The sequence below is a fragment of the Nerophis lumbriciformis genome, linkage group LG05 (assembly GCF_033978685.3).
Source record: "Nerophis lumbriciformis linkage group LG05, RoL_Nlum_v2.1, whole genome shotgun sequence".
In the NCBI taxonomy this organism is placed as follows: Eukaryota; Metazoa; Chordata; class Actinopteri; order Syngnathiformes; family Syngnathidae; genus Nerophis; species Nerophis lumbriciformis.
This window is the reverse complement of record NC_084552.2, coordinates 9,967,381-10,039,469: the sequence shown is the minus strand read 5'-3', so window position 1 is coordinate 10,039,469 and position 72,089 is coordinate 9,967,381. Positions and strand designations below refer to the sequence as shown.

Below are 72,089 nucleotides of genomic sequence, written 5' to 3'. Positions count from 1 at the left end.
TGTTTGTGTGCGATTCCCTGTTCTCCGCACACACAGATGAAAAGAGTGTTAGTGGCGTCAACAAGCAGGCGTGAGTGGTGTGTGTGGACGTGTCAAGGTTGGCGAGGAGATGAAGAGGAGGAGAGGAAGAGGGAACGCGTGTCGTCCTCTCCAGAGAATCCCATCATGGAAGCACAAAGAAGCACCGCCAGCTTTTATCCGAGGCGACGCAGCATCGCCGGGGCAACAGCGCCACCCAGCACATGTCCTCATCACTGCCCCCCCCCCCCCCCCCCCTCCCCCGGCTGACATGTCTGTCAGGAGGAAAACCTTTTTTCTTTCTTTTTTTTTTTTTTAACATGGCATTAATTCAGTGATCAAAATGAGCGAGGCAATCAAAGGCTCGCCTCGACGCTCTGTGCGGGAATCGAACACTTAATGGGCTCCACACACAAAATCAAACTAATTACAATTTGTCCTTTCTCTTTTGTCCTTTTCACAAGATTCCTTTTTAAATCCCAGCAGCATTAAAGTGTGTGCGTGTGTGTGTGTGTGTGTGTGTGTGTGTGTGTGTGTGTGTGTGTGTGTGTGTGTGTGTGTGTGTGTGTGTGTGTGTGTGTGTGTGTGTGTGTGTGTGTGTGTGTGATTTAAATACGCCATTTCTCCAAGCAAAATATGCTAGCAGTGTCATAACAATGAGAAGTGGCGGCCCCGCGGCGACTATTTAGAATATCGTTTTTAAAAAGCCGGATCTGTAATTCAGAGCGGATACGCTATCAGACGGCGTGCTTGTCATTCCCGCTCTAATCTGCCGCACGCCCAGAAACACCATGTCTGCTGGCAGCCTACACGAGGAAGACCAGGAGCCAGGAGAAGACGACGACGACGACGACGACGGGAAACGTCTTTTTTTCTTTCTTTACTCACCGACGCATCACGGCGGCCATCTTTCAACCCGATGTTATTTTTCAAATACAGGAGTGGCAGTGGATGGCAGGAAGTGAGCATAAGAAACAGGAAGAGATGACAGGAAGTTAGTTTAAAAAAACAGGAAGTAATCATAAGAAGCAGGAAGAGATGACAGGAAGTAATTATTTTTTTTAAACAGAAAGTGATCATAAAAAGCAAGAAGAGATGACAGAAAGTTAGCTTAAAAAAACAGGAAGTAATCTTAAGGAACAGGAAGAGATGGCAGGAAGTTAGTTTAAAAACAAAACAGGAAGTAATCTTAAGAAACAGGAAGAGATGACAGGAAGATAGTTTAAAAAATTAAAACAGGAAGTAATCATAAGAAGCAGGAAGAGATGACAGGAAGTTAGCTTAAAAAAACAGGAAGTAATCTTAAGGAACAGGAAGAGATGGCAGGAAGTTAGTTTAAAAACAAAACAGGAAGTAATCTTAAGAAACAGGAAGAGATGACAGGAAGATAGTTTAAAAAAATTAAAACAGGAAGTAATCATAAGAAGCAGGAAGAGATGACAGGAAGTTAGCTTAAAAAAACAGGAAGTGATCTTAAGGAACAGGAAGTATGGCAGGAAGATAGTTTAAAAAAAACAGGAAGTAATCATAAGAAGCAGGAAGTTAATTCAAAAAAACAGGAAGTAATCATAAGAAGCAGGAAGTGAGTTTAAAAAAACAGGAATTAATCATAAGAAGCAGGAATTCCGTTTAAAAAAACAGGAAGTAATCATAAGAAGCAGAAAGAGATGACAGGAAGTTACCTTAAAAAAACAGGAAGTAAGCTTAAAAAAACATTAAGTAATCATAAGAAGCAGGAAGAGATGACAGGAAGTTAGTTTAAAAAAAAACAGGAAGTGATCATAAGAAACAGGAAGAGATGACAGGAAGTTATCTTAAAAAACAGGAAATAATCTTAAGAAACAGGAAGAAATGGCATGAAGGTATTTTTTTTTTTTAAACAGGAAGTAATCATAAGAAGCAGGAAGAGATGACCGGAAGTTAGCTTTAAAAAACAGGAAGTAATCTTAAGGAACAGGAAGAGATGGCAGGAAGTTAGTTTAAAAACAAAAACAAAACAGGAAGTAATCTTAAGAAACAGGAAGATATGGCAGGAAGTTAGTTTGAAAAAAAATGAAAACAGGAAGTAATCATAAGAAGCAGGAAGAGATGACAGGAAGTTAGCTTAAAAAAACAGGAAGTAATCTTAAGAAACAGGAAGAGATGGCAGGAAGTTAGTTTAAAAACAAAAACAAAACGGGAAGTAATCTTAAGAAACAGGAAGATATGGCAGGAAGTTAGTTTAAAAACAAAAACAAAACAGGAAGTAATCTTAAGAAACCGGAAGATATGGCAGGAAGTTAGTTTAAAAAAATGAAAACAGGAAGTAATCATAAGAAGCAGGAAGAGATGACAGGAAGTTAGCTTAAAAACAGGAAGTAATCTTAAGGAACAGGAAGAGATGGCAGGAAGTTAGTTTAAAAACAAAACAGGAAGTCATAAGAAACAGGAAGAGATGGCAGGAAGATAGTTTAAAAAAATTAAAACAGGAAGTAACCATAAGAAGCAGGAAGAGATGACAGGAAGTTAGCTTAAAAAACAGGAAGTGATCTTAAGGAACAGGGAGAGATGGCAGGAAGATAGTTTAAAAAAACAGGAAGTAATCATAAGAAGCAGGAAGTTAGTTTAAAAATACAGGAAGTAATCTTAAGGAACAGGAAGAGATGGCAGGAAGTTAGTTTAAAAACAAAACAGGAAGTCATAAGAAACAGGAAGAGATGGCAGGAAGATAGTTTAAAAAAATTAAAACAGGAAGTAACCATAAGAAGCAGGAAGAGATGACAGGAAGTTAGCTTAAAAAACAGGAAGTGATCTTAAGGAACAGGAAGAGATGGCAGGAAGTTAGCTTAAAAAAACAGGAAGTAAGCTTACAAAAACATTAGTAATCATAAGAAGCAGGAAGAGATGACAGGAAGTTATCTTAAAAAACAGGAAGTAATCTTAAGAAACAGGAAGAAATGGCATGAAGGTATTTTTTTTTAAACAGGAAGTAATCATAAGAAGCAGGAAGAGATGACCGGAAGTTAGCTTTAAAAAACAGGAAGTAATCTTAAGGAACAGGAAGAGATGGCAGGAAGTTAGTTTAAAAACAAAAACAAAACAGGAAGTAATCTTAAAAAACAGGAAGAGATGGCAGGAAGTTTTTTTTTTTTATAAACAGGAAGTAATCATAAGAAGCAGGAAGAGATGACAGGAAGTTAGCTTAAAAAAATCAGGAAGTGATCTTAAGAAACAGGAAGAGATGGCAGGAACATAGTTTAAAAAAATTAAAACAGGAAGTAATCAAAAGAAGCAAGAAGAGATGACAGGAAGTTAGCTTAAAAAAACAGGAAGTGATCTTAAGGAACAGGAAGAGATGGCAGGAAGATAGTTTAAAAAAACAGGAAGTAATCATAAGAAGCAGGAAGTTAGTTCAAAAAAACAGGAAGTAATCATAAGAAGCAGGAAGAGATGACAGGAAGTTAGTTTAAAAAAACAGGAATTAATCATAAGAAGCAGGAATTTAGTTTAAAAAGACAGGAAGTAATCATAAGAAGCAGAAAGAGATGACAGGAAGTTACCTTAAAAAAACATTAAGTAATCATAAGAAGCAGGAAGAGATGACAGGAAGTTAGTTTAAAAAAACAAACATGAAGTGATCATAAGAAACAGGAAGAGATGACAGGAGGTTATCTTAAAAAACAGGAAGTAATCTTAAGAAACATGAAGAAATGGCATGAAGGTATTTTTTTTTAAACAGGAAGTAATCATAAGAAGCAGGAAGAGATGACCGGAAGTTAGCTTTAAAAAACAGGAAGTAATCTTAAGGAACAGGAAGAGATGGCAGGAAGTTTTTTTGTTTGTTTTTTAAACAGGAAGTAATCATAAGAAGCAGGAAGTGAGTTTAAAAAAACAGGAATTAATCATAAGAAGCAGGAATTTAGTTTAAAAAAAACAGGAAGTAATCATAAGAAGCAGAAAGAGATGACAGGAAGTTAGCTTAAAAAAACAGGAAGTAAGCTTAAAAAAACATTAAGTAATCATAAGAAGCAGGAAGAGATGACAGGAAGTTAGTTTTTTTTTAAAACGGGACATGATCATAAGAAACAGGAAGAGATGACAGGAAGTTATCTTAAAAAACAGGAAGTAATCTTAAGAAACAGGAAGAAATGGCATGAAGGTATTGTTTTTTAAACAGGAAGTAATCATAAGAAGCAGGAAGAGATGACCGGAAGTTAGCTTTAAAAAACAGGAAGTAATCTTAAGGAACAGCAAGAGATGGCAGGAAGTTAGTTTAAAAACAAAAACAAAACAGGAAGTAATCTTAAGGAACAGGAAGAGATGGCAGGAAGTTTTTTTTTGTTTTTTTTAAACAGGAAGTAATCATAAGAAGCAGGAAGAGATGACAGGAAGTTAGCTTAAAAAAACAGGAAGTGATCATAACGAACAGGAAGAGATGGCAGGAAGATTAGCTTAAAAAAACAGGAAGTGATCTTAAAAAGCCGGAAGAGATGACAGGAAGTTAGTTTAAAAAAACAGGAAGTGACATTAATAAACAGGAAGAGACGGCAGGAAGTTAGTTTAAAAAAACAAGAAATGATCTTAAGAAACAGGAAGCGATGGCAGGAAGTTAGCTTAAAAAAAAACAGGAAGTAATTATAAGAAGCAGGAAGAGATGACAGGAAGTTAGTTTAAAAAAACAGGAAGTGACATTAATAAACAGGAAGAGATGGCAGGAAGTTAGTTTAAAAAGACAAGAAGTGATCTTAAGGAACAGGAAGAGATGGCAGGAACTTTGTTTAAAAAAACAAGAAGTGATTTTAAGAAACAGGAAGAGGTGGCAGGAAGTTAGCTTAAAAAAACAGGAAGCAATCTTAAGAAACAGGAAGAGATGGCAGGAAGTTAGTTTAAAAAAACAAAAACAGGAAGTAATTATAACAAGCAGGAAGAGATGTCAGGAAGTTAGTTTAAAAAAACAAGAAATAATCTTAAGAAACAGGAAGAGATGGCAGGAAGTTAGCTTAAAAAAAAACAGGAAGTGATCTTAAGAATCAGGAAGAGATGACAGGAAGTTAGTTTAAAAAAACAAGAAATGATCTTAAGAAACAGGAAGCGATGGCAGGAAGTTAGCTTAAAAAAAAAACGGGAAGTGATCTTAAGAATCAGGAAGAGATGACAGGAAGTTAGTTTAAAAAAACAGGAACTGATCTTAAGGAACAGGAATTGATAACAGGAAGTGCGCTTAAGACACAGGAAGTGATGGCAAAAAGTGAGCTTAGGAACCAAACACATACAGGAAGTTAGTCAGTATACTTTAAAGTTATGCTAACTATGAAGTTAGCTAAGCTGCAAGGAAGTTAATCAGTATACTATAAAGTTATGTTAGCTTTAAGTTAGCTGGGCTACCAGGAAGTTAGTTAAACTACAAGGAAGTTAGTTAGTATACTTTAAAGTTATGCTAGCTATGAAGTTAGTGAGGCTACCAGGAAGTTAGCCAGAGTACTATGTAGTTAGCTAAGCTACAATGAAGTTAATCAGTATACTATAAAGCTATGTTAGCTTTAAGTTAGCTGGGCTACCAGGAAGTTAGTCAGTATACTATAAAGTTATGTTAGCTTTAAGTTTGTGAGGCTACCAGGAAGTTAGCTAAGTTACAAGGAAGTTAGCCAAGGGAAGTCTGGGCTTCTCTGCTTAGGCTGCTGCCCCCGCGACCTGACCTCAGATAAGCGGAATAAGATGGTTGGATGGATGGATGGACAAGGAAGTTAGTCAGTATACTATAAAGTTATGCTAACTATGAAGTTAGTGACGCTACCAGGAAGTTAGCCAGAGTACTCGGAAGTTAGCTAAGCTACCAGGAAGTTAGCCAGCATATTATAAAGTTATGCTAACTATGAAGTTAGTCAGTATACCAGGAAGTTAGTTAGTTAGTTAGTTAGTTAGTTAGTTAGTATACATAATACTAATAACACTAATAATAATAAAAAATAAAAAAAACTGTTCAATATTGGATTGGTTTAACTAGAATAAAATGAAAAAAATAAATTAAAATGGCTTCTATGTCATTTGACTTTTCAGTATGCATCATTAATATCACACACACACACACACACACACACACACACACACACACACACACACACACACAAGCCAATATTGTGCTAAGCATTAACAAAATAACATTTGTGCCATGGCAAAGTTTGTGTTGAACATGAAGTTCTGCTGTGAGCCAGACGGTGGCGTCGTCGGCGATACAGAAAAGCGGAGGCCGGGTCAATAAATCAGCCGCCGATCGATGGCTCCTACCCGCCGCTATCGCATCAGCGCCAACTCTAAACGTGGCTGACCTTGTCCGACATAAATAGTCAAAAAGTGCAGGCAGCTGATAGCTGTGTTGGACCTTGGAGGCGGGGTTAGGAGATAAGGGGGCGGGGTTAGGAGATAGCATTAAGCTCAGTTGTCGCCATGGGAGACCGCCTCTGTCCTCCATCTAAAGAAGGAGGAGGAGGAGTGAGACCTCTTGTGTTTTACACGTCTTTGCAGCTTTGGAAAGATGTTTTATAGGAAGTAACAACTCACACTTCTTCTTCTTCTTCAATTCTACTTCACATCCCTCTCCTTCTTTTCTTTGTCCTCCTACTTCTCCTTATTCTTTTCTTTCTCCAATAATTTCTCCTTCTTCAACTTCTTTATTTCTCCTTCTCCTTTTCCTCCTCTAACTTCTCATTTTCAACGTCTTCTTCTCCTTCTGTGTTTCCCTCTCTAACTTCTCCTTCTTTAACTTCTTCTCTTTGTCCTCCAACTTGTTTCTCCTCCTTTTCTTTCTCTTCCTTCTACTTCTTTTCCTTCCCCTTTGTCAACTTCTCCTCCAACTTCTCCTTCTCTTCTTTCTCTTCCTTCTACTTCTTCTTCTCCTTTTCCTTCCTCTTTATCAACTTCTCCTTCTTCTCTTTTTCTTTCTCTTTCTTCTACTTCTTCTCCTTCCTCTTTGTCAACTTCTCATTCTCCTCCTTTTCTTTCTCTTCCTTCTACTTCTTCTCCTTCTTTTCCTTCCTCTTTGTCAACTTCTCCTTCTCTTTTTCTTTCTCTTCATTGTACTTCTCCTTCTTTTCCTTCCTCTTTGTCAACTTCTCATTCTCCTCCTTTTCTTTCTCTTCCTTCTACTTCTTCTCCTTCTTTTCCTTCCTATTTGTCAACTTCTCCTTCTTCTCCTTTACTTTCTCTTTCTTCTACTTCTTCTCCTTCTTTTCCTTCCTCTTTGCCAACTTCTCATTCTCCTCTTTTTCTTTCTCTTCCTTCTACTTCTTCTCCTTCTTTTCCTTCCTCTGTCAACTTCTCATTCTCCTCTTTTTCTTTCTCTTCCTTCTACTTCTTCTCCTTCTTTTCCTTCCTCTTTGTCAACTTCTCATTCTCCTCCTTTTCTTTCTCTTCCTTCAACTTCTTCGCCTTCTTCTCCTTCCTCTTTGTCAACTTCTCCTTTAACTTCTCCTTCTCTTCTTTCTCTTCCTTCTACTTCTTCTCCTTCTTTTCCTTCCCCTTTGTCAACTTCTCCTCCAACTTCTCCTTCTCTTCTTTCTCTTCCTTGTACTTCTTCTCCTTTTCCTTCCTCTTTGTCAACTTCTCCTTCTTCTCTTTTTCTTTCTCTTCATTGTACTTCTTCTCCTTCTTTTCCTTCCTCTTTGTCAACTTCTCATTCTCCTCCTTTTCTTTCTCTTCCTTCTACTTCTTCTCCTTTTCCTTCCTCTTTGTCAACTTCTCCTTCTTCTCTTTTTCTTTCTCTTCATTGTACTTCTCCTTTTCCTTCCTCTTTGTCAACTTCTCATTCTCCTCCTTTTCTTTCTCTTCCTTCTACTTCTTCTCCTTCTTTTCCTTCCTCTTTGTCAACTTCTCCTTCTTCTCCTTTACTTTCTCTGTCTTCTACTTCTTCTCCTTCTTTTCCTTCCTCTTTGCCAACTTCTCATTCTCCTCTTTTTCTTTCTCTTCCTTCTACTTCTTCTCCTTCTTTTCCTTCCTCTGTCAACTTCTCATTCTCCTCTTTTTCTTTCTCTTCCTTCTACTTCTTCTCCTTCTTTTCCTTCCTCTTTGTCAACTTCTCATTCTCCTCCTTTTCTTTCTCTTCCTTCTACTTCTTCTCCTTCTTCTCCTTCCTCTTTGTCAACTTCTCCTTTAACTTCTCCTTCTCTTCTTTCTCTTCCTTCTACTTCTTCTCCTTCTTTTCCTTCCCCTTTGTCAACTTCTCCTCTAACTTCTCCTTCTCTTCTTTCTCTTCCTTGTACTTCTCCTTTTCCTTCCTCTTTGTCAACTTCTCCTTCTTCTCTTTTTCTTTCTCTTCATTGTACTTCTCCTTCTTTTCCTTCCTCTTTGTCAACTTCTCATTCTCCTCCTTTTCTTTCTCTTCCTTCTACTTCTTCTCCTTCTTTTCCTTCCTCTTTGTCAACTTCTCCTTATTCTCTTTTTCTTTCTCTTCATTGTACTTCTCCTTCTTTTCCTTCCTCTTTGTCAACTTCTCATTCTCCTCCTTTTCTTTCTCTTCCTTCTACTTCTTCTCCTTCTTTTCCTTCCTCTTTGTCAACTTCTCCTTCTTCTCCTTTACTTTCTCTTCCTTCTACTTCTTCTCCTTCTTTTCCTTCCTCTTTGCCAACTTCTCATTCTCCTTCTCTTCTTTCTCTTCCTTCTACTTCTTCTCCTTCTTTTCCTTCCTCTTTGTCAATTTCTCATTCTCCTCTTTTTCTTTCTCTTCCTTCTCCTTCTTTTCCTTCCTCTTTGTCAACTTCTCATTCTCCTCCTTTTCTTTCTCTTCCTTCTACTTCTTCTCCTTCTTCTCCTTCCTCTTTGTCAACTTCTCCTTTAACTTCTCCTTCTCTTCTTTCTCTTCCTTCTACTTCTTCTCCTTCTTTTCCTTCCCATTTGTCAACTTCTCCTCCAACTTCTCCTTCTTTTCTTTCTCTTCCTTGTACTTCTTCTCCTTTTCCTTCCTCTTTGTCAACTTCTCCTTCTTCTCTTTTTCTTTCTCTTCGTTGTACTTCTTCTCCTTCTTTTCCTTCCTCTTTGTCAACTTCTCATTCTCCTCCTTTTCTTTCTTTTCCTTCTACTTCTTCTCCTTCTTTTCCTTCCTCTTTGTCAACTTCTCCTCCAACTTCTCCTTCTTTTCTTTCTCTTCCTTGTACTTCTTCTCCTTTTCCTTCCTCTTTGTCAACTTCTCCTTCTTCTCTTTTTCTTTCTCTTCATTGTACTTCTTCTCCTTCTTTTCCTTCCTCTTTGTCAACTTCTCATTCTCCTCCTTTTCTTTCTTTTCCTTCTACTTCTTCTCCTTCTTTTCCTTCCTCTTTGTCAACGTCTCATTCTCCTCCTTTTCTTTCTCTTCCCTCTACTTCTTCTCCTTCTTCTCCTTCCTCTTTGTCAACTTCTCCTCCAACTTCTCCTTCTCTTCTTTCTACTTCTTCTCCTTCCTCTTTGTCAACTTCTCCTTCTCCTTTTCTTTCACTTCCTTCTACTTCTTCTACTTTTCCTTCCTCTTTGTCAACTTCTTCTCCTTTTCTTTCTCTTCCTTCTACTTGTTCTCCTTCTTTTCCTTCCCCTTTGTCACCTTCTCCTTCAATTTCTTTTCCTTCTCATTATTTAACTCTTTCTCTTTGTCGTCCTACTTCGTTTTCCTCTACTTCTTCTCCTTCTGCTTCTATTCTTCTCCTCCGCGTACTTTTTCTAGTCCGACTGTTTTTACTGCTTGTTCTTCTACTCTTTCTCCTCCTTCTACATGTTCTTCTTCCCATAGCAATTCTTTCATTTCCTTCAACTTCTCTGTCCTCCTACTTCTGCCTTCTCCTTCTAGTCCTTCAACTTTTCCTTCTCCTTTTCCTTCTTTAACTTCTTCATCTTTCACTTCTTCTTCTTCTTCGCAGCCTCCATCATCACACGTTCCACAAATCATCTTGTGGTGATATTTCATGTTCACACTGAGAAACTTTCTTATTTTTTGCACATTTTAGCTCATTTGCAATTTGATGCCTGCAACATGTTTCAAAAAAGCTGGCACAAGTGGCAAAAAAGACAGAGAGTTGAGGAATGCTCATCAAAGACTTATTTGGAACATCCCCCAGGTGAACAGGCTAATTGGGAACAGGTGGGTGTCATGATTGGGTATAAAAGCAGCTTCCATGAAATGCTCAGTCGTTCACAAACAAGGACGGGGCGAGGGTCACCACTTTGTCAACAAATGCCTGAGCAAATTGTTTAAGAACAACATTTCTCAAGCAGCTATTGCAAGGAATTTAGAGATTTCACCATCTACGGTCTGTAATATCATCAAAAGGTTCAGAGAATCTGGAGAAATCACTGCATGTAAGCAGCATGCCTGTGACCTTGGATCAGAGCAACAAGCAACATCAGTGTGTAAAGGATATCACCACATGGAACACTTCAGAAACCCACTGTCAGTAACTACAGTTGGTCGCTACATCTGTAAGTGCGAGTTAAAATGAAATGTGCCCCCTTTGGCCAAAATAAAAAAATAAATGTATGTAGAGACATACTGTAATAACTTGAAGTAAATATTTAAGATTAAAAACCAATTACCAACAAAAAATTCAAAAAAATAAAATATATAAATATTTTTCTCATGTGTCGACTTTTTTCTTATAAAATTGGGAACAATTTCTCTTATTATTTCTGTTTCTGTAATATTGCAAGATTTTCTTTTAAAATGAATTACTTTTGTATGTAAAATTATTACTTTTTAATGCAAAATGGTGACATTTGTCATAGAAAATTCTGACATTTATCAAATTTTTTTGAGTAAAATTATGAATTTTGTCATCATTTTGCCAAGTAAATTTCCGATTATTATTGTAATGTTGCCAACATTTTTAAGTTTTCTTGTAAAACTGCGACTGTTATTGAGTAAAATTGCGACTCTTTTCATAAAATTGCACAAATGTTCAGTTTTTCTTATAAAATTTTGACTTGCCATCCATCCATCCATTTTCTTCCGCTTATCCGAGGTCAGGTCGCGGGGGCAGCAGCCTAAGCAGGGAAGCCCAGACTTCCCTCTCCCCAGCCACTTCGTCCAGCTCTTCCTGTGGGACCCCGAGGCGTTCCCAGGCCAGCCGGGAGACATAGTCTTCCCAACGTGTCCTGGGTCTTCCCCGCGGCCTCCTACCGGTCGGACGTGCCCTAAACACCTCCCTAGGGAGGCGTTCGGGTGGCATCCTGACCAGATGCCCGAACCACCTCATCTGGCTCCTCTCCATGTGAAGGAGCAGCGGCTTTACTTTGAGCTCCCCCCGGATGGCAGAGCTTCTCACCCTATCTCTAAGGGAGAGCCCCGCCACCCGGCGGAGGAAACTCATTTCAGTACCCGTGATCTTGTCCTTTCGGTCATAACCCAAAGCTCATGACCATAGGTGAGGATGGGAACGTAGATCGACCGGTAAATTGAGAGCTTTGCCTTCCGGCTCAGCTCCTTCTTCATCACAACGGATCGATACAGCATCCGCATTACTGAAGACGCCGCACCGATCCGCCTGTCGATTTCACGATCCACTCTTCCCTCACTCGTGAACAAGACTCCGAGGTACTTGAACTCCTCCACTTGGGGCAAGATCTCCTCCCCAACCCGGAGATGGCACTCCACCCTTTTCCGGGTGAGAACCATGGACTCAGACTTGGAGGTGCTGATTCTCATCCCAGTCGCTTCACACTCGGCTGCGAACCGATCCAGTGAGAGCTGAAGATCCTGGCCAGATGAAGCCATCAGGACCACATCATCTGCAAAAAGCAGAGACCTAATCCTGCAGCCACCAAACCAGATCCCCTCAACGCCTTGACTGCGCCTAGAAATTCTGTCCATAAAAGTTATGAACAGAATCGGTGACAAAGGGCAGCCTTGGCGGAGTCCAACCCTCACTGGAAAAGTGTCCGACTTACTGCCGGCAATGCGGACCAAGCTCTGGCACCGAGCATACAGGGAGCGGACCGCCACAATCAGACAGTCCGTTACCCCATACTCTCTGAGCACTCCCCACAGGACTTCCCGAGGGACACGGTCGAATGCCTTCTCCAAGTCCACAAAACACATGTAAACTGGTTGGGCAAACTCCCATGCACCCTCAAGGACCCTGCCGAGAGTATAGAGCTGGTCCACAGTTCCACGACCAGGACGAAAACCACACTGTTCCTCCTGAATCCGAGGTTCGACTATCCGGCGTAGCCTCTTCTCCAGTACACCTGAATAGACCTTACCGGGAAGGCTGAGGAGTGTGATCCCACGATAGTTAGAACACACCCTCCGGTTCCCCTTCTTAAAGAGAGGAACCACCACCCCGGTCTGCCAATCCAGAGGTACCGCCCCCGATGTCCACGCAATGCTGCAGAGTCTTGTCAACCAAGACAGCCCCACAGCATCCAGAGCCTTAAGAAACTCCGGGCGGATCTCATCTACCCCTGGGGCCTTGCCACCGAGGAGCTTTTTAACTACCTCAGCAACCTCAGCCCCAGAAATAGGAGAGCCCACCACAGACTCCCCAGGCAGTGCTTCCTCATAGGAAGACGTGTTGGTGGGATTGAGGAGGTCTTCGAAGTATTCCCTCCACCGATTCACAACATCCGCAGTCGAGGTCAGCAGAACACCATCCCCACCATACACGGTGTTGATAGTGCACTGCTTCCCCTTCCTGAGGCGGCGGATGGTGGTCCAGAATTGCTTCGAAGCCGTCCGGAAGTCGTTTTCCATGGCTTCCCCGAACTCCTCCCATGTCCGAGTTTTTGCCTCTGCGACCGCTGAAGCCGCACACCGCTTGGCCTGTCGGTACCTGTCCGCTGCCTCAGGAGTCCTATGAGCCAAAAGAACCCGATAGGACTCCTTCTTCAGCTTGACGGCATCCCTCACCGCCGGTGTCCACCAACGGGTTCTAGGATTGCCGCCACGACAAGCACCAACTACCTTGCGGCCACAGCTCCAATCAGCCGCCTCAACAATAGAGGCGCGGAACATGGTCCATTCGGACTCAATGTCCAGCACCTCCCTCGTGACATGTTCAAAGTTCTTCCGGAGGTGGGAATTGAAACTCTCTCTGACAGGAGACTCTGCCAGACGTTCCCACCAAACCCTCACAATGCGTTTGGGCCTGCCAGGTCCGTCCGGCATCCTCCCCCACCATCGCAGTCAACTCACCACCAGGTGGTGATCGGTAGAAAGCTCCGCCCCTCTCTTCACCCGAGTGTCCAAAACATGAGGCCGCAAATCCGATGACACAACTACAAAGTCGATCATGGAACTGCGGCCTAGGGTGTCCTGGTGCCAAGTGCACATATGGACACCCTTATGTTTAAACATGGTGTTCGTTATAGACAATCTGTGACGGGCACAAAAGTCCAATAACAAAACACCACTTCGGGTTCAGATCCGGGCGGCCATTCTTCCCAATCACGCCTCTCCAGGTTTCACTGTCGCTGCCAACATGAGCATTGAAGTCCCCCAGTAGAACGAGGGAACCACCCAGGGGAGCACTCTCAAGTACTCCATCGAGTGAATCCAAAAAGGGTGGGTACTCTGAGCTGCGGTTTGGCGCGTAAGCGCAAACCACAGTCAGGACCCGTTCCCCCACCCGAAGGCAGAGGGAAGCTACCCTCTCGTCCACCGGGTTGAACTCCAACGTACAGGCTCTGAGCCGGGGGGCAACAAGAATTGCCACCCCAGCCCGTCGCCTCTCACTGCCGGCAACGCCAGAGTGGAAGAGAGTCCAGCCCCTCTCGAGAGAACTGGTTCCAGAGCCCTTGCTGTGCGTCGAAGTGAGTCCGACTATATCTAGCCGGAACTTCTCCACCTCGCGCACTAGCTCAGGCTCCTTCCCCCCCAGCGAGGTGACGTTCCACGTCCCAAGAGCTAGCTTCTGTAGCCGAGGATCGGACCGCCAAGTGCCCTGCCTTCGGCTGCCGCCCAGCTCACATCGCACCCGACCTCTATGACCCCTGCTATGGGTGGTGAGCCCATTGGAGGGGGGACCCACGTTGCCTCTTCGGGCTGTGCCCGGCCGGGCCCCATGGGGACAGGCCCGGCCACCAGGCGCTCGCCATCGTGCCCCACCTCCGGGCCTGGCTCCAGAGGGGGGCCCCGGTGACCCGCGTCCGGGCGAGGGAAATCTGGGTCCTTTGTTTTTATCTTTCATGGAGGTCTTCGACTTGCGTTGAGTAAAATCACAACTTTTATTATAATACTGCCAAAAGTTTTTCTTGTGAAATTATGACCTTTTTCTTGTGAAATTCCAACTCATTTTTCACAAGTTTTTTTATATTAACATAGTATGTATATATTATTAATGTTGTAAATATACATCTTTATATATCTAGAAAGGGTGGTCCTAAAGAGGGAGGCATTTTTCTCAGGTCTCAAGAAGGTAAGAAATACAAGAACGTGTGTGTGACAGTGTGTGTGTGTGTGTGTGTGTGTGTGTGTGTGTGTGTGTGTGTGTGTGTGTGTGTGTGTGTGTGTGTGTGTGTGTGTGTGTGTGTGTGTGTGTGTGTGTGTGTGTGTGTGTGTGTGTGTGTAATGATTTCAAGTTATTACATTTGGAAGAAGGTGAAAAGTAGGAAGTTATTACATTTATTTAATAATACCACCTTAACATTTGACAACCAAACAATTACACAAGGCGAATCAGTAAAGAATCTGGGTATTATCTTCCACCCAACTCTCTCGTTTGAATCACACATTAAGAGTGTTACTAAAACGGCCTTCTTTCATCTCCATAATATCGCTAAAATTCGTTCTATTTTATCCACTAGCGACGCTGAGATCATTATTCATGCGTTCGTTACGTCTCGTCTCGACTACTGTAACGTATTATTTTGGGGTCTCCCTATGTCCAGCATTAAAAAATTACAGTTGGTACAAAATGCGGCTGCTAGACTTTTGACAAGAACAAGAAAGTTTGATCATATTACGCCTATACTGGCTCACCTGCACTGGCTTCCTGTGCACTTAAGAAGTGACTTTAAGGTTTTACTACTTACGTATAAAATACTACACGGTCTAGCTCCGTCCTATCTTGTCGATTGCATTGTACCATATGTCCCGGCAAGAAATCTGCGTTCAAAGAACTCCGGCTTATTAGTGATTCCCAGAGCCCAAAAAAAGTCTGCGGGCTATAGAGCGTTTTCTATTCGGGCTCCAGTACTATGGAATGCCCTCCCGGTAACAATTAGAGATGCTACCTCAGTAGAAGCATTTAAGTCCCATCTTAAAACTCATTTGTATACTCTAGCCTTTAAATAGCCCCCCTGTTAGACCAGTTGATCTGCCGTTTCTTTTCTTTTCTCCTCTGCTCCCCTTTTCCTTGAGGGGGGGGGGGGGGGGGGGCACAGGTCCGGTGGCCATGGATGAAGTGCTGGCTGTCCAGAGTCGGGACCCGGGGTGGACCGCTCGCCTGTGCATCGGCTGGGAACATCTCTACGCTGCTGACCCGTCTCCGCTCGGGATGGTGTCCTGCTGGCCCCACTATGGACTGGACTCTTACTATTATGTTGGATCCACTATGGACTGGACTCTTACTATTATGTTGGATCCACTATGGCCTGGACTCTCACAATATTATGTCAGACCCACTCGACATCCATTGCTTTCGGTCTCCCCTAGAGGGGGGGGGGTTACCCACATATGCGGTCCTCTCCAAGGTTTCTCATAGTCATTCACATTGACGTCCCACTGGGGTGAGTTTTTCCTTGCCCATATGTGGGCTTTGTACCGAGGATGTCGTTGTGGCTTGTGCAGCCCTTTGAGACACTTGTGATTTAGGGCTATATAAATAAAGATTGATTGATTGAAGAACGTGTGTGTGTGTGTGTGTGTGTGTGTGTGTGTGTGTGTGTGTGTGTGTGTGTGTGTGTGTGTGTGTGTGTGTGTGTGTGTGTGTGTGTGTGTGTGTGTGTGTGTAATGATTTCAAGTTATTACATTTGGAAGAAGGTGAAAAGTAGGAAAGCCCTTAAATTGTTAAGTTTATTGGAGGAATTTAAGTTGTTTTAAATAAAACCAGCTGTTTTTTTATTTGTTTTTTTTGTATTTCACAGTGAGTGAGTGAGTGAGTGAGTGAGTGAGTGAGTGAGTGAGTGTGTGTAACAAATCGGATTTCAACATAAATATGATCAAACCATTTTAAATAAATACAAATACACCTTTAAAAACTAAGAATTAAAGAGTTTGCGTGAACAATGAACCAGAACATTTTTTTTTTTTTTATTCATAAATCAAATCCCTGAATTGTTTTGCACATTTTCAAGCTAATGTTGGATAAAAAAAAATACAAAATAATCACTCCATATTCTCTACTGCTGGCTGCTGTTGCCATATCTGAGTTATTGTGCAGAAATATGGCTACAAACTACCAAAGTATACATTTTATACACTAAAGGGGTTACAAAATAATACATAATGTTGGATATGGAGAAAATTCAAACCTTTTCTTTATTGAAGCAAAAATATTTAATTTCAATTATTTTTAAGGCAAAATATAACCTGCTGCCCAAAAATGAATGTTTGTGGGAGAAAAAAAGAGGAGAAATGTAACCTTAGAGAAAAATGTAACACTTAAAACCTTTAGTATATCACCATGTGGAATATATCAGTATATTGTATTTTATATTATTACTTTAAACTGTTTTATATATATATATATTTTTTAATCCTGTAAAGCGTCTTTGAGTGCTCTGAAAAGGGCTATACCAAATAAAATGTATTATTATTAGGGCCCGCAATGGGACATAAGGACCTATTGTATTTGTAAGGTTTTATTATTCTTTATTCTTCCGCCGCCACAACAAACTGAAATTTGACCCACTTAACATGCTTCAAAACTCACCATATTTGACCCACACATCAGGACCTGCGAAAATTACCTTTTTTTTAAAAAAACGAACCCCAAAACTCAAAATTGCGCTCTAGCGCCCCCTAGGAAAGAATAAAACTAGACTGCCTATATCTCCCACTAGGAAGATCGGAGAGACATGAAACAAAAACCTGTATGTAGGTTTGACTTAGACCTAGTTTTCATAATTGTATATCCTCGGGCAAAAATCAACAGGAAGTTGGTAATTCCCCCTTCAAGACAAAAAAGTACTAAAAACAGTCACTTTTGCCTCTGAGCTGTATTTTGACCCCCTTAACATGCTTCAAAACTCACCGAACTGAACGCACACATCAGGACTGGCAAAAATTGCGATCTAATAAAGAAACCTAACCCCAAATTTAAAAATTGCGCTCTACAGCCATTTTTGAATAAAACGGAGAAAAAACTGCTCCTCTGAAGACAAAAACTACAAAACTGCCTATAACTCCAACTGGGAAGGTCGGAGAGACATGAAACAAAAACCTCTATGTAGGTCTCACTTAGACCTACATTTCATTAATTGACAACCCCCAGCAAAAATCAACAGGAAGTTTGCTATTCCCCCTTCTAAACAACATTTTTGTAAAAACCGGTCACCTTTCTTCAAACATTATCTCCTCTGAGCGCGTTTGTCGTTTCGGCTACCAAATAACACAGGAGAGTGATTGAACCCTTCTAAATAAAAGTTATCGAAAGAGTTTTAATAAGTGCTCCGGTTTTGATTTTATGACCCTTCAAAGACACGCTGCGCTGATGCTGCTGCGCTGCTGCTGCTCTTTTAAGATGGCTGCTTAAAAGCAGGAAACACCAACGTGCCCACACAATGCAGACAAGGTAGGTACACTAGACAAAAGTCTTGGGACACTTCAGACTAAAAGTAGACAAAAGTATTGGGACACTTAGGACTAGCACCTGCCAAATACGCGGGCCCGACCAACGCTGCTTGCAGCTTTAATTATTATTATTATTATTATATTGTGGAGTGTTTTTTTTATGTTCTTTTTTTTTATTTTATAAAAGTTTTTATTTATTTTATTTCTGCTTGTATTTCTTTTATTTGGTTTTTATTGTCGTATTTTTTTTTTCTTCTGAGAATCTGAAATAAAATGACTACTATGTGGAATTAATGGATGAGGAAATGTACTAATATGATCCAGTTCAACAAACTGTTTAAGCTTAAGGTGTTTACAAAGTAGAATAACTCTGATAAACACATTGAACCTATCATAATGTCATTATGTTCATCAAAATTTGTTTAACTATTCATTTTCTTGACACCTTTATTTATTATTTGTGCAGTAAATTGTGTGCACATTGAGAACAGGAAGTGAACAAATGTGTTAGTTATTGCTATGAAATGGAAAAAAAGTTACAGATTAGATCAACTCTGCTTCTTCCTACTCCTTTTCCCACGTGTTGTAAAGGGAAACTGCAAATGGCAACTTTAGGCATGTTGAAAATAAACTCAAACCATAAAGTTAATCCTGCAGATTTGCGTCCTCCCCCCCAAAAAAAAGTTTGTGAAGTTAATAGTGACTTAAAAAACAAAATGTGCTGGAAACTTGAAGATTTCACTGAAGCTTTTTGGCAAAAGGGAATATATTATTAAAAACTAAAGCTCTGAGGCAGTTAAAGAAAGTAACCCTGGAAGAAATGTCCTTACTTTCACGTCTTAAGTCATTAAAATAAAAACACTTTAGGCCACCAGCTGCGTCTCGTTTGTTCACTAATTTGCTGCGAAAAGTCAAAGTGACTGTTTCTCTTCCACAAACAACAAGCCCGACTTGAAATATATCCCAGTATGTCACCTTGAAGAAGGGAATTAATAAAAAAAGAAACATTTTAACTCACACGCTCTTCAAACTTCTCTTTGTGGCGTCCAGACAGTCTTGGCCCATTTCCTGTCCGACAGCACCTCCCAGCGGACACAATACGAACTGCGTGCCCTGGTCAAGATGGCCGCCAGGGGGCACGCATGCGCGGCTACACGAACTAATGTCTTCCAAGGCAACACAAATGACGCAATAGAAAATAGTAACCATTTTTCAATGTACAATTTCCGGTGTTTCACTATTTAATAAAGCACTACATCAACGTATTCAATATGTATGTTTGTGATTGTAAGTCTGGACTTAGAATATTAAAAGTGTATTTTTTTTTAAAATGTAAATACTGATTAAAAAAATATCAATATGTAATTTTAAAAATAAAATCTATTTACAATCAAATTAAAAATGGGAGAATATGTATAAATACCATGGTATTTTTTTAATTTTACAATTGATGCATTTTTGCCAATTTGTCCAGGCTTAAGGGACAGCTTAAGGGACACGGCGTGGCGCAGTGGAAGAGTGGCCATGCGCAACCCGAGGGTCCCTGGTTCAATCCCCACCTAGTACCAACCTCGTCATGTCCGTTGTGTCCTGAGCAAGACACTTCACCCTTGCTCCTGATGGGTGCTGGTTAGCGCCTTGCATGGCAGCTCCCTCCATCAGTGTGTGAATGTGTGTGTGAATGGGTAAATGTGGAAGTAGTGTCAAAGCGCTTTGAGTACCTTGAAGGTAGAAAAGCGCTATACAAGTACAACCCATTTATAATTTATTATATATATATATATATATATATATATATATATATTTAAAAATATGTATAAATAATATGCACAAGCGGTAGAAAATGGATGGATGCATATATATATATATATATATATATATATATATATATACACAGGTAAAAGCCAGTAAATTAGAATACTTTGAAAAACTTGATTTATTTCAGTAATTGCATTCAAAAGGTGTAACTTGTACATTATATTTATTCATTGCACACAGACTGATGCATTCAAATGTTTATTTCATTTCATTTTGATGATTTGAAGTGGCAACAAATGAAAATCCAAAATTCCATGTGTCACAAAATTAGAATATTACTTAAGGCTAATACAAAAAAGGGATTTTTAGAATTGTTGGCCAACTGAAAAGTATGAAAATGAAAAATATGAGCATGTACAATACTCAATACTTGGTTGGAGCTCCTTTTGCCTCAATTACTGCGTTAATGCGGCGTGGCATGGAGTCGATGAGTTTCTGGCACTGCTCAGGTGTTATGAGAGCCCAGGTTGCTCTGATAGTGGCCTTCAACTCTTCTGCGTTTTTGGGTCTGGCATTCTGCATCTTCCTTTTCACAATACCCCACAGATTTTCTATGGGGCTAAACCATCACCCAACCATGCAAATTTTGCATTTCCTTTGGAAATCGAGGTCCCAGAGTCTGGAGGAAGACAGGAGAGGCACAGGATCCACGTTGCCTGAAGTCTAGTGTAAAGTTTCCACCATCAGTGATGGTTTGGGGTGCCATGTCATCTGCTGGTGTCGGTCCACTCTGTTTCCTGAGATCCAGGGTCAACGCAGCCGTCTACCAGCAAGTTTTAGAGCACTTCATGCTTCCTGCTGCTGACCTGCTCTATGGAGATGGAGATTTCAAGTTCCAACAGGACTTGGCGCCTGCACACAGCGCAAAATCTACCCGTGCCTGGTTTACGGACTATGGTATTTCTGTTCTAAATTGGCCCGCCAACTCCCCTGACCTTAGCCCCATAGAAAATCTGTGGGGTATTGTGAAAAGGAAGATGCAGAATGCCAGACCCAAAAACGCAGAAGAGTTGAAGGCCACTATCAGAGCAACCTGGGCTCTCATAACACCTGAGCAGTGCCAGAAACTCATCGACTCCATGCCACGCCGCATTAACGCAGTAATTGAGGCAAAAGGAGCTCCAACCAAGTATTGAGTATTGTACATGCTCATAATTTTCATTTTCATACTTTTCAGTTGGCCAACATTTCTAAAAATCCCTTTTTTGTATTAGCCTTAAGTAATATTCTAATTTTGTGACACATGGAATTTTGGATTTTCATTTGTTGCCACTTCAAATCATCAAAATTAAATGAAATAAACATTTGAATGCATCAGTCTGTGTGCAATGAATAAATATAATGTACAAGTTACACCTTTTGAATGCAATTACTGAAATAAATCAAGTTTTTCAAAATATTCTAATTTACTGGCTTTTACCTGTATATATATATATATATATATATACACACACATATGTATATATATATATATATATATATATATATATATGCATCCATCCATTTTCTACCGCTTGTGCATATTTATACATATTTTTAAATAAATATGTATATATATATATATATATATATATACACACATATACATAAATATACACACACACACATATATATATATATATGTGTGTGTGTGTATATTTATGTATGTGTATATATATATGCATATATATATATATATATATATATACACACACACATACATATGTATATATATATATATACACACACATACATATGTATATATATATGTGTGTGTATATTTATGTATATGTGTATATACTGTATGTGTATAATATATATACATATTTGTATAATATATATATATATACATATATATGTGTGTGTGTGTATTTATGTATATGTGTATATACTGTATGTGTATAATATATATACATATGTGTATAATATTTATATATATATATATATATATATATATATATATATATATATATATATATATATATGCGTGGACAGCACCTTTTGGCTCTTATTTTCAAAATTGTGTACACTACTGAATTGGGGTTTTATGTGCTTATGTGGACACTTATACTGTCATCTGGTGGTGTCAGAAAAGTATAACACAATAGAATTTGAAAAAAAAAGAAAGTGTAAAAATAAGAATTAGCATGTCACTAAACATGAAGTACACGTTTGTGTACTTATGGACTAAGTACATCATATCAAAATATGATTTTTAGTTTTTATTCTAATTAGGGTCCAATTAGCCCAAATAGCAAAGAGAAATTAAAAAAAAAAGCATGTAAACAAATAGCTTAGGCCTTAAGAGGTTAAGGCAACACTCAACAATTTGAGTCCTGACACATTGATCTTTATTGTACTAATGGCACTTTAGATATATTTCCATGACTCTTCCAGGAAAATGTATTTTAAAAGTCCATGACTTTTCGTGACTGTACAAACACTGATCTTTGTATTGTGAGCAAGAAAGGCACCAGAAACAAAACAAAGCACGCAGCAGTGATGAGGTTGTCATGAAGAGTTTTATTCTCCGCGTATATTTTACAAACAAAACATTAACGACTGTGACTGTTGACGACTGCTGCTTCACTTCTAAACGTCTGTCTGGTCCGCTTATCTGCGAAGAGACAAAGAACAGTCTCAAAAGCTCTCTTTCATGAGGACTAACCAACATCTTCCAGTTGGACTAAAAGTAGAGCGGGATCTAAAGGAGTGAGGTCTACATGGGAGGATCTAACCTCTACCAGGTTACCTCCTCAGTTCCTGAATGCAGCAGATGGCGTCAGAAATGTGAATGGAGGAAAAAGAGGATGAAAGAGAAAGAAAAAGAGGATGATGAAAAGATGGAGACTCACTGTCAGAAAGTGTTTTAGTCTTATCTTATTCTGACGCAGTTTTGAGATGTTAGATTTTCTGTGCTCTTAATTTGGCAATCTAGTCTGAGTCGTCATTTCCTGTTTGTAGCGTTTCTGCGTAATATGGGCACTTGGGGGATTGTGTAAACAGCATTGTGTGCGTTCCTGGCTAAAATGTAAGTATACGTCAAATATAGCACGGTTATTAATATGAAAATGCCTATAATGTGTTAGATGTAGCCTTAACCGAGTGTTTGTTTGCAACAATGTTTCTGCTTGACGATATAATTCGCCAGCTCAACTTTCGCCCTGTTAATACTTGTTACACAGTAGTTACACTATTCTATCACTAGAGGGCGACACAGACCACGTTTAAAGCACTGTCTAAATCAGGGGTGCTCACACTTTTTCTGCAGGCGAGCTACTTTTCAATTGATCAAGTCGTGGGGAGCTACCTCATTCATATATATCATTTATATTTACTTATTTATGAAATATGTTTTTGTTAACAAGGTAAAGGTGTTTAAAGATAATGCAAGCATGTTTAACACATATAGTTAATATTGTTAACAAGTTGAAGGTGTTTAAAGATAATACAAGCATGTTTAACACATATAGTTAATATTGTTAATAAATTAAAGGTGTTTAATGATAATACAAGCATGTTTAACACATATAGTTAATATTGTTAACAAGTTGAAGGTGTTTAAAGATAATACAAGCATGTTTAACACATATAGTTAATATTGTTAACAAATTAAAGGTGTTTAATGATAATACAAGAATGTTTAACACATATAGTTAATATTGTTGATAAATGAAAGGTGTTTAATGATAATACAAGCATGTTTAACACATATAGTTAATATTGTTAACAAGTTGAAGGTGTTTAAAGATAATACAAGCATGTTTAACACATATAGTTAATATTGTTAACAAGTTGAAGGTGTTTAAAGATAATACAAGCATGTTTAACACATATAGTTAATATTGTTAATAAATGAAAGGTGTTTAATGATAATACAAGCATGTTTAACACATATAGTTAATATTGTTAACAAGTTGAAGGTGTTTAAAGATAATACAAGAATGTTTAACACATATAGTTAATATTGTTAATAAATGAAAGGTGTTTAATGATAATACAAGCATGTTTAACACATATAGTTAATATTGTTAACAAGTTGAAGGTGTTTAAAGATAATACAAGCATGTTTAACACAGTTAATATTGTTAACAAGTTGAAGGTGTTTAAAGATAATACAAGCATGTTTAACACATATAGTTAATATTGTTAATAAATTAAAGGTGTTTAATGATAATACAAGCATGTTGAACACATATAGTTAATATTGTTAACAAGTTGAAGGTGTTTAAAGATAATACAAGCATGTTTAACACATATAGTTAATATTGTTAATAAATTAAAGGTGTTTAATGATAATACAAGCATGTTTAACACATATTGTTAATAAGTTGAAGGTGTTTAAAGATAATACAAGCATGTTTAACACATATAGTTAATATTGTTAATAAATTAAAGGTGTTTAATGATAATACAAGCATGTTTAACACATATTGTTAATAAGTTAAAGGTGTTTAAAGATAATACAAGCATGTTTAACACATATAGATTCCTTTCTTTCATGAAGACAAGAATATAAGTTGGTGTATGACCTGATTCTGATGACTTGCATTGATAGGAATCAGACAGTAGTGCTGATAACGTCCGCATTTTCGAATGGAGGAGAAAAAAAGTCCTCCTTTCTGTCTAATACCACATGAAAGTGGTTGGTTTTTGGCATCTTATTTGTCCAGCTTCCATACTCCTTTGTATACACTTTACAAGAAATACATTGGCGGCAAACTCTGTAGCTTGCTAGCTTGTGCACGCCGGCTTTCTGAGACTCTTATTTTGTTAGCGCAGGCAGGATGAAGAAGCGCTTTTATTGTGCGACTGTGCAGTTGGTCTTTGGAGTTTTGACGACAGGTACGGCGCCAGAGTCTGTTGAAATAAAGTGTTTCTCGCCTTCCCGTCGGTAATTTTAATGAGCTGGCAGCAGCCAGCGTCATCTCAGAAGACCCTCGGGTGCCGTGAATGTCAAACAAGTGACGTCATAGTGAAGATTTATGATCGCTCATTTTTAGGACTATTTTTTTAATGCCTGGCTGGCGATGGACTGACACATCCTCCGCGATCGACCGGTAGCTCGCGATCGACGTAATGAGCACTTCTGGTCTAAATCAACAGTGCTTATTCTTCATTCATCTGTAATGGACTGCTTTAATTGTCCATGTACATTTGTTTGTATAACACATTGTAGAGTATATTATATATAACATTATACACATCCTGTTATATTATTGCATATTATATTGCGTAAATGTATCCTAATCATTCTTTGTATGTGTTCCCTTTAGACCACACTTGTCCAACTTCACCATTAAAGAGTGCCTGAAAGCCTCTCTGTGCCCTACTCTCTGACCGGAGTCCTTGTCCTAAGAAGATATCAGACCAGCATTCCGCATCCAGAGTAAGCTACTCTATCACACTCACAGAGCGGCGGCTCCAGAGATGATCTCGATCAGCTCCTTGGTGATGACGGCCTGTCTGGTGCGGTTGAATGTCAACGTCAGCTTGTCGATCATCTCAGCTGAGGAGGGAAAAGGCGTCAGAGTGCATCACCGCGACCACCGTACTGTAACTTGAGCAGATTGCCATAGTAACCACACACTCACATGCATTCTTGCTGGCGCTGTCCATGGCGGTCATCCTGGCGCTTTGCTCGCTGGTAGAACCTTCCTTGAGGGCCAAGTAGATGATGTTGACCAGAGCGAACTCCTGGTAGTTCCTCAGCACGTCAGCGTCGATGTCATCGTACATGCCCATGGTCTCTGTGGGGGGGGGAGGGCAGTTTAGTCCCGGGCTGGGTCACGTGACCATTGAAGACGTCACCTGCGTTAGCGACCGTGTCGTTGGAGAAGATGGGCTTCTTGTCCGTCTTGTAGGAGATGACAGACCTGCACCAGGGCGACGGCGTTTTTTATTATTGGAGCTTCGATAAACGCCAGCCGGAATACGCACCTGAAGCGGTTATAGATGACGGCGCCCTGGTCAAACTCGTATCCAGAGTTGAGAAGCTCTCCGGCGATGATGGAGGCGTCCCCAAAGGTGGGCGGCTTGCGACCCACTTCCTTACAGTTGAGCATGATGTGCTTGCTGTGAGTTCTGAGGAGGAAGAAGATGAAGAGTGAGCGGGGACAATCATAGACATGTTATAAGTAGACGCAGCATTGGCTGCTGTGACGCGAGAAATTGGGCCGCCATCTTGAAGTGGTGATGAGCAGCCTAAACTGACAGTTGACAGGTAGAAAACAAAGATGGTGCTCAAATGAGCGGACTGTTGAAAATAGGAATCGGGGGATTACTTTTCACTAGTAAGATTTAACATTAATGTACTAAGGCTGAAACGACGCGTCGATGTAGTCGGTTACGTAAATACGTTGACGTCGTTTTTGTGCGTCGACGCGTCGCATATTTACGTCACACTACCGTCAAGCAGACGATGCGAGCGGTGCGAGCGAGGGGGAAAAAGCACGCCAAAAGTCGTCAAAAGTGTGGGAGTATTTCAATAAACGGCCTAATAATGTTGTAGCGGCGAACAGCTGTCTCGTCAGCTGACGCGCGAGCTCGCAACCGTGGCTGTTTAGCAACCAGCCAAACCCCACTTAATAAAATTATATTTTATCTTAGAGCACATCCGCATCCCTATTCACCTAGGCAACCCCAGGAAATGTATATAATTCGCCATTATTTCGGCCAGTCGGCTTATATGATCAGAGCCGATCAGTTTACGTTCACGCGCAGGTATAACGCGGCGCACTCCCGTCTCATCTGCTGGTGCGCAAGCCCGGTAATTAGACAGCTGTGTCAAATCAAGGAGTACAAAAGACGCCAGCGCAGAGTGGAAAAAGGTTTAGTTCATTACAGAAAACCCAGAGTTGTGCCAAAAGTGTACCAAAACCAAAAGCTGAACGGACAGCCGGTAAGATTGCACTTTACTTCTCTTTGTGGGTGTGGCGCAGCTGTTGCGCTGGCGAGATTGGGGGTGCGGGGGAGTTGTGTGCATGTAGCGTGCTTAGTCTGGAGGCTAAATACACACGGTGTTTTGTGTAACTGTTGTTTAGTAAGGAAGTGTTGATATTCTTTGCTTAGTTTGATAAATGTTGGAGCAGTTTGCTTCATCAGGAGGGTGAAGTCGCTCAATTTAAAGTGTTTGATTTAACTGTGTTGGATCATTGGCTGCTGGTGAGGGCGTAGAAAAAGGGGCATTTTTCTACCAGTAGACAGCGTTTAAGATTGAGTGTTTCACTGCTAATTTAATAATATATTTATATTGAATATGGATTTTAAATATGTATCTAAATAGGTGGTTAATTGTTAGGTATTTATGTATTTGCATATTGGGTTTTCTGCTGCATTTATCTATTGTGTTTCTGGGTTTAAATGTATTTTATATGTATCTTGGTGCATTTATGTTGAGACAATTTATTTAAAATCTGTTTTAACTTAAAGGGAAAAGATGTGTCCATTACCTTGCACTTGTTTAATGGTTAAGAGTTTGATAGCCTAATTAATAATAATTGATTGATTTTTTACAGCATGTTAATCTTCTGGTGTTTTGTCCTTAAAGGTTTTTCACCTACTAAAGAAGCTAAAGGCTACTAAAGAAGCTAAAGGCTACTAAAGAAGCTAAATGCTACTAAAGGCTACTAAAGACAGCTAAAGAAACTAAAGTCTACTAAAGTCTACTAACACTGCTAAAGATTGCTAAAAAGACTAAAGAAGAAAAAAGAAGCCGTTTCTTCGTTGGAAAAACTGTTGCAAACTAAAGGAAAATAAAAGGAAAAAGTAACTACGGTCTGGTCTTTTGAGTGAAATCCAGAAGCCACATTCAGCATTGGTACATCCCTTCAAGTGTGGGATAAGCACAGCGAAAAAAGCAAAACACTTGACAGTTGTTGTATGCACACTGTGTCGAGCGGAAATGGCCTATCATAGCAGCACAACGGCTATGAAGGAACATTTGAAAAGAAAACACCCGACAGCGTTCTTGCCATCAACTAGTCAATCGTCCGCGTGAGTATACGTTATTATACAAAATCATGAATGTGTCATTTGTATCTGCGTCGTAAATTCATAAACTAAAACACCGTTTCGCTCTGAGAGGCGCGTTTGGCGTGCCTGTTCAGTGTTTACAAAGACGCTAACGTTAATTAGTTGTGCAAATACCTTTTACAACATTAACAGTTACATATACTATGTACAAACGAACAATTAACTTTCACTTTAATCATACTATCATTGTTGTGTTAAGCAAAATAAGCAATACTTTTACTTTTGTTGAAATGTTTACACTGTTACAGAATATTTCATTTTGCACTTTTTTGTATTGGATGTTTATCTTTATTTTTGTACATTTTAAAGCAAAATAAGCAATACTTTTACTTTTGAAATGCTAATACTATTGCAGAATATTAAGATTTGCACTGGATGTTTACTTTTATATTTGCACATTAAAAAGCAAATAAGCTACTTTTAATTTTGTTAAATGTTAAAAGTTTTAAATGTTTACATTGTTACAGAATATTTTGTCATGTTGTTGTCAATGTTGACTGAGTGGCCATACTTCTTTTTTTTTTTTTGGAAATAAGTCATGCCTTTTGAAAAAACTGGCCTAAATCTATTTTTTCATCTTCATTTTAAATAAAAAAAAAAATCGGTAAAAGGAAAAATAATCTATAGATTAATCGAAAAAAATAATCTATAGATTAACCGATTAATCGAAAAAATAATCTATAGATTAATCGATAGAAAAATAATCGTTAGCTGCAGCCTTATAATGTACTATTGGTTGTATTTTGTGAAAAGAATATTACCACAGAGTTGAGAAGGAGCAAAGATCTTCAATAGTACTGAAATCGTAGCTGCTTGATTGATTGATTGATTGATTGAAACTTTTATTAGCAGATTGCACAGTACAGTACATATTCCGTACAAATGACCACTAAATGGTAACACCCCAATAAGTTTTTCAACTTGTTTAAGTCGGGGTCCACGTTAATCAATTCATGGTAAACAAGAGTATGACCATAATAGAATTGCTTGTCAATGAAATTAATTACATTTAAAAATGTCATACTTGAATAACATAAAGTTGAAATAAATGAAGAAGATAAGCATTGTAAAAGCCAACAGGGGTAAAAGTTAGGACCACAGTCCAGATTGTGTAGGGGGGTAATATATGTTAGCTAACTAGACAATCAGATAGACAGTGGCTATACAGTACTGGGTATTATTGTATATAATTCTCTGCAAACCTATGAAATGTTCTATTTTGTCTTCATTATTTTGTCAGATTGCACCAGAATTAGGGGTGTAACGGTACGTGTATTTGTATTGAACCGTTTCGGCTCGGTTCGGAGGTGTACCGAACGAGTTTCCACATGGACATATTACCGTATTTTTCGGAGTATAAGTCGCACCTGCCGAAAATGCATTATAAAGAAGGAAAAAAACATATAAGACACACTGGAGCCCGGCCAAACTATGAAAAAAACTGCGACTTATAGTCCGAAAAATATGGTAAGTAGCGTACCGCACGTTGTGTAAACAATGCACACCGAGGCACAACACACGGCATGCTAGCAGCGACCGGGCTACGACAACAAAGCAACACATGCTAACCCATTTGAAGAAGCACCACCCCCACGTGAACATCGCTTCAACGAAGAGAAAGACGAGCGTCGTGCAAACACCGCATTCAAGCAGCCTCTCCTCGGCGAGTCAGGCAGGGCTAAAACTGATTTTTTTTCTGGCAAAAAACATGAAGATTGAGTGAAAGTCACCAGGGTTAAAGGCTGGGGGGTAAAAAAAAAAGTTAATCTGAGGCTCAGTTGACTTGAAACGGTTTAATGTTGCACTTTTTATATGTAGAAGAAACGTTTTGTCATTTTATTTAATCTGAGCAACAACTTGAGGCAGTTTAATGTTGATTAACGTGGACCCCGACTTAAACAAGCTGAAAAACTTATTGGGGTGTTACCATTTGGTGGTCAATTGTATGGAATATGTACTGTACTGTGCGATCTACTAATAAAAGTCTCAATCAATCAATCAAAAAAAGCACTTTATATGTAGAAAGGTTTTGTTAAGAAACCATTCTGAGCCTTATCTTATTTAGTTTGTATTTTTTATATGTTGACCACATTAACCCTGGCAATGGACTCTGTGTGTATATGTATATGTATGTTATTGTTATGCTTAGCATTCATGACTGCCTGCTGTTACACTGATCAGCCTAGTGGTGGCTCACATCCATCACACACAGAGCTATTTGAATTATTAAAGTGTTCCCAATGTTAGAAGGATAAAGCCATTGTTTACAAATTTGGTAAATAAATAACCAAAACATTTATATTTTGTTGTTTTCTTACTGTATTGAAAATGAACCGAACCGTGACCTCTAAACCGAGGTACGTACCGAACCAAAATTTTTGTGTACCGTTACATCCTTAACCAGAATGCTTCATTTGTATGTGAAAGTCACAAATAAATCTTCTGGGGGAGGATGACCCCCCTACAGGGGTTTGGTTTACAAACTTTCAGCCCCACCTAAAACAAAATTCACCAGCCGCCACTGATTATGATGCATTGTCATTTTAGGCAAAGTATAAGACAATACTTTCTTAACAGTATAATTGTAACCAGGAATAAGTCTTCAAGTAACAATATTCAAATACTAACATTGTTGGGTAAGACAGAATTTGCTTTTATTCTGAATCCAGTGAAACAGATTGGTGGTTTTAGCTGATATAAAGACTTTCAGGTGTTTATATATGTTTATGTTGAAGTATTCGGCAGACGCTTTTATCCAAAGCGACATACATCAAAAATACATATAAAACAATCACTGTAAACATGTGATCATTTAAGGGAAGAATGTAATAGAAAATATCAATACAAAGTGTCAAGACAGAATAAACTCTCTGCTGCTGCAGCAACAGAGATACAATCTATAAGATGTATAGATATCTAATGTAGTCATACATTGTTTTTGTAGGATATACGCATGCATATATAACCTCATCATATTGTTTCTTCAACTTCAAAATAACTGACCGTTTTTTCCCCCTTATCTGGGATTATATTCCCAGTTTTGATCTGGTCACTTATAGCATATAAGAATATTCTATAACTGTTACGCAAACTATGAATAATAAAACATGTGTCCTTTATCATAGCTACACGTATGACAAAAAAGCGTGTGAAAATCAGTGGTATTCAGTGAGGTAAAATTAATTAAGTTCATTGCTCCTGCCAAATGAATTGCACTGAGTGGAGCGGATCACCACTCCAAGATGGCGGCCCCGCGTCTCGTCAGCGCCAGTAGGTAGTAGCGCTTGATGCTGCGTACCCTTATAAGAGGCCTATGGGGACAATAGAATCAAAAATGGCGATGAGGAGGCGGGGCCAGACGTACCTGTGCAGGATACCTCTCAGCTTGTCGCCCACGTTGACCACCATCACCTCCTTGCCGCTGCCCGTCAGGTTGGCGATCTCGTTCTTGATGGTTTTGGCCACGCCGGAGTGGATGGCGCCGCAGAGACCACGGTCGGAGGTCACGCCAATGATCAGGTGCTTGGCTGCCTTGTCCTCGGGCGCCTTAATCTCCGCCTTCTCGTACAGAGCTGTGGGACAACAGCGGTCAGCAGCCTCATCATTTTAAAAACTCCCGGTCCAAGGAGGTGGTGACGTACCAAGGGCTCCGGAGCCATAGACCCGGGCGGGTTTCAGCTGCCTCTCAGCCCGAGCGTACTTGGCGGCGGCCACCATTTTCATGGATTTAGTGATCTTTTGGATGTTCTTGATGGACTTCAGACGGATGGTGACTGCAAGCAGAAAGCTTTGTTAGCGCTTTAGACATTAGAGGGGAACTGCACTTTTTGTTCACAATCCTTGTGTAAGACAAGAACTAGACATCCAGCGATTATTGGTGTCAATATTTGGCATTTTGCCCTATATTGGTATCGGACTTTTTTTATTATTGGTGTCAATATTTGGCATTTTGACCTATATTGGTATCGGACTTTTATATTTGTGTTCCCCCCCTCCCCAACTACATCAGCAGGTACAATACTTACACATATGATAACAGTAGGGTTGTCCAGATACCAATATTCTGGTAACGGTACCGGTACCAAAATGTATTTCGATACTTTTCTAAATAAAAGAGGACCACAAAAACTGTCATTATGGTCTTTATTTGAACAAAAAATCTTAGGGTACATGAAACATATGTTTAATATGTATTATATGTACAATAAAACTCCTCATAGGAAGTTGTCATTTGTTATAACTTTGTGGGATGATACAATGCACATTAATGAACATATCAAATATAAATGTGACAGATTGTAGCCAAAGGCTGATTTGCATCTGCAAATCTCATTGCAAAGCAACAAGCCCAGGGCTCTAAAATCTCTTGGTACACAGCTGCATTGACTCTGGACTTGATGAAACACAGTGGACCAACACCAGCAGCTGACATGGCTCCCCAAACCATTGCTGACTGTGGGAACTTCACACTGGATTTCAAGCAACTTGGATTTTGCTCCTCTCCAGCCTTCCTCCAGACTCTAGCGCCTTGACTTCCAAATGAAATACAAAACTTGCTTTCGTCTGAAAACAGGACTCTGGACCACTCTGCAACTGTCCAGTGCTGCTTTTCCATAGCCCAAGTCAGACGCTTCTAGAGATTTTAGAGCACTAAATGCTTCCATCTGTTGAACATTTACCAGCATCATCTGGCACCTGCCCACAGTGCCTAAACCACCAGTAACTGGTGTACTGACCATGGCATTACTAGGGATGTCCCGATCCGATATTTGGATCGGATCGGCCGCCGATATTTGCCAAAAAATGCGTATCGGCAAGGCATGGGAAAATGCCGATCCAGATCCAGTTTTTAAAAGAAATTCCGGTCCGTGTTTTCCAAAGCATTGATTTAAATAATACATTCCACTTTTCTGCCGCTCCCAAATTTCCGTTCCGCATTTTCCAGCACACTTTCAACACATCCACAGGTCTGTGTCCTAACCGTTAAGACGGCCATGTGAATTAAAAGTTACCGGTAAAAATGTCAGCTGTCTCTGTGCGATATAGAAAATGACTATATGGTGATATTGGAGTACCGGTATACGTTCTCACGCAGTTGCTTTTAGCTGCGGGCATTACACTACAGGCTCTTCTCACTCTTTGTTGTCTGTCCTTCTCACAGACAGCGAGTGCACCTTTTTACATACGTCACATACTGTCACGTCATACGTCACATACGTATACGCCCTCTCCCAGCAGAGAGGTAGCAGCATGGCTAACGTTAGCTGTGATGCTAGCGCAGCCGTGCGAGTGGTAATCGAATGAAGGAAGGAAGAATTAATTCCCCCCCAAAACAGCAGGGGGTCCATCTTCTGGCGGTGGTTTGGCTTTAAGTGGGAATATGTCGAAAAGACAACCGTAACTTGTCAAGTGTGGGGCGAAAGCGTTGCTATAAAAAGTAGCATTACTGCTAATATGTAACAGCACTTCAACATCTCCATTCGGTGCCACACCATCAAAATGCCGAGGCAAACACCGTATGAAAAAAATAGTGATTTTTTTTAGTTGTGATTTCCCTCTCTGCATGAAAGTTTAAAAGTAGCATATATTAATGCAGTATGAAGAAGAATGTTTTAATGTAGACACATATAATCATCATACTGCTGTGATTATATGCATCAAGTGTTCATTCAAGGCTAAGGCAAAATATCCACATATATATCGTGTATCGTGATATGGCCTTAAAATATCGCGATATTAAAAAAGGCCATATCGCCCAGCCCTAGTTCAATGATGCCATTTCTGTTTGTCATGTATAATTTTGTCTATTTTGTGTTTATCCTTGAATAAACAGGTCAGTTTCTTGTTACCAACCATTGTGTATTATTCAAACTCCCCTAATTCAGCTGGCTAGTTGTTATCAAGAGTACTAAAACCCTTTTCAACATGATTCTGACAACTAAGTAGGCTAAAAAAACTTTAAACTTTAATACATGCTCGGATAGGCCAGTATCGGTATCGGATCGGAAATGCAAAAACAACATCGGTATCGGATCGGAAGTGCAAAAACCTGGATCGGGACATCCCTAGGCATTACTGTCGTCGATTGGCCTGCCAACTCCCCTGACCTGAACCCCTTAGAGAATTTGTGGGGTATTGTGAAGAAGAAGCTGAAAGACACCAGACCCAATAATGCAAATGAGCTAAAGGCCGATATTGAAGCATCCTGGGCATCCATAACACCTCAGCAATGCCACAGGCTGATTTCCTCCATGCAGTAATCTGTGCAAAAGGATTCCCAACCAAGTACTGAGTGCATTAATTGACATTTTCAAATGTTTGATTTTGTTTTGCTGTTATAAATCTTTTTTTTTTTACTTGGTCTGAGGAAATATTCAAATTTTTTGAGATAGGATTTTTGAGTTTTCTTCAGCTGTATGCCATAATCAGCAATATTAAAATAATAAAAGGCTTGCAATATTTCAGATGATGTGTAATGAATCCAGAATGTATGACATTTTAGTTTTTTTTTAAATTGCATTACAGAAAATAAATAACTTTATCACAATATTCTAATTTTCTCAGACAGTCCTGTATATTAATGAGACATAGGTGTAGTCAGGAAGAGACATTACATGCATTATTAACAGTGTTTGTGTCAAAGTGTACATTATTAATATTATTATGTCTGATGGTGTCTTTCACTGCAAGTACTTACTGTCCTTCAAGGTAGCCATGTTCCTGACCTGCCCACTGTCAAAACAAACACAGTTAATGCACATTATACATCACCACTGGGCAGCTTTATGCAAATACATGCTCACAGGGACAAGCGGTAGGAAATGGATGGATGGATGTAACATTTCATGGCAACACATGACAAAGTCTTCATGGCAGTGGGTGAAGTTAGCGTGTGCTAATGCTAACGCTGCAGAATGCTAACGTCTGCACAGTAAAGTTTACCACTTATGACGAAGGTTATGAGATAAACATCATTTATTAGTCAGAGACACAAGTTTAGTGTGCAAATGTCACAAGTTTATTTAGCATTAGCTGTTAGCCTTCGTGCTAACGTCACTGTCATTCATTAGGCGCGGCCTACACCTTTGCGTCCTTCGGCTCCCAGATAAACGCTCACACTACGGCTCTTGTATACAAACGTCTTTCTACTAATACAGTTTGACACAGCGTGCGACATTAATGACTTCTAAATAAGTCAAGTTTTACCATTGTGGGGCGAACACCAACAAGCTGCTCCTGGCGAACATGGTGACTGTGTGAAGGTCAGGCGCACACAACTGCGCATGCGCACAGGGACGGCAAAGATGGTGGAACGATGCGTTCATTGCCGGGCGAAGAATCCGACGAAGCGGCTCCTCGTCTTCCATAGCGGAATTTTTTTTAATTTTTTTAATTTTTATTTTCAAAACCTTTATTTATAATATTCGACATTTACATAAAATAAAATAAATAATAATAATCAAACAAGTACAGAAACAGTACAAAACAGCGACAGGGCCATGCTATCTGACATTTTTATTTTATTTTATAAACCTTTATTTGTAATATGCAACATTTATATACAATCAAGAAATACAAATAATTAAAACTATAATCATCCCACACTTCTCTTTTGTAAAGTAAATGTGTACAGCCGATATGGGCATCTACATCAACTATATTATTTGCCTGAAAAGCTGGACAGGAAAAAAAAAAATAATAATAATATTAATTAAAACAAGTACAGAAACAGTACAATAACAGTACATCCATAACAGAAATGACTTGTGTATACTTGCGAACTGTGACGTGCAGTGAACTATACACCAGGTGAGGCATATATACTTTTGGAGGGTTTTTTTCCCCCCTTTTTTTTACTTAAATTCATAAATGCAGCTTTAATCATTGTTGATATAGGTTGCACATTAGAATAACAAGAAAAAGAAGGGAGTAATTCGCTTTCATAAAAACGTTATCATAATGATATTATGTTATGATAAATGGGTTCAAAAAGTATTTGATAAAGTTCTTATTAAATCATACTTGCCAACCCTCCCGAATTTTCCGGGAGACTCCCAAAATTCAGCGCCTGTCCCGAAAACCTCCCGGGACAAATATTCTCCCGAAAATCTCCCGATTTTCAGCGGAGCTGGAGGCCACGCCCCCTCCAGCTCCATGCGGACCTGAGTGAGGACAGCCTTTTTTCACGACGGGAGGACAACAGGGTGACAAGAAGTAAATCATCCAGACTAGAGATAAATTGTATTATTATGTTTATCTTACCTAAAAATAAATACATTTATTAATTTAAAAAAAACAACTAAATAAATGTTTACTATAATTTGCTAAAAACATCAAAATTAATTGTATTTTTATTTGTATTTTTTCTGACTCCTTATTACATCCAGCCATAGAATTACACATTAAAATAAACATATTTGAAATAATTAATTTTAAATTATCATAATAATTCAATAAAAATGACCATATTTAATTATTAAAATAATTGCTTGTTTATCAACAACTTTAGCATTTTATTCATTACATTTTGAAACTCTCAGAAGCCAAGTTATGTTATATTCCTTAATATTTATTTATGCAAGTTTGAAGTATCAATTATCTAAACACAGTTTTGTTTGCATATTTTCAGGATATATATATATATATATATATATATATATATGTATATATATATATATATATATATATATGTGTATATATATATATATATATATATTTATTTATATGTGTATATATATATATATATATATATATATGAAATACTTGACTTGGTGAATTCTAGCTGTCAATATACTCCTCCCCTCTTAACCACGCCCCACCCCACCCCCGACCACGCCCCCCACCCCCACCAACCCCCCCACCTCCCGAAATCGGAGGTCTCAAGGTTGGCAAGTATGTATTAAATACTTTTGCTTTTAACAAAACAAATCAAGTATTGTGAATGTATCTTACCCTTCTGTTTGTATCTGAAGCAGCAATAGCTATCCTCCATGAAAACCTACTTTGTATGATCACATTCATTTCGTCTTAAAGTCCAGTTTAAAGTAGTATTTCATCTTGGATACAGTATATAATCCTCCATATTGGCAGACACATTCATTTCATTCCAAGCAACAAAACGATATTTTTGCATCTGACAAAAAAAAAACACCCACAAATGCTGGCTTACTCTAATAAAAATGCCAAATATAATCCACAAATATTAAGAATATAAAACTATTTTATTACATACAGTATTTTCAAAGGTGACCATGCAGCCAGAGAATGCATCATGATTATTTGTCAATTGTCATTTGATTTTCCATCAAAGTCTCCTTTTTTAAGGCAACTTGTTTCACATTTTGTGCAGCAAATCTAGTCAGTCGCTGACTTTTTCAGCTTGGTGGCTCCACACTGGCTTGCGTTTCTCAATGAACGCTCTTATTCCCTCCTGGCCGTCCCTCAGAGCCAGGTTGTCAACCATCACCTTGGAGGCGGTGGCATACGCCGCATCTCTACCTTGAGACATTTGTCTGTGGAGGAAAGACAAGAGCGTCTCAAACATAAATAGCAGCTGTGATTAGAATGGGTAAATAAGTCCCAACAGGATTTTGCAGCATTTTTTTGTGGTTTTTGCGGCCTGGAATGCCTGAGTTTGCAGCAAAAATGGTGTGTTTTGAGGCTTAATTTTTCAAAAACATTGACTCCACTTGTGATTTTTATTTTTAAGTGTTCCTTGAGGCCTTAATGTCAAAAAGAACAGGATTTTTTTATTTATTTATTTTTTTACAAAAATTGGTAAACAAATACTGTATTGATGTTTTGGATGTTTTATAATAAACATGCCTAAAAGTAGACACTAGATGGCAGTAAAAGCACATACTCAGAGCTCAGTATCCAATTACTGCACTGTTTTAGTTAACTATCAATAATAATAATGAGCGACACCACCAAAGTCTTCCTTCTTGTCCGTTGTCTACTCCGATGTCCACAAGTTGCAGACATTTTACTTTTAAAAAGTGTTTGTTCATCTTAAACAGTCATTTTCTTACACATTTATACTAGTAATTCTGTAAATTCTTGTAAGTAAATTGTCAGAATAATTGTATCTAAGTTATCACAAAACTTTGTGTTTCAATGAGTACCCGGCGAGCAGACAAAAGCTGTCTATGATCTTACCAAACAAAAGGCTTGTAAAACTCCACTGTGTAGGATGGGAAGCGACATGAAAGCGTCGGTTTCTTTCTTCTATTGTAATCCACAGGAAGATTTTGTCTTGACCCGAGATCTACAAAGCGGAGAGGAAGCAGGGCCTGACTCCCCTCCAGGCACCTTTTCTTTGAACTGTTTTGTGACCGAGGGCAACGGCTGCTTACAACCTTTTCTATGAACTGTTTTATAACCAAAGACGATGGCTGTTTACGACCCCCCTCCCTTAGAAACAGCTGTTGCCATGTTACCAGGGAAAGTCCAAATAAAAGAGGAGGCGTACAATCTTTCATCAGAGCGTGGGACGACACTGTGCAAGGGTACAGTGTCTACGCGTTTCTCCTCAATTGAGCTAAATTGAATTCTCTCTCTGTTTAATTCCTTGCTTCTTGTCTTGTTTAATAAATGTCATCAGTGTTTGAACCTGACATAAATGAGTAAGGATTAGAGATTATTATCACACTTCAACATCTCGAACTGCCTCTTTGCTAGGTGGATAAACAAAAGTTAAATAAACATGTAAATACATGTAAACTAGGAAGTGATTGTCTGCACACTACATTACCCAGAAGGCTTAGCGCCATAGACAGGAACAGGAGTCCTCTAAGCTATGCGAGAGAATAACAATTGCGGCATTTGAGCAGTAAAGAGTTAATATATTGTTACAAGTTGCTGTTCCTGCCTCATCTACACAAGAAACAAACATACGTTTTGATTAGACGGTTGACGTGTGCGTTTGAACGCCACTCAGAGACACTTTAGATTGTCGAAAAATGTGTGGGCTTTGGACAAAGTTGCTCGGCTGCGCATACTTTGCCGGGATTGGTCGAATTTGCTTAAATTAGCGCGATCATCACATCGCAAAATCCTGGCGGGACTGGTAAATGTTGCGTTCAAAGACCTTTGGAAGGTCGCCTTGCCCAGCGCCACCACGGGCCGGCTGGCCTGACACACCCGCCGGGCGATGGCTAACGTCTCCGCCTCCAGTCGCTCCTCCGGCACCACCTTGCTGAGCAGCCCGTGCAGCAAAGCATCATGGGCTGACAGGGGCGTGCCTGTGAAAAGCATCTCCATAGCAACCTGGCGGCGGGAGACGTAAACGATATGATTAACACCTAAGAGAGTTGTTGTTGTTGTTGTGGAGCCCTCGTACCTTCCTGGGCACGGAGCGGCCAATCGCCACGGCCGGCGTGGAGCAGAACAGACCCACGTTGACACCCGGGGTGGCGAAGGTGGACTTCTCGGACGCCACCGCCACGTCACAGCTGGCCACCAGCTGGCAGCCTGCCGCCGTGGCCACGCCGTTCACCATGGCGATAACCGGGACAGGAACGTCTTGAATCAGAGTCATGACCTGAGACGACAAGACAGGGAGGTGCTCTTGTCAATCAATCAATCAATCAAGGTTTATTTATATAGCCCGAAGCCCAGTCCATAGTGGATCTAACATAATAGTGTGAGAGTCCAGTCCATAGTGGATCTAACATAATAGTGAGAGTCCAGTCCATAGTGGATCTAACATAATAGTGAGAGTCCAGTCCATAGTGGATCTAACATAATAGTGAGAGTCCAGTCCATAGTGGATCTAACATAATAGTGTGAGAGTCCAGTCCATAGTGGATCTAACATAATAGTGTGAGAGTCCAGTCCATAGTGGATCTAACATAATAGTGAGAGTCCAGTCCATAGTGGATCTAACATAATAGTGAGAGTCCAGTCCATAGTGGATCTAACATAATAGTGAGAGTCCAGTCCATAGTGGATCTAACATAATAGTGAGAGTCCAGTCCACAGTGGATCTAACATAATAGTGAGAGTCCAGTCCACAGTGGATCTAACATAATAGTGAGAGTCCAGTCCATAGTGGATCTAACATAATAGTGAGAGAGTCCAGTCCATAGTGGATCTAACATAATAGTGAGAGTCCAGTCCATAGTGGATTTAACATAATAGTGAGAGTCCAGTCCATAGTGGATCTAACATAATAGTGAGAGTCCAGTCCATAGTGGATCTAACATAATAGTGAGAGTCCAGTCCATAGTGGATCTAACATAATAGTGAGAGTCCAGTCCACAGTGGATCTAACATAATAGTGAGAGTCCAGTCCATAGTGGATCTAACATAATAGTGAGAGAGTCCAGTCCATAGTGGATCTAACATAATAGTGTGAGAGTCCACACATAATAGTGTGAGAGTCCAGTCCATAGTGGATCTAACATAATAGTGAGAGTCCAGTCCATAGTGGATCTAACATAATAGTGAGAGTCCAGTCCACAGTGGATCTAACATAATAGTGAGAGTCCAGTCCACAGTGGATCTAACATAATAGTGAGAGTCCAGTCCATAGTGGATCTAACATAATAGTGAGAGAGTCCAGTCCATAGTGGATCTAACATAATAGTGAGAGTCCAGTCCATAGTGGATTTAACATAATAGTGAGAGTCCAGTCCATAGTGGATCTAACATAATAGTGAGAGTCCAGTCCATAGTGGATCTAACATAATAGTGAGAGTCCAGTCCATAGTGGATCTAACATAATAGTGAGAGTCCAGTCCATAGTGGATCTAACATAATAGTGAGAGTCCAGTCCATAGTGGATCTAACATAATAGTGTGAGAGTCCAGTCCATAGTGGATCTAACATAATAGTGTGAGAGTCCAGTCCATAGTGGATCTAACATAATAGTGAGAGTCCAGTCCATAGTGGATCTAACATAATAGTGAGAGTCCAGTCCATAGTGGATCTAACATAATAGTGAGAGTCCAGTCCATAGTGGATCTAACATAATAGTGAGAGTCCAGTCCACAGTGGATCTAACATAATAGTGAAAGTCCAGTCCACAGTGGATCTAACATAATAGTGAGAGTCCAGTCCATAGTGGATCTAACATAATAGTGAGAGAGTCCAGTCCATAGTGGATCTAACATAATAGTGAGAGTCCAGTCCATAGTGGATTTAACATAATAGTGAGAGTCCAGTCCATAGTGGATCTAACATAATAGTGAGAGTCCAGTCCATAGTGGATCTAACATAATAGTGAGAGTCCAGTCCATAGTGGATCTAACATAATAGTGAGAGTCCAGTCCACAGTGGATCTAACATAATAGTGAGAGTCCAGTCCATAGTGGATCTAACATAATAGTGAGAGAGTCCAGTCCATAGTGGATCTAACATAATAGTGTGAGAGTCCACACATAATAGTGTGAGAGTCCAGTCCATAGTGGATCTAACATAATAGTGAGAGTCCAGTCCATAGTGGATCTAACATAATAGTGAGAGTCCAGTCCACAGTGGATCTAACATAATAGTGAGAGTCCAGTCCACAGTGGATCTAACATAATAGTGAGAGTCCAGTCCATAGTGGATCTAACATAATAGTGAGAGAGTCCAGTCCATAGTGGATCTAACATAATAGTGAGAGTCCAGTCCATAGTGGATTTAACATAATAGTGAGAGTCCAGTCCATAGTGGATCTAACATAATAGTGAGAGTCCAGTCCATAGTGGATCTAACATAATAGTGAGAGTCCAGTCCATAGTGGATCTAACATAATAGTGAGAGTCCAGTCCACAGTGGATCTAACATAATAGTGAGAGTCCAGTCCATAGTGGATCTAACATAATAGTGAGAGAGTCCAGTCCATAGTGGATCTAACATAATAGTGTGAGAGTCCACACATAATAGTGTGAGAGTCCAGTCCATAGTGGATCTAACATAATAGTGAGAGTCCAGTCCATAGTGGATCTAACATAATAGTGTGAGAGTCCAGTCCATAGTGGATCTAAAATAATAGTGTGAGAGTCCAGTCCATAGTGGATCTAACATAATAGTGTGAGAGTCCAGTCCATAGTGGATCTAACATAATAGTGTGAGAGTCCAGTCCATAGTGGATCTAATGTAATAGTGTGAGAGTCCAGTCCATAGTGGATCTAACATAGTAGTGTGAGAGTCCAGTCCATAGTGGATCTAACATAATAGTGTGAGAGTCCAGTCCATAGTGGATCTAACATAATATTGAGAGTCCAGTCCATAGTGGATCTAACATAATAGTGAGAGTCCAGTCCATAGTGGATCTAACATAAGAGTGAGAGTCCAGTCCATAGCGGATCTAACATAATAGTGTGAGAGTCCAGTCCATAGTGGATCTAACATAATAGTGTGAGAGTCCAGTCCATAGTGGATCTAACATAATATTGAGAGTCCAGTCCATAGTGGATCTAACATAATAGTGAGAGTCCAGTCCATAGTGGATCTAACATAATAGTGTGAGAGTCCAGTCCATAGTGGATCTAACATAATAGTGTGAGAGTCCAGTCCATAGTGGATCTAAAATAATAGTGTGAGAGTCCAGTCCATAGTGGATCTAACATAATAGTGTGAGAGTCCAGTCCATAGTGGATCTAACATAATAGTGTGAGAGTCCAGTCCATAGTGGATCTAATGTAATAGTGTGAGAGTCCAGTCCATAGTGGATCTAACATAGTAGTGTGAGAGTCCAGTCCATAGTGGATCTAACATAATAGTGTGAGAGTCCAGTCCATAGTGGATCTAACATAATATTGAGAGTCCAGTCCATAGTGGATCTAACATAATAGTCAGAGTCCAGTCCATAGTGGATCTAACATAAGAGTGAGAGTCCAGTCCATAGTGGATCTAACATAATAGTGTGAGAGTCCAGTCCATAGTGGATCTAAAATAATAGTGTGAGAGTCCAGTCCATAGTGGATCTAACATAATAGTGAGAGTCCAGTCCATAGTGGATCTAACATAATAGTGTGAGAGTCCAGTCCATAGTGGATCTAACATAATAGTGTGAGAGTCCAGTCCATAGTGGATCTAACATAATAGTGTGAGACCCCAAGTCCATAGTGGATCTAATGTAATAGTGTGAGAGTCCAGTCCATAGTGGATCTAACATAATAGTGAGAGTCCAGTCCATAGTGGATCTAACATAATAGTGTGAGAGTCCAGTCCATAGTAGATCTAACATAATAGTGAGAGTCCAGTCCATAGTGGGGCCAGCAGGAGACCATCCCGTGCGGAGACGGGTCAGCAGCGCAGAGATGTCCCCAACCGATGCACAGGCGAGCGGTCCACCCCGGGTCCCGACTCTGGACAGCCAGCACTTCATCCATGGCCACCGGACCTGTGTCCCCCCCCTGTCAAATGAAGTCAACACAGAAGGAGGGGCAAGGCAAGGCAACGCACCTCCGTGCAGGCGTGAAAGACTCGCGTGTGATAGTCTCGACCCTGCGCCGAGGTCAGCTCCTTCAAGTCGTGTCCGGAAGAAAACACCGGACCTTCAGCTAACACACGCACACACACACACACACACAATGTGACATATACTTTTACAATCAGACATGGCGCTGTGGACTGTACCTGAAATGATGATGACTCTGAGATCTTGGCCGTCCACGTCAGAAAGGATGTCCTCCCTGAGGGACTCCAGCATGGACAGAGACAATGCATTCCTCTTTTTGGGATTGTTGAGTATTATTCTCCTACAAAACACCGACATAATGTTACATAAGGAAATCTCTTTTCCTCGACAATTGGTTCAAGAATGATATTTATTTTAGTGAGTCAGCTTTTCAATAATAACTTTTTAATTGCCATGAAATTTCTCAACCATTTTAAGGTCCCTTTGACTCCCAAACAATTTGCCATTGTATTTGATGCCATTCCAACTAGAGATGTCCGATATCAACCGATACCGATATATACAGACGTGGAATTAATAATAATAGATTTATTTGTAAAAAGCACTTTACATTGAGTAAACAACCTCAAAGTGCTACAGTGTATTAAAAAAAAAAAAACTAGAACAGCAAAATAGCTAAAACTAGTATGCATATATCTAAAAAAAAATGTTTTTTTTTTTTTAAAGAAGGGTTTTTAAGCCTTTTTTAAAAGCATCCACAGTCTGTGGTGCCCTCAGGTGGTCAGGGAGAGCGTTCCACAGACTGGGAGCGGCAGAGCAGAAATTAACACATTATTATGCCTAATTTTGTTGTGATGCCCTGCTGGATGCATTAAACAATGTAACAAAGTTTTCCAAAATAAGTCAACTTAAGTTATGGAAAAAAATGCCAACATGGCACTGCCATATTTATGATTGAAGTCACAAAGTGCTTTTTTTTTTTTTAACATGCCTCAAAACAGCAGCTTGGAATTTGGGACATGCTCTCCCATGCGGAGGTTGAGGTGGGCGGGGTTGGGGAGGGGGCGGGGTTGAGTAGGGGGTATCGGGGGGTGTATATTGTAGCGTCCCGGAAGAGTTAGTGCTGCAAGGGGTTCTGGGTATTTGTTCTGTTGTGTTTATGTTGTGTTACGGTGCGGATGTTCTCCCGAAATGTGTTTGTCATTCTTGTCTGGTGTGGGTTCACAACGTGGCGCATATTTGTAACAGTGTTAAAGTTGTTTATACAGCCACCCTCAATGTGACCTGCATGGCTGTTGACCAAGTATGCGTTGCGTTCACTTGTGTGTACGTGAAAAGCCGTAGATATTATGTGACTGGGCCGGCACGCAAAGGCAGTGCCTTCAAGGTTTATTGGCGCTCTGTACTTCTCCCTACGTCCGTGTACACAGCGCCGTTTTAAAAAGTCATACATTTTACTTTTTGAAACCGATACCGATAATTTCCGATATTACATTTTAAAGCATTTATCGTCCGTCCAATATTATCGGACATCTCTAGAAATCTCTTTTCCTCAACAATTGGTTCAAGAATGATATTATTTTAGTGAGTCAGCTTTTCAATAAGGAAGGTCAACTTTTTAATTACCAAGAATTTCTCAACCATTTTAAGGTCCCTGTGACTCCCAAACAATTTGCCATTGTATTTGATGCCATTCCAACAGGTGTTGTTATGTTGTGCAGGGCTTACTCATCTCCTCTTTCTGCTGTAAAAATGGTGAATGATCCTCTTGACACTCCTGTGGGGAAACTTTGCTTTGATCAGAAAAATAACAGCTTATTCCAAAATGATTGTGTGTCTGTCTCCTATGTAATTGCGCTCTGGAATAATGTTGTGAATGACATTTACCAACAAAGTCAAAGAGATATCTTTTAAAATCATTCATGGTTATTCTAGCGGGAACTCTCGTTCAACCCTTTTTCGATTACGCTTGCACCTCCTGGTACCCAAGCACCTCCAAAACCCTCAAATCTAGACTCCAAAGTCCAAACATCCCAGAAAAAGCTGGTCACGTTTAAGGCTGAAACGACGCGTCGACGTAGTCGACGTCATCGGTTACGTAAATACGTCGACGCCGTTTTTGTGCGTCGGCGCGTCGCATATTTACGTCACACTACTTTACTGTCATGGCGGAGCGCAAAGCAGACGATGCGAGCGAGGGGAAAAAAGCACGCCAAAAGTCGTCAAAAGTGTGGGAGTATTTCAATAAACGGCCTAATAATGTTGTTGTATGCACACTGTGTCGAGCGGAAATGGCATATCATAGCAGCACAACGGCTATGAACGAACATTTGAAAAGAAAACCCCCGACAGCGTTCTTGCCATCACCATCAACAAGTCAATCGTCCGCGTGCGTATACGTTGTCATTATTACACAAAAACATGAATGTGTCATTTGTATCTGCGTTGTAAATTCATAAACTAAAGCACCGTTTCGCTCTGAGAGGCGCGTTTGGCGTGCCTGTTCAGTGTTTACAAAGACGCGCTCCTCTTTAACGCTGTGGAGAGGCGGCGGCGGCGAGCGAGCGGCGAGGCGGGGCGCGCCGGGAGCGACGCCGCAATCGTGCCCAGGTGCGCGATCCGCGCAGTTGGAAGAGAAAAGACTTTGTGTAAAATTAAAAGATTGTAAACCTGGCAAAGCCGTCTGGCGTTCAGTCTGTCGGTCCTGAAAGAACCCCACGGCACAAGACGTGTCACAAACGCTAACGTTAATTAGTTGTGCAAATACCTTTTACAACATTAACAGTTACATATACTATGTACAAACCAACAATTAACTTTCACTTTAATCATACTATCATTGTTGTGTTATTAAGCAAAATAAGCAATACTTTTACTTTTGTTGAAATGTTTACACTGTACACTTTTTTGTATTGGATGTTTAGCTTTATTTTTGCACATTTCAGCAAATAAGCAATACTTTTACTTTTGTTGAAATGTTTACACTTGTTACAGAATATTTCCGTTTAGCACTTTTTTGTATTGGATGTTTATCTTTATTTTTGCACATTTTAAAGCAAAATAAGCAATACTTTTACTTTTGAAATGCTTATACTATTCCAGAATATTAAGATTTGCACTGGATGTTTACTTTTATATTTGCACATTAAAAAGCAAATAAGTTACTTTTAATTTTGTTAAATGTTAAAAGTTTTAAATGTTTACATTGTTACAGAATATTTTGTCATGTTGTTGTCAATGTTGACTGAGTGGCCATACTTTTTTTTTTGTAAATAAAAGCCATGCCTTTTGAAAAAACTGGCCTACATTTATTTTTTCCTCTTCATTTTAAATTAAAAAAAAAATCGGTAAAAGGAAAAATAATCTATAGATTAATCGAAAAAATAATCTATAGATTAACCGATTAATCGAAAAAAATAATCTATAGATTAATCGATAGAAAAATAATCGTTAGCTGCAGCCCTAGTCACGTTACTTTTAGACCCCCACCCCAGATCACACCTCACTCCTACCCACTTCTCCAAAGTGGGCTGGCTCAGGGTGGAGGACAGAGTAAAACAACTTGCACTGAGCTAGTCTATAAAATCCGCTACACCTCCCTGATACCGAAGTACATGTCAAACTACTTCCTTAACGTAAATGACCGCCATAACCACAACACCAGGGGGAGCTCCACTAACCACGTTAAACCCAGATTCCCATCTAACAAAGGTCTTAACTCATTCTCTTTCTATGCCACATCAATATGGAATGCGCTCCCAACAGGTGTAAAAGAAAGGGCATCTCTATCCTCCTTCAAAACCGCACTAAAACAACACCTCCAGGCAACTTCAACCCTTGACTAACACCCTCCCTTCCACATCCCACCTCTTTCGATTCGGTTCGGAGGTGTACCGAACGAGTTTCCACACAAACATATTAAGTAGCCGCCTCCGCTTCCTTCTGCCTCTGTCAGTCCTCTACACAGCACCCAGCATTGTCCCACCCACACAACCATCTGATTGGTTACACTCAGAGCGGTAACAGCCAATCAGCAGTGCGTATTCAGAGCGCATGTAGTCAGTGTTTAGCAGGTAATCATCAGGCAGCGGACTCTCCCCAAATGATAATAAACACCTCCCAGTCAACTACTAGTAACATCACTATGAGCCCGTTGACCTTCTAGAAATATAAAAGGCAGCTCAGCTCGCTCGCAGTCCTGGCTTGAGGTGAAGGCTCATTCGATTTTAGCTTAACGTTAGCTCATTTTGCGGTGTGTGTGTGTGTGTTACGGACAGCAAAGCCCTGTCTGTCTGTTATTTCACTTTACCTTTTTCTGTGTTGATTGAGCTCTGTTGAAGCAGCAAAAAAGGACATTACGTTAAATGAAGAGTTTCTGTCTCTGATAGTTGATATAATAATGTAAGTGCATCATCAAGGGACGGCGTGGCGCAGTGGAAGAGTGGCCGTGCGCGACCCGAGGGTCCCTGGTTCAATCCCCACCTAGTACCAACCTCGTCATGTCCGTTGTGTCCTGAGCAAGACACTTCACCCTTGCTCCTGATGGGTGCTGGTTAGCGCCTTGCATGGCAGCTCCCTCCATCAGTGTGTGAATGTGTGTGTGAATGGGTAAATGTGGAAGTAGTGTCAAAGCGCTTTGAGTACCTTGAAGGTAGAAAAGCGCTATACAAGTACAACCCATTTATCATTTATAACCCATTTATTAAGCCTACATGAACTCCATGGTGTTCAGGGATGAATAGTCTCTCCTATTGCTATTGTACTGTTTTTTTCAGCTATAGTTACATTAATCATTAGCAATGTAGCAGCCTAGTTTTGAATGGCAGGGTCCCTGCTATCACATGTTGATACAAATATAACATTTACATAATAAAAATCAACTACAGGCTTCCCAAATGCTGTAATAAATTAAGCATGATGAGTTGACTTGAAACTGTTCAATGTTGCACTTTTTATATGTAGAAGAAAAGTTTTGTCATTTTATTTAATCCGAGCAACAACTTGAGGCAGTTTAATGTTGATTAACGTGGGCAGAATTATTATAGTGTTCCCAATGTTAGAAGGATAAAGCCATTGTTTACAAATTTGGTAAATAAATAACCAAAACATTTATATTTTGTTGTTTTCTTACTGTACCGAAAATGAACCGAACCGTGACCTCTAAACCGAGGTACGTACCGAACCGAAATTTTTGTGTACCGTTTCACCCCTAATATTTTGCATTATATTTTAGTTACTTTGAATTTACAACCCCCTAGCGATGTTTTGTACTGTTTTTGTACTTACTTTGATTATTGTCAACTGTTTGTAAATGTTGAAATTTATAAATAAAGGTTTATATTAAAAAAAACAAAAAAAAAACACCGACATGCCCAGCAGCTGTACCTATTAAACTGGCCAGAGGGGGAGGACATTTTCAAGGTAAACAAAACGTTACGCAACAGTGGGCTTTTGCCGAATTACGCCGAATTCATCAGAATGTTTCAAGCTGTCGTGGTAGACGGACTGAAATAAAGAGTAGCGACTTGCCAGCGAAACGGAAGAGTGTCTGCAACTTTTTAAAGCGAGTTCGCCACTTGAGCGCTAAGTCAACTACAAAGAGGTCACCTGATTCCGTTGTTCTGCCTGCGGACGGTCAGTGGTTCCGGTTCCGTCTGAGAGAAGAAACGCGGTCCGACGGGCAGCGGAGGCCTGCTCAAAAGAAGGTTTGTTGTCGTGCACAGCAATCTACGAGCCATGTTTGGACTCTGAGATCACCTGCAACACTTCTGGGTTCGTGACGTCATCGCGTATTTTGACGTAAAGCGTCCCTGACAGCGTAGTAGTCATAGACATGTTATAAGTAGACGCAGCATTGGCTGCTGTGACGCGAGAAATTGGGCCGCCATTTTGAAGTGGTGATGAGGAGCCGGCGAGCAGCCTAAACTGACAGTTGACAGGTAGAAAACAAAGATATGGTGCTCAAATGAGCGGACTGTTGAAAATAAGAATCGGGGGGATTACTTTTCACAAGTAAGATTTAACATTAACGTACAATTGGTTGTATTTTGTGAAAAGAGTGTGTGCATATTGTACAGGTAAAAGCCAGTAAATTAGAATATTTTGAAAAACTTGATTTATTTCAGTAATTGCATTCAAAAGGTGTAACTTGTACATTATATTTATTCATTGCACACAGACTGATGCATTCAAATGTTTATTTCATTTAATTTTGATGATTTGAAGTGGCAACAAATGAAAATCCAAAATTCCGTGTGTCACAAAATTAGAATATTACTTAAGGCTAATACAAAAAAGGGATTTTTAGAAATGTTGGCCAACTGAAAAGTATGAAAATGAAAAATATGAGCATGTACAATACTCAATACTTGGTTGGAGCTCCTTTTGCCTCAATTACTGCGTTAATGCGGCGTGGCATGGAGTCGATGAGTTTCTGGCACTGCTCAGGTGTTATGAGAGCCCAGGTTGCTCTGATAGTGGCCTTCAACTCTTCTGCGTTTTTGGGTCTGGCATTCTGCATCTTCCTTTTCACAATACCCCACAGATTTTCTATGGGGCTAAGGTCAGGGGAGTTGGCGGGCCAATTTAGAACAGAAATACCATGGTCCGTAAACCAGGCACGGGTAGATTTTGCGCTGTGTGCAGGCGCCAAGTCCTGTTGGAACTTGAAATCTCCATCTCCATAGAGCAGGTCAGCAGCAGGAAGCATGAAGTGCTCTAAAACTTGCTGGTAGACGGCTGCGTTGACCCTGGTTCTCAGGAAACAGAGTGGACCGACACCAGCAGATGACATGGCACCCCAAACCATCACTGATGGTGGAAACTTTACACTAGACTTCAGGCAACGTGGATCCTGTGCCTCTCCTGTCTTCCTCCAGACTCTGGGACCTCGATTTCCAAAGGAAATGCAAAATTTGCATGGTTGGGTGATGGTTTGGGGTGCCATGTCATCTGCTGGTGTCGGTCCACTCTGTTTCCTGAGATCCAGGGTCAACGCAGCCGTCTACCAGCAAGTTTTAGAGCACTTCATGCTTCCTGCTGCTGACCTGCTCTATGGAGATGGAGATTTCAAATTCCAACAGGACTTGGCGCCTGCACACAGCGCAAAATCTACCCGTGCCTGGTTTACGGACCATGGTATTTCTGTTCTAAATTGGCCCGCCAACTCCCCTGACCTTAGCCCCATAGAAAATCTGTGGGGTATTGTGAAAAGGAAGATGCAGAATGCCAGACCCAAAAACGCAGAAGAGTTGAAGGCCACTATCAGAGCAACTTGGGCTCTCATAACACCTGAGCAGTGCCAGAAACTCATCGACTCCATGCCACGCCGCATTAACGCAGTAATTGAGGCAAAAGGAGCTCCAACCAAGTATTGAGTATTGTACATGCTCATATTTTTCATTTTCATACTTTTCAGTTGGCCAACATTTCTAAAAATCCCTTTTTTGTATTAGCCTTAAGTAATATTCTAATTTTGTGACACACGGAATTTTGGATTTTCATTTGTTGCCACTTCAAATCATCAAAATTAAATGAAATAAACATTTGAATGCATCAGTCTGTGTGCAATGAATAAATATAATGTACAAGTTACACCTTTTGAATGCAATTACTGAAATAAATCAAGTTTTTCAAAATATTCTAATTTACTGGCTTTTACCTGTATATAGTTAGACTTAGACTTAGACTTAGACTTCCTTTTTATTGTCATTCAAATTTGAACTTCACAGCACAGATAAGAACGAAATTTCGTTACATAAGCTCATGGTAGTGCAGGATAAAAAAGCAATAAGGTGCATATATAAATGAATAAATATATATATAAATAATATATATATAAAATAAATAAATATATATAAATAAATAAATAGATTACTGTACAGATAAATATATTGCACTTTTTCACATGCGTCCACGTTTATGGATGTATGTTATATTGTCTTTTTTATTCCAGCGAGTTAATCCATTTTGGGGGGAGTTAAGGGGATAATTTAATTAGTTCTCTGCAAACACATGAAATGTTCTATTTTGTCTTAATTATTTTGTCAGAATGCTTCATTTGTATGTGAAAATCACAAAGAAATCTTCAAGGGGAAGATGACCCCCCTTCAGGGGTTTGGTTTACAAACTTTCAGCCCCACCTAAAACAAAATTCACCAGCCGCCACTGATTATGATGTATTCTCATTTTATGCAAAGTATAAGACAATACTTTCTTAACAGTATAATTGTAACCAGGGGCGCCGCTAGGGATTTTGGGCCCCATGAAAAGAATCTTTACAGGGCCCCCAACACAGTGTCATTATTTTTTCTGTATTATAATTTCATCATCATTAGGGGCCTCTCTGGGCCCCCCTCCATCATGGGCCCCTAGAATCCGTCTCCTTTACCCCCCCTTTTCGGCGCCCCTGATTGTAACCAGCAATAAGTCTTCAAATAACAATATTCAAATACTAACATTGTTGGGTAAGACAAAATTTGCTTTTATTCTGAATCCAGTGAAACAGATTGGTGGTTTTAGCTGATATAAAGACTTTCAGGTGTTTATATATGTTTATATATAAGTATTTGACAGACGCTTTTATCCAAAGCAACATACATAAAAAATACATATAAAACAATCAGTGTAAACATGATCATTTAAGGGAAGAATGTAATAGAAAATATCAATACAAAGTGTCAAGACAGAATAAACTCTCTGCTGCTGCAGCAACAGAGATACAGTCTATAAGATATATAGATATCTAATGTATTCATACATTGTTTATGTAGGATATACGCATATATATATATAACCTAATCATATTGTTTTTTTAATTTAAAAATAGCTGACCCTTCTCTGGGATTATATTCCCAGTTTTGATCTGGTCACTTATAGCATATAAGAATATTCTATTTCTGTTAAGCAAACTATGAATAATAAAACATGTGTCCTTTATCATAGCTACACGTATGACAAAAAAGCGGGTGAAAATCAGTGGTATTCAGTGAGGTAAGATGAATTAAATGCGCTGACAGTTCATTGCTCCTGCCAAATGAATTGCACTGAGTGGAGCAGATCACCACTCCAAGATGGCGGCCCGGCGTCTCGTCAGCGCCAGTAGGTAGTAGCGCTCCATGCTGCGTACCCTTATAAGATGTCTATGGTAGTAGTAATAGAGTGGTTCAGAGTGTATCATTTGTTTATTATTCACTTAGCACACATACATTGTAGCGTTGTCTCAGAAAGTTATATATATATATATATTTTTTTTTTTTTAATCGTATCTATTCACGTGGTTATTTAAAAAAAAAATGGTGACGGATTATCAAGTCTGAAGTATAAATTGAGTCACACTGCATGGAGAGAAATTTGCAACCATACACACCCAAAAATATTTGCAAGCAAAAAAAAAAAAATGCAACCAAAAAATATTTATTTTAAATTTTTGGGGGGCGAAGTGTTACGACGGATCTTCATTCCCGTGGGCGGGGCTTCCCCGCAACAATATATTAGAAGCCTTTTTATTGGTCAGTCTCGGACTTCCGCATACAAGACGGTTGAAGGGACACCAAAGTGGGCGATACTGACCAATAAAAAGGCTACTTCTAAATCACTGATCCTCGTCTCCATGGCGACAAATAAAGTAAGTTTCTTACAAGTAACGTTATCACTGGAGGACTAGGAATAGCTAAACATGCTTCACTACACACCGTAGGAGGATACAATAGCTCACCGGCGTCACAATGTAAACAAACGCCATGAGTCGATCTACACCTGACATCCACTGTAATGATACCAAGTAAAGAGTGTATCTAGTCTATACTACTATGATTACATCGATATTTTTTATCGTCACAGAATCTTTTTTCCTTTTTTAAAAAAATTTTTTTTTATGTTTATAAAGTCAGTAAATACATCCCTGGACACATGAGGACTTTGAATATGACCAATGTATGATCCTGTAACTACTTGGTATCGGATCCATACCTAAATGTGTGGTATCATCCACAACTAATGTAAAGTATCAAAGAAGAGAGGAATAAATGATTTTTACATTTTAACAGAAGTGTAGATAGAACATGTTGAAACAGAAAATAAGCAGATATTAACAGTAAATGAACAAGTAGATTAATAATCCATTTCAGCGCAGGCCCCGCCCACAAGATTGAAGTTGAGTTTTAACCCCCCAAAAAATCAACCAAAAAATAATATCTACCAAAACTTTATGTATATTTTTTTTTATTTGAAATTAATCATTTTTGTTAACAATATTTGCTTTTGTTGAAAATCCATTTTGGTTAGCATTTTTTGGGGTTGAAAATGCATTATTTTGGTTTATAATGTCTTTGTCTTGCAAACATTTTTTTTTGTTGAAAATGTTTTTTATTAGTAAGTTGATTGGCAACACTCAATTGGCCCTAGTGTGTGGATGTGAGTGTGAATGTTGTCTGTCTATCTGTGTTGGCCCTGCGATGAGGTGGCGACTTGTCCAGGGTGTACCCCGCCTTCCGCCCGATTGTAGCTGAGATAGGCTCCAGCGCCCCCCGCGACCCCAAAAGGGAATAAGCGGTAGAAAATGGATGGATGGATGGATGTTTTTTATTAGCATTTTTTTTGTTTGCTTATTTTCTTTCCGCTTGCAAGTCAATTTTTTGTTTGGCTGCCTAAAAAGACACTAATATCTCTTCATAGTACAGCAATCTACGAGCCATGTTTGACTCTGAGGGATTTATTTAATTTATTTAATCGTTTTTCAATTTTATAAACCTTTATTTATAAATTTCAACATTTACAGACTCTGAGGGATCACCTGTAACACTTTTGGGTTCGTGACGTCATCGCGTATTTGACGTAAAGCGTCCCTGACAGCGTGGTCAGCCTTTTTTTGGGTTGAAAATGCATTATTTTGATCTATAATGTCTTTGTCTTGCAAACATTTTTTTGTTGAAAATTTTTTTCTATTAACATTTTTTTTGTTTGCTTATTTTCTTTCCACTTGCAAGTCAATTTTTTGTTTGGCTGCCTAAAAAGACACTAATATCTCTTCATAGTACAGCAATCTACGAGCCATGTTTGACTCTGAGGGATTTATTTAATTTATTTAATTTATTTAATTTATTTAATTTATTTAATCGTTTTTCAATTTTATAAACCTTTATTTAATCGTTCTTCAATTTTATAAACCTTTATTTAATCGTTTTTCAATTTTATAAACCTTTATTTTATTTTTATTTCAACATTTACAGACTCTGAGGGATCACATGTAACACTTTTGGGTTCGTGACGTCATCGCGTATTTGACGTTTGGCGTCCCTGACAGCGTGGTCAGCCTTTTTTTGGGTTGAAAATGCATTATTTTGATTTATAATGTCTTTGTCTTGCAAACATTTTTTTGTTGAAATTTTTTTTCTATTAACATTTTTTATGTTTGCTTATTTTCTTTCCGCTTGCAAGTAAATTTTTTGTTTGGCTGCCTAAAAAGATACTTATTTCTCTTCATATACTGTAGCTGAAGACGTCACACAAGTATGAGTTGAATTCGTTATTTCCACAAATGAAATGCTACATTGTCAACGTGCGAAGCGTAACCGTGGCAACCCCCGCCGAACTCCGGTGGACTCTGCGTCGTCTCGGTGCCCGGTCGTGCTAGCTGTGAGTGGGGAAAAGCCAAAGAAGAAGTCCTACGGGGGCGGAGGACACGCCCACGACCCTCTTCGCCACCAGGAGGAGGACCATGGCCGCCAGCAGGAGGCGGGCCTCATGTCAGGTGACGGCGTTCACGCTCTGGCAGTTGTCGGCGGGGGTGAAGAACTGCACTTTGGGCGAGGCGATGCCGGAGTTGTTTCGCCGCAGACTCCCGCCGCTTCCCACGCTTTTCCGCATGGAGTTGTTGCGCCGCATGGAGTTCCTCTTCCTCAGCGAGTTCTGGTGCGACAGCTCGCTTTTCTGCAGCGTCTGGATCAAGATGTTGGGCTTCTCGTCCAGCTCCCTGGCGCTGCAGCGAGGCGTGGCCACCTGTTGTCACGGCGACAATAAAAGCTGGTGGCATCCCATGACGGGGACTACGAAGGTGTGGCGCTTGGCACTGACCCGCATTGTGTTCCCGAACTTGGAGTAGTCCACCGAGTACACCCCGTCTTCCTCCGTTACTATGGGAACGAAGCGGTGACCCCACTGGATCTCCTCGGAGACGTAGGAGGTGCGGGCCTGGGTGGTGATGCCCGTGGTCTCCACCACGCCCTCCAGGATGACGATGACCTCCAGGTCGCTGCACTGCAGCTCCATGGCCGACAGCTCGTACAGCGGACTGCCGTGGCACACAACAACAACAACAACACGGGTCGGAAGGTTCCGGAACGCTGACAGCACGCGTGCGGAGGAGGTCAGACCTGTTCTTGTCGATGACGTGGCAGATGATAAGCGGCGCCAGCAGGAAGAGGCTGTTGCTGGCCATGGCGCTCTCTGTCTGGACGTCGATCTGATGGATGGGGATCACCTCGCCCTCGGGGGTGGTCGTCTTCCTCACCACCTGAACATCATCAGCATCTTTAGGCAACTAAACACTAAATATGCCGAGTCTGAGATGAGGGGAACTCAGGGTATCGCGTTCCAAAAAAAAGAGCAGAGTCAAACTCGGAGTCAGTTACCATGGTAACTGACTCTGTGAACTTAACCTGATTTTCTTTGACCCTGAGTCTCTTTCCTCCTGACAAGTCCAGTTCTTCCTCCCAGGGAATCTAAGTTATTGGTCAATCCCAAGTTCTTTGCTGAGTAAGAAGGACCATCAAGACAGAATTGGAATATTTTCAAGTTTTACTAAAGCTTTCGGAGATCATCTTAACCAATACATTCATATCGGCTACTCTAGTTGATCTGACATTCAAACGGAAAAGCCAACTCCTTTGCACACAAAGAAAACCCCCATCTCTCCCCCTCGCAACACTGATAAGGAAAGAGTGGGTGTTGTATTTCACATTCCAAGGGTGAAGACACTAACCAGGCATCTGAAATGTCTAAAGAAACTGGTAGAATATACAAAGGAAAAGTACTATCTATTCTAAACATGGCTATGTAAAAAGAAAGAACTCTCAAACATATATGCATCCTCCACACAAGCATGAAGCACTCGCTGGTTAGATTATATATTTAGATTAGGGTTGTACGGTATACCGGTACTAGCAGGGACGTGCACATGATTATAGAGGGGCAGGGGCTCAAAGTCAGAAAAGGGCAGGACATTTTTTGGTCCTTTACACAATATGGAAATTAATGTAAAATTAAATTTGCTAATAGGAAGCTAACTATACAACTATACTATACTGCAATATTTGATAAGACCTCCTCTCCTACATCACTTGTAGCTCCTTCAACTTCCCCCTCATCTATGGCTTCCTCTGCAGTAGTATCATCTGCCTCCCTTCCTGTGGATTCTTCCTCCCCAACATTTACCGGGATTTCTATGGCTTCCTCTGTGTCAGGAGTTGCATCTAAAGCCTCTTTTCTCTCAGGTGTTGCTTCTAGACTCTCCTCCTCCTCTCTCTCAGGTGTTGCTTCTAAGGTCTCTGCCTCTCTCTCAGGTGTGACACTTTCTGAGGTCTGTGGTCTTTCTTGAATTCTGGTGCTAGTACTTGGTTTTAGCCATGCATTAAGAGGTCTGCTACCCTTAGCTGCTTCCTGGCGCTCCTTCTCCTTCCTTTTCTGTATCCTTTCTTTTTTTTGGCATTGTGCTGCAGGCATAATCAACATGAATCAAGTTTAAATACAGATGGTAATATTCCTAACAGATAACCTACATCTTATATCCCCAGAATGCTGAAATTATTATTATTATTATTAATAATAATAATAATTATTATTATTATTATCATTATCATTATCATTATCATTATTATTATTATTATTATCATTATTATCATTAATATTTTGTTAACCCACACAGTAATAGCAAAGTCACAATAAACTTTATATCTAAACCTCTACTGTGAGAGAAATGTGATCCGCCGTAAACACAGTGCATTTTATTTTGAAAATTAACCCGGTGTTTTATTTTATATTTTGTACACTACTTCCTGTCCCGCACGATCCGCTCTGCTCTGTGCGAATTGATGTGCCGTGCTCAATTGATGCGCCATGCTCCGACGTCCGGCAAAAACAGAAGCTGACACATTGAATAATAGAATAATACAGCGTTTTTCTGAAATATTACCCATATTAGATGCTGAATAAGTGGACGGCAACTAGACCATAACTCATAGGTTCAAGTTGCTCCACTGTCACGTCTCCTCAGGTACGTAGTTGGCTCTCTCTCCTCTCACTTACTCACTCACTCACCCTCTCTCTCTCTCTCTGGCGGAAGCGGCAGGCTCAAACAACCCGATATTACAAGAAAACGTGGAGTTTTTGTACCGCTGTTTTTTGTTTTGTTTTTTTACATCCCTGACAGGAATTTATTAATGTTGTTTAAAGAAAAAACAAAACAAAAAAAACAAAAAACACACACACAGGCAGAGGGCACTTTTTAAGACGAGGCAAAAAAGGGCAGGGGCTCAAGCACCCATAGGGCCCTATGTGTGCACGTGCCTGGGTACTAGTATAGTACCGCGGTACGAATGAATAAAAAACGGTACTATACTCTGTTTGAAAAGTACCGGCGTCGTCACGTCATTGCTGGTTTTTACCAGCAGAGGAGCATGTTCGGCAGCGCACACACACAGAGTACTTACAAGCAGACAGTGTGTGGACAGAAAAGGGAGAACGGACGCATTTTAGTCTGGTTTGCTTTTAAGACATCCATCCGTAGTGTTTTAGCTACTTCTAAATCACTAATCCTGGTCTCCGTGGCGACAAATAAAGTAAGTTTCTTACAAGTGCCATTATCACTGGAGGACGAGGAATAGCTAAACATGCTTCACTACACACCGTAGGAGGATACAATAGCTCACCGGCGTCACAATGTAAACAAACGCCATGGGTGGATCTACACCTGACATCCATTGTAATTTAACATGTATATGTTAAATATAAACACATTTAAAAAGAGATATTATTTTCAGTTGCCTCCATGTGCATGTTTCACCTGTGGGATTGTACCTAAATTAAAATGTTATTTTATTCCATATCAATCTTTTTTCTTTTTTTTTACCTTATATGGGCTAAAATGCAGAGGTGGGTAGAGTAGCCAGAAATTGTACTCAAGTAAGAGTACTGTTACTTTAGAGATGTATTACTCAAGTAAAAGTAAGGAGTAGTCACCCAAATATTTACTTGAGTAAAAGTAAAAAGTATGGTGTGAAAAAACTACTCAAGTACTGAGTAACTGATGAGTAACATACACACACATATCATATATATATATATATATATATATATATATATATATATATATATACACACACACACACACACACACACATACATATATATATATATATATATATATATATATATATATATATATACACACACATATATATATATACATACATTGATATATACAGTATATAATTTATATTTATTTATTTTGCCGTTTTTGTTTACATGTTAAAGGTGTTTTAATGAATATACATGCATGTTTAAGACATATAGATTCCTTTTTTTTCATAAAGACAAGAATATAAATTGGTGTATTACCTGATTCTGATGACTTGCATTGATTGGAATCAGACAGTAGTGCTAATAACGCACACGTTTTCAAATGGAGGAGAAAAAAAGTTCCTCCTTTCTGTCTAATACCACATGAAAGTGGTTGGTTTTTGGCATCTAATTTGTCCAGCTTCCATATTCGTTTTTATACACTTTACAAGAAATACATTGGCGGCAAATTCCGTAGCTTGCTAGCTTGTTTGCGCTGGCTTTCGGAGACTCTTATTTTGAAAGCGCATGCGCGACGGAGCAGCACTTTTATTGTGAAGACAGGAACTGTGCAGTCAGTCTTTAGGCTTTTGACGGGATGTACGGTTGAAATAAAAAAGGGTCTTTTTTCCTTCACACTTTTGATTGATTGATTGGAACTTTTATTAGTAGATTGCACAGTACAGTATATATTCCGTACAATTGACCACTAAATGGTAACACTCCAATAAGTTTTTCAACTTGTTTAAGTCAGGTCATGTGACCGCCTGGCTCTGTTTGATTGGTCCAACGTCACCAGTGACTACATCTGATTGGTGGAACGGAGTGAACGTCACCAGTGACTGTATGTGATTGGTGAAACGCAGGCACTATGAAGGTCTGTCTGACAGACCAAAACAAACAAAGCGTGCATTAACAGATCGATAACAATTAGTAGCGAGTAGCGAGCTGAATGTAGATAAAAGTAGCGGAGTAAAAGTAGCGTTTCTTCTCTATAAATATACTCAAGTAAAAGTATGTTGCATTAAAAGTACTCTTAGAAGTACAATTTATCCCAAAAGTTACTCAAGTAGATGTAACGGAGTAAATGTAGCACGTTACTCCCCACCTCTGCTAAAATGTGATTACACATGAAATCAATAAATGACTATTCATACTTACACATAATATCTTAACTCAGAGTCAACATACCCAGGGTTGATTGAACACAGAGTTCTCAATCTTAGGCTAAATCCACTCAGACTTTAGACTTTGATGACTCTCCTACCTGGAACACCCTTGGAAACCTGGCCGCACCACGTTAGCCACGTTAGCACGTTAGCATACCTGCAGCCGCACGGTCGCGCCGATGATCATACTCTTCCTCAGATCGCCGATGCGGATCATGAAGCACAGACGGTTGTTGCGTACGGCGATGACGGCGTGGCGGCTGAAGATGAGCGTCTCCGCCCGCCGGTTGGACTGTGCCGTCTTCATGAAGATGCAACCTGCAGTGGAAACATGCTCACCTTTGACTCCTGCTAGCATACATATACATACATACATTTATACACTTATATATATATATATATATATATATATATATATATATATATATATATATATATATATATATATATATATAAAAATAAATATAAATGAGCCGTCGACCCCCAGACAGAGCGACTCCAAAACCAACAAAGGATGTAACTGTCGAAAGAAACCTGATTGCCCTCTCAACGGGGGGTGCTTACAAACATCAGTTGTCTACCAATCTAAGGTAATACGCAAGGACATTAACACATCCGACACATATGTAGGATTAACCGAGGGAGAATTCAAAACCAGATGGAACAATCACAAGGCTTCTTTCAGGAACAAAAACCTGCGAAATACCACAGAACTCAGCAAACACATTTGGGACCTCAAAGACAATAATGTTGAATATTCAATAACATGGCAAATTCTTGCATCCAGCACACCTTACAATAGTGGTAATAAAAGATGCAACCTATGCTTGAAAGAGAAACTGTTTATTATTTACCGTCCAGACCTGTCATCCCTCAACAAGCGCAGCGAAATTGTAACAACATGCCGCCATAGACGGAAACACCTCCTAGGTAACACATGAGCCAATCACCACGCCCCTAGGCCAGCCTGTACCCACCCACTCTGTGCCCTATATAAACCATGGTATGTGAATGCTCCCATTAAAATCTCCTGATGATTGAGGGTACCCCCCCTCATGAAACAGGCCTGTAGAGATGAAATAGTCTTGTGATTTTTTTCCCACACATACATATATATATATATATATATATATATATATATATATATATATATATACATATATATATACATATATATACACATATACAAACCCCGTTTCCATATGAGTTGGGAAATTGTGTTAGATGTGAATATAAACGGAATACAATGATTTGCAAATCCTTTTCAAGTCATATTCAGTTGAATATGCTACAAAGACAACATATTTGATGTTCAAACTGATAAACTTAATTTTTTTTTTGCAAATAATCATTAAATTTAGAATTTGATGCCAGCAACACGTGACAAAGAAGTTGGGAAAGGTGGCAATAAATACTGATAAAGTTGAGGAATGCTCATCAAACACTTATTTGGAACATCCCACAGGTGTGCAGGCAAATTGGGAACAGGTGGGTGCCATAATTGGGTATAAAAACAGCTTCCCAAAAAATGCTCAGTCTTTCACATAAAAGGATGGGGCGAGGTACACCACTTTGTCCACAACTGCGTGAGCAAATAGTCAAACAGTTTAAGAACAACGTTTCTCAAAGTGCAATTGCAAGAAATTTAGGGATTTCAACATCTACGCTCCATAATATCATCAAAAGGTTCAGAGAATCTGGAGAAATCACTGCACGTAAGCGGCATGGCCGGAAAGCAACATTGAATGACCTTGACCTTCGATCCCTCAGACGGCACTGTAGCAAAAACCGACATCAATCTCTAAAGGATATCACCACATGAGCTCAGGAACACTTCAGAAAACCACTGTCACTAAATACAGTTGGTCGCTACATCTGTAAATGCAAGTTAAAGCTCTACTATGCAAAGCGAAAGCCATTTATCAACAACACCCAGAAACGCCGCCGGCTTCTCTGGGCCCGAGATCATCTAAAATGGACTCATGCAAAGTGGAAAAGTGTTCTGTGGTCTGACGAGTCCACATTTCAAAATATTTTTGGAAATATTGGACATTGTGTCATCCGGACCAAAGGGGAAGCGAACCATCCAGACTGTTATCGACGCAAAGTGTAAAAGCCAGCATGTGTGATGGTATGGGGGTGCATTAGTGCCCAAGGCATGGGTAACTTACACATCTGTGAAGGCACCATTAATGCTGAAAGGTACATACAGGTTTTGGAACAACATATGCTGCCATCTAAGTGCCGTCTTTTTCATGGACGCCCCTGCTTATTTCAGCAAGACAATGCCAAGCAACATTCAGCACGTGTTACAACAGCGTGGTTTCGTAAAAAAAAAAAGAGTGCGGGTACTTTGCTGGCCCGCCTGCAGTCCAGACCTGTCTCCCATTGAAAATGTGTGGTGCATTATGAAGCGTAAAATACGACAGCGGAGACCCCGGACTGTTGAACGACTGAAGCTCTACATAAAACAAGAATGGGAAAGAATTCCACTTTCAAAGCTTCAACAATTAGTTTCCTCAGTTCCCAATCGTTTATTGAGTGTTGTTAAAAGAAAAGGTGATGTAACACAGTGGTGAACATGCCCTTTCCCAACTACTTTGGCACGTGTTGCAGCCATGAAATTCTAAGTTAATTATTATCTTAAAAAAAAAATTAAGTTTAAGAGTTTGAACGTCAAATATCTTGTCTTTGTAGTGCATTCAACTGAATATGGGTTAAAAAAGGATTTGCAAATCATTGTATTCCGTTTATATTTACATCTAACACAATTTCCCAACTCATATGGAAACGGGGTTTGTACATATATGGGTTGTACTTGTACATATACATGCACTATATGGGAAGTGGAAGTATTTGATCCCTTGCTAGCATACAAATATATATATATAGATAGATAGATAGATAGATAGATAGAGACTTATATTATATGCATATACATATATATTTACATATACATACACAAACACATACATATACATATATCGGACCGATATCTGATGTCAATATTTTCCCGAGACACCCCTACTCCTGATCCCTACAAGACTGCTTGTATCAGACATTTTACACTCAATAACCCCATACTTTATATATTTATTGCTAATATCGGACCGATATCTGATATCAATATTTGCCCAAGACTCCCTTATTCCTGATCCCTACAAGACTGCTTGTATTGGACATTTTACATGCAATAACCCCATACTTTTTGTATTTTTTATTACTGATATCAGACCGATATCTGATATCAATATTTACCCGAGACACCCTTACTCCTGATCCCTGCAAGACTGCTTGTATCGAACATTTTACACGCAATAACCCCATACTTTTTTGTTTTAATTGCTGATATTGGACCGATATCTGATATCAATATTTTCCCAAGACACCCCTACTCCTGATCCCTGCAAGACTGCTTGTATCGGACATTTTACACGCAATAACACCATACTTTTTTAATTTATTGCTAATATCGGACCGATATCTGATATCAATATTTACCCAAGACACCCTTACTCCTGATCCCTACAAGACTGCTTGTATTGAACATTTTATATGCAATAACCACATACTTCTTTTTTTTTTTAAATTGCTGATATCGGACCGATATCTGATATCAATACTTGCCCGAGGCACCCCTACTGCTGATCCCTGCAAGACTGCTTGTATCGGACATTTTACATGCAATAACCCCATCCTTTTTTTAAATTTATTGCTGATATCAGACCGATATCTGATATCAATATTTGCCCAAGACACCCCTACTCCTGATCCCTGCAAGACTGCTTGTATCGGACATTTTACACGCAATAACACCATACTTTTTTAATTTATTGCTAATATCGGACCAATATCTGATATCAATACTTGCCCGAGGCACTCCTACTCCTGATCCCTGCAAGACTGCTTGTATCGGACATTTTACATGCAATAACCACATACTTTCTTTTTTTTTCATTGCTGATATCGGACCGATATCTGATATCAATATTTTCCCAAGACACCCTTCTTCCTGATCCCTACAAGACAAGACTGCTTGTATTGAACATTTTACATACAATAACCCCATACTTTTTTTTTTTTTTAATTGCTGATATCGGACAGATATCTGATATTAATACTTGCCCGAGGCACCCCTACTGCTGATCCCTGCAAGACTGCTTGTATCGGACATTTTACATGCAATAACCCCATCCTTTTTTAAATTTATTGCTGATATTAGACCGATATCTGATATCAATATTTACCCGAGACACCCCTACTCCTGATCCCTGCAAGACTGCTTGTATCGGACATTTGACATGCAATAACCCCATACTTTTCTGTTTTAATTGCTGATATTGGACCAATATCTGATATCAATATCTGCCCGAGGCACCCCTACTCCTGATGCCTGCAAGACTGCTTGTATCGGACATTTTACATGCAATAACCCCATACTTTTTGTAATTTTTATTACTGATATCAGACCGATATCTGGTATCAATATTTGCCCGAGACACCCTCACTCCTGATCTCTGCAAGACTGCTTGTATCGGGTATTTTACATGCAATAACTCCATACTGTTTTTTAATTTATTGCTGATATCAGACCGATATCTGATATCAATATTTGCCCGAAACATTCTTACTTCTGATCCCTGCAAGACTCTTTGCATCGGACATTTGACATGCAATAACCCCATACTTTTCTGTTTTAATTGCTGCTATTGGACCGATATCTGATATCAACATCTGCCCGAGGCACCCCTACTCCTGATCCCTGCAAGACTGCTTGTATCGGACATTTTACATGCAACAACCACTTACAAATTTTTTTTCATTGCTGATATCGGACAGATATCTGATATCAATATTTGCCCAAGACACCCTTCTTCCTGATCCCTACAAGACTGCTTGTATTGGACATTTTACACGCAATAACCCCATACTTTTTTGTTTTAATTGCTGATATTGGACCGATAGCTGATATCAATTTTGCCCAAGACACCCCTACTCCTGATCCCTGCAAGACTGCTTGTATCGGACATTTTACATGCAATAACCCCATACTATTTTTTTTTCATTGCTGATATCGGACCGATATCTGATATCAATATTTGCCCGAGACACCCTTACTCCTGATCCCTACAAGACTGCTTGCATCGGACATTTTACACGCAATAACCCCATACTTTTTTGTTTTAATTGCTGATATTGGACCGATATCTGATATCAATATCTGCCCGAGGCACCCCTACTCCTGATGCCTGCAAGACTGCTTGTATCGGACATTTTACACGCAATAACACCATACTTTTTTTATTTATTGCTGATATCGGACCGATATCTGATATCAATACTTGCCCAAGGCACCCCTACTCCTGATCCCTGCAAGACTGCTTGTATCGGACATTTTACATGCAATAACCCCATACTATTTTTTTTCCATCGCTGATATCGGACCGATATCTGATATCAATATTTGCCCGAGACACCCTTACTCCTGATCCCTACAAGACTGCTTGTATTGAACATTTTACATGCAATAACCCCTTACTTTTTTTTTTATTTAATTGCTGATATCGGACAGATATCTGATATTAATACTTGCCCGAGGCATCCCTACTCCTGATGCCTGCAAGACTGCTTGTATCGGACATTTTACATGCAATAACCCCATACTTTTTGTAATTTTTATTACTGATATCAGACCGATATCTGGTATCAATATTTGCCCGAGACACCCTTACTCCTGATCCCTGCAAGACTGCTTGTATCGGGTATTTTACATGCAATAACCCCACACTGTTTTTTAATTTATTGCTGATATCAGACCGATATCTGATATCAATATTTGCCCGAAACTTTCTTACTTCTGATCCCTGAAAGACTGTTTGCATCGGACATTTGACATGCAATAACCCCATACTTTTCTGTTTTAATTGCTGCTATTGGACCGATATCTGATATCAACATCTGCCGGAGGCATCCCTACTCCTGATCCCTGCAAGACTGCTTGTATCGGACATTTTACACGCAATGACACCATACTTTTTTGTTTTAATTGCTGATATTGGACCGATATCTGATATCAATTTTGCCCAAGACACCCCTACTCCTGATCCCTGCAAGACTGCTTGTATCGGACATTTTACATGCAATAACCCCATACTATTTTTTTTTCATTGCTGATATTGGACCGATATCTGATATCAATATTTGCCCGAGACACCCTTACTCCTGATCCCTACAAGACTGCTTGCATCGGACATTTTACACGCAATAACCCCATACTTTTTTGTTTTAATTGCTGATATTGGACCGATATCTGATATCAATATCTGCCCGAGGCACCCCTACTCCTGATGCCTGCAAGACTGCTTGTATCGGACATTTTACATGCAATAACCCCATACTATTTTTCTTTCATTGCTGATATCGGACCGATATCTAATATCAATATTTGCCCGAGACACCCTTACTCCTGATCCCTACAAGACTGCTTGCATCGGACATTTTCCACGCAATAACCCCATACTTTTTTGTTTTAATTGCTGATATTGGACCGATATTTGATATCAATATCTGCCCGAGGCACCCCTACTCCTGATGCCTGCAAGACTGCTTGTATCGGACATTTTACACGCAATAACACCATACTTTTTTTATTTATTGCTGATATCGGACCGATATCTGATATCAATACTTGCCCAAGGCATCCCTACTCCTGATCCCTGCAAGACTGCTTGTATCGGACATTTTACATGCAATAACCCCATACTATTTTTTTTCCCATCGCTGATATCGGACCGATATCTGATATCAATATTTGCCCGAGACACCCTTACTCCTGATCCCTACAAGACTGCTTGTATTGAACATTTTACATGCAATAACCCCTTACTTTTTTTTTTTTTTAATTGCTGATATCGGACAGATATCTGATATTAATACTTGCCCGAGGCACCCCTACTGCTGATCCCTGCAAGACTGCTTGTATCGGACATTTTACATGCAATCACCCCATCCTTTTTTAAATTTATTGCTGATATCAGACCGATATCTGATATCAATATTTATCCGAGACACCCCTACTCCTAATCCCTGTAAGACTGCTTGTATCGGACATTTGACATGCAATAACCCCATACTTTTCTGTTTTAATTGCTGATATTGGACCAATATCTGATATCAATATCTGCCCGAGGCATCCCTACTCCTGATGCCTCCAAGACTGCTTGTATCGGACATTTTACATGCAATAACCCCATACTTTTTGTAATTTTTATTACTGATATCAGACCGATATCTGGTATCAATATTTGCCTGAGACACCCTTACTCCTGATCCCTGCAAGACTGCTTGTATCGGGTATTTTACATGCAATAACCCCACACTGTTTTTAAATTTATTGCTGATATCAGACCGATATCTGATATCAATATTTGCCCGAAACTTTCTTACTTCTGATCCCTGAAAGACTGTTTGCATCGGACATTTGACATGCAATAACCCCATACTTTTCTGTTTTAATTGCTGCTATTGGACCGATATCTGATATCAACATCTGCCCGAGACACCCTTACTCCTGATCCCTACAAGACTGCTTGCATCGGACATTTTACACGCAATAACCCCATACTTTTTTGTTTTAATTGCTGATATTGGACCGATATCTGATATCAATATCTGCCCGAGGCACCCCTACTCCTAATGCCTGCAAGACTGCTTGTATGGGACATTTTACACGCATTAACACCATACTTTTTTAATTTATTGCTGATATCGGACCAATATCTGATATCAATACTTGCCCGAGGCACCCCTACTCCTGATCCCTGCAAGACTGCTTGTATCGGACATTTTACATGCAATAACCCCATACTTTTTGTAATTTTTATTACTGATATCAGACCGATATCTGATATCAATATTTGCCCGAGACACCCTTACTCCTGATCCCTGCAAGACTGCTTGTATCGGATATTTTACATGCAATAACCCCATCCTTTTTTTAATTTATTGCTGATATCTGACCTATATCTGATATCAATATTTGCCCGAGACACCCTTACTCCTGATCCCTGCAAGACTGCTTGTATCGGATATTTTACATGCAATAACCCCATCCTTTTTTTAATTTATTGCTGATATCTGACCTATATCTGATATCAATATTTACCCGAGACACCCCTACTCCTGATCCCTGCAAGACTGCTTGTATCGGATATTTTACATGCAATAACCACATACTTTTTTGTTTTAATTGCTGATATTGGACAGATATCTGATATCAATATCTGCACGAGGCACCCCTACTCCTGATGCCTGCAAGACTGTTTGTATCGGACATTTGACATGCAATAACCCCATACTTTTCTGTTTTAATTGCTGATATTGGACCAATATCTGATATCAATATCTGCCCGAGACACCCTTACTCCTGATCCCTGCAAGACTGCTTGTATCAGACATTTTACACGCAATAACACCATACTTTTTTGTATTAATTGCTGATATTGGACCGATATCTGATATAAATATTTGCCCGAGACACCCTTACTCCTGATCCCTGCAAGACTGCTTGTATCGGACATTTTACATGCAATAACCCCATACTATTTTTTTTTCCATCGCTGATATCGGACTGATATCTGATATCAATATTTGCCCGAGACACCCTTACTCCTGATCCCTACAAGACTGCTTGTATCGGACATTTTACATGCAATAACCCCATACTTTTTTGTTTTAATTGCTGATATTGGACTGATATCTGATATCAATTTTGCCCAAGACACCCCTACTCCTGATCCCTGCAAGACTGCTTGTATCGGACATTTTACATGCAATAACCACATACTATTTTTTTTTTTCATTGCTGATATCGGACAGATATCTGATATCAATATCTGCCCGAGGCACCCCTACTCCTGATGCCTGCAAGACTGCTTGTATCGGACATTTTACATGCAATAACCCCATACTTTTTGTAATTTTTATTACTGATATCAGACCGATATCTGGTATCAATATTTGCCCGAGACACCCTTACTCCTGATCTCTGCAAGACTGCTTGTATCGGGTATTTTACATGCAATAACTCCATACTGTTTTTTAATTTATTGCTGATATCAGACTGATATCTGATATCAATATTTGCCCGAAACATTCTTACTTCTGATCCCTGCAAGACTCTTTGCATCGGACATTTGACATGCAATAACCCCATACTTTTCTGTTTTAATTGCTGCTATTGGACCGATATCTGATATCAACATCTGCCCGAGGCACCCCTACTCCTGATCCCTGCAAGACTGCTTGTATCGGACATTTTACATGCAACAACCACTTACTATTTTTTTTTCATTGCTGATATCGGACAGATATCTTATATCAATATTTGCCCAAGACACCCTTCTTCCTGATCCCTACAAGACTGCTTGTATTGGACATTTTACACGCAATAACCCCATACTTTTTTGTTTTAATTGCTGATATTGGACCGATAGCTGATATCAATTTTGCCCAAGACACCCCTACTCCTGATCCCTGCAAGACTGCTTGTATCGGACATTTTACATGCAATAACCCCATAGTATTTTTTTTTCATTGCTGATATCGGACCGATATCTGATATCAATATTTGCCCGAGACACCCTTACTCCTGATCCCTACAAGACTGCTTGCATCGGACATTTTACACGCAATAACCCCATACTTTTTTGTTTTAATTGCTGATATTGGACCGATATCTGATATCAATATCTGCCCGAGGCACCCCTACTCCTGATGCCTGCAAGACTGCTTGTATCGGACATTTTACATGCAATAACCCCATACTATTTTTTTTTCATTGCTGATATCGGACCGATATCTAATATCAATATTTGCCCGAGACACCCTTACTCCTGATCCCTACAAGACTGCTTGCATCGGACATTTTACACGCAATAACCCCATACTTTTTTGTTTTAATTGCTGATATTGGACCGATATCTGATATCAATATCTGCCCAAGGCACCCCTACTCCTGATGCCTGCAAGACTGCTTGTATCGGACATTTTACACGCAATAACACCATACTTTTTTTATTTATTGCTGATATCGGACCTATATCTGATATCAATATCTGCCCGAGGCACCCCTACTCCTAATGCCTGCAAGACTGCTTGTATGGGACATTTTACACGCATTAACACCATACTTTTTTAATGTATTGCTGATATCGGACCAATATCTGATATCAATACTTGCCCGAGACACCCTTACTCCTGATCCCTGCAAGACTGCTTGTATCGGATATTTTACATGCAATAACCCCATCCTTTTTTTAATTTATTGCTGATATCTGACCTATATCTGATATCAATATTTACCCGAGACACCCCAACTCCTGATCCCTGCAAGACTGCTTGTATCGGATATTTTACATGCAATAACCACATCCTTTGTTTAATTTATTGCTGATATCTGACCTATATCTGATATCAATATTTTTCCCAAGACACCCCTACTCCTGATCCCTGCAAGACTGCTTGTATCGGACACTTGACATGCAATAACACCATACTTTTTTGTTTTAATTGCTGATATTGGACAGATATCTGATATCAATATCTGCACGAGGCACCCCTACTCCTGATGCCTGCAAGACTGTTTGTATCGGACATTTGACATGCAATAACCCCATAGTTTTCTGTTTTAATTGCTGATATTGGACCGATATCTGATATCAATATCTGCCCGAGGCACCCCTACTCCTGATGCCTGCAAGACTGCTTGTATCGGACATTTGACATGCAATAACCCCATACTTTTCTGTTTTAATTGCTGATATTGGACCAATATCTGATATCAATATCTGCCCGAGACACCCTTACTCCTGATCCCTGCAAGACTGCTTGTATCAGACATTTTACACGCAATAACACCATACTTTTTTGTATTAATTGCTGATATTGGACCGATATCTGATATGAATATTTGCCCGAGACACCCTTACTCCTGATCCCTACAAGACTGCTTGTATCGGACATTTTACACGCAATAACCCCATACTTTTTTGTTTCAATTGCTGATATTGGACCGATATCTGATATCAATTTTGCCCAAGACACCCCTACTCCTGATCCCTACAAGACTGCTTGTATCGGACATTTTACACGCAATAACCCCATACTTTTTTGTTTTAATTGCTGATATTGGACCGATATCTGATATCAATTTTGCCCAAGACACCCCTACTCCTGATCCCTGCAAGACTGCTTGTATCGGACATTTTACGTGCAATAACCACATACTATTTTTTTTTTCATTGCTGATATCGGACAGATATCTGATATCAATATCTTCCCCAGGCACCCCTACTCCTGATGCCTGCAAGACTGCTTGTATCGGACATTTTACATGCAATAACCCCATACTTTTTTTTAATTCATTGCTGATATCGGACCGATATCTGATATCAATAAAAATATAATACAATAAAAAATGGCGGCCTGCTCATATCTTAGTATTGTAAACAACTCAGCAGGGGATCAACATACTTATTGAGTATGACATCATCCTTGACCCCCCCGTGACCCCGAGGTCTCACCCAGCATGACGGCGTTGATGATGAGGCCCACGATGTTCTGCAGGATGAGGACGGTGATGGCGGCGGGGCACTGCTCCGTGATCATTCGCCCGCCAAAGCCGATGGTCACCTGGACCTCGATGGAGAAGAGGAAGGCCGAGGTGAACGACCTGCGCAGGTAACACGTCATTAGGAAAGCGCAGGTGGGTGGAGCTAGAGGCAGGTGTGTGGGCGTGGCTAAATAACATTTAATCAAGTTAAAAAAGAAAGTGCAAAAAGTTTTAGTCAAAGGGTTAGAAATGTGCCACTCCGCTGTCCGTACTTGACGCCAATGACGCAGTGAGGTCCGTGCAGGCGCTGCGGGTCCAAGTCTCCGTGCGCGAAGGCCACCAGCCACCAGCTCATGGCGAAGAGCAGCCAGCTGCTGACGAAGGTGGTGGTGAAGATGACGAGGGTGAAGCGCCACTTCAGGTCCACCAGCGTGGTGAAGACGTCCTGCAGGAAGCGGCCCTGCTCGCGGATGTTCTTGTGCGCCAGGTTGCACGAGCCGTTCTTGGCGATGAAGCGCGCCTTGTTGACGCGGTCGCGGAACACCGGCTTGCGAGGCAGGCGGGACGCCAGCCCCGGCAGACCGAACTCCTCCGGGATGATGCTCTTTCTCGCCAGCATCTCCGCGCCGCACCTCAGCGTCCGCGCTCTTCGGCTCCGGTGCGCCTTTTGACGCACTGGAGGCGCGCAGTGCCCGCTGGTGAGAGCGCGCCTTTGGGCCGCCTCTGCTCTGAGGAGGGCTGGCTCGGTCCTCCGAGCCCGGACTCGCTTCTGCAGCCTCCCCGGAACACGCTTCAGTCGCCGAGTCGTCGCAGGTCTCTTCGGACAACGTCCGAGTACGCACACAACGTCAAGTCAACTATGGAGGAAGTCGGACAACTCCTCTCACGCACAACTGATCCCGGATCTGTGACAATTTACAGCCAACAGGTGGCGCCATTTCAGCAGTCTTTGCACTCAAAAGCATTTCTAAACGTACCTGCTGGGGCCACTTGACCACTTTCTACCGCTTGTCCACATATTGCAAATATTTCAAACAACTTGAAGTAGTTCTAAAATACATTTTCTGACCCCAGATCCCCCGCCTTGTCCAAATCTCTCCAAACTTGTC

At 40.0% G+C, this 72,089-nt stretch overlaps 3 protein-coding genes and 1 pseudogene across 5 annotated transcripts; all 4 read right to left on the bottom strand.

Moving 5' to 3' along the window:
- Window positions 1-7,485: 7,485 nt before the first annotated feature.
- LOC140678835 (uncharacterized) lies at window positions 7,486-9,922 on the bottom strand (annotated as a pseudogene).
- A 12,062-nt stretch (window positions 9,923-21,984) lies between these two features.
- atp5f1c (ATP synthase F1 subunit gamma) lies at window positions 21,985-34,854 on the bottom strand. 2 transcript variants are annotated; one of them, XM_061961295.1, is made up of 9 exons: window positions 34,722-34,853; window positions 34,213-34,247; window positions 31,157-31,288; window positions 30,880-31,087; window positions 25,422-25,565; window positions 25,293-25,357; window positions 25,076-25,231; window positions 24,894-24,990; window positions 21,985-22,098 (listed from the first exon to the last, which is right to left on the bottom strand). In XM_061961295.1, the coding sequence occupies exons 1-9, from the start codon at window positions 34,838-34,840 to the stop codon at window positions 22,095-22,097; spliced, it is 960 nt and encodes a 319-aa protein (XP_061817279.1). In that variant the 5' UTR covers window positions 34,841-34,853; the 3' UTR covers window positions 21,985-22,094. The 2 variants fall into 2 exon arrangements, with proteins under 2 accessions (XP_061817279.1, XP_061817280.1); XM_061961296.2 differs by lacking the exon at window positions 21,985-22,098 and having other exon boundaries at window positions 24,890-24,990; window positions 34,722-34,854.
- A 1,863-nt stretch (window positions 34,855-36,717) lies between these two features.
- echdc3 (enoyl CoA hydratase domain containing 3) lies at window positions 36,718-48,668 on the bottom strand. Its single transcript, XM_061961298.1, has 6 exons — window positions 48,475-48,668; window positions 43,086-43,207; window positions 42,912-43,009; window positions 38,857-39,057; window positions 38,605-38,783; window positions 36,718-37,027 (listed from the first exon to the last, which is right to left on the bottom strand). Exons 1-6 carry the CDS (start codon window positions 48,603-48,605, stop codon window positions 36,874-36,876), a joined length of 885 nt encoding a protein of 294 aa, XP_061817282.1. The 5' UTR covers window positions 48,606-48,668; the 3' UTR covers window positions 36,718-36,873.
- A 4,960-nt stretch (window positions 48,669-53,628) lies between these two features.
- On the bottom strand, window positions 53,629-71,839 carry kcnj8 (potassium inwardly rectifying channel subfamily J member 8). 2 transcript variants are annotated; one of them, XR_012050419.1, is made up of 7 exons: window positions 71,253-71,839; window positions 70,952-71,100; window positions 59,527-59,687; window positions 55,239-55,378; window positions 54,940-55,156; window positions 54,034-54,864; window positions 53,978-54,002 (listed from the first exon to the last, which is right to left on the bottom strand). XR_012050419.1 is itself a non-coding variant. In XM_061961299.1 (6 exons), exons 1-6 carry the CDS (start codon window positions 71,597-71,599, stop codon window positions 54,613-54,615), a joined length of 1,266 nt encoding a protein of 421 aa, XP_061817283.1. In that variant the 5' UTR covers window positions 71,600-71,839; the 3' UTR covers window positions 53,629-54,612. The 2 variants fall into 2 exon arrangements, 1 of the variants encoding a protein (XP_061817283.1); XM_061961299.1 differs by having other exon boundaries at window positions 53,629-54,864.
- Window positions 71,840-72,089: the final 250 nt, after the last annotated feature.

What these genes read in the sequence shown, in the direction of transcription:
- kcnj8 (XM_061961299.1), bottom strand. Translation starts at nt 71,599, where the DNA reads ATGCTGGCGAGAAAGAGCATCATCCCGGAGGAGTTCGGTCTGCCGGGG. An exon ending in CACTGCGTCATTGGCGTCAA is followed by an intron (nt 71,101 to 71,252) that starts GTACGGACAGCG and finishes TTACCTGCGCAG; the next exon opens with GTCGTTCACCTCGGCCTTCC. An exon ending in AGTTCGGGAACACAATGCGG is followed by an intron (nt 54,865 to 54,939) that starts GTCAGTGCCAAG and finishes CCGTGACAACAG; the next exon opens with GTGGCCACGCCTCGCTGCAG.
- atp5f1c (XM_061961296.2), bottom strand. Translation starts at nt 34,840, where the DNA reads ATGAACGCATCGTTCCACCATCTTTGCCGTCCCTGTGCGCATGCGCAG. An exon ending in CATGGCTACCTTGAAGGACA is followed by an intron (nt 31,289 to 34,212) that starts GTAAGTACTTGC and finishes TTCTGCTTGCAG; the next exon opens with TCACCATCCGTCTGAAGTCC. An exon ending in CTGAGAGGTATCCTGCACAG is followed by an intron (nt 25,566 to 30,879) that starts GTACGTCTGGCC and finishes CTTCCTCCTCAG; the next exon opens with AACTCACAGCAAGCACATCA.
- echdc3 (XM_061961298.1), bottom strand. Translation starts at nt 48,605, where the DNA reads ATGGCTCGTAGATTGCTGTGCACGACAACAAACCTTCTTTTGAGCAGG. An exon ending in CAGAGTCATCATCATTTCAG is followed by an intron (nt 43,010 to 43,085) that starts GTACAGTCCACA and finishes TGCGTGTGTTAG; the next exon opens with CTGAAGGTCCGGTGTTTTCT. An exon ending in GGCAAGGCGACCTTCCAAAG is followed by an intron (nt 37,028 to 38,604) that starts GTCTTTGAACGC and finishes TTTCCTCCACAG; the next exon opens with ACAAATGTCTCAAGGTAGAG.